This window comes from Pleurodeles waltl, chromosome 12 (assembly GCF_031143425.1).
Source record: "Pleurodeles waltl isolate 20211129_DDA chromosome 12, aPleWal1.hap1.20221129, whole genome shotgun sequence".
NCBI lineage: Eukaryota > Metazoa > Chordata > Amphibia > Caudata > Salamandridae > Pleurodeles > Pleurodeles waltl.
In genome coordinates, this window is record NC_090451.1 from 254187333 (window position 1) to 254259421 (window position 72089).

Consider the following 72089-nt stretch of genomic DNA (forward strand, 5'->3'; position numbering starts at 1 on the left):
CTAGTTAGGCCTTGGCTGAACATCCACATTACCCCTAGAGAGCCTGGCTTCTAGACACTGACTACATTTCATTAATAAGGGATAACTGGACCAGGTATAAGGTGTAAGGTCCTTTGGTACCCACTACAAACCAGGCCTGCCTCCTACAGGGGCCACATGATAAATTAAGCTGTCTGGCATTTGGTGTTGCACCAGGCATAAAAGGGGCTACTTCATAACACTGAGCTCCAATTGTCATATGGACTGTCCCTGGCATATGATGCTGTATTTGGTATATTAGTCTTATTTCATTACTGTAGCACATGGGCCGTGGTGTGCTTTACATCATGATATAGTGCAAAATTTGTAACCTCCTGTAACACAAGGTACAACAGGATAACACCAAAAGCAAACACTAAACAAATGGCATGGCACTTTTCAGGTAGGGGTTCTGACAAGAAGGCTGGTGACTACAGATTGAGAGCCAGGATTGTGGCAGGCTATGTTGGCTTTTGGCTACGTATCCCTTCATGAGCTCTAAAAAGGAAGGTTTATGATTTTTGCCCAAAGAAATCTTAGTAAGGGGGCCAAAAAAAAACTTTAAAAGGAGCCAGGATGATTCCATTGGAGAGAGTGTTCTATAGACTTGAATACCACAGGAGAAGACTTGTCCTGGTTTCTTTGTTTTGGAAACTTTGGAAATATTCAGCAAAGCAGAAAGTTTGCTTCTGCTGGAATAAGAGCCCCAGCAGCGGTATGTCCAATCGGTGGAAGTAATGGTATAACTGTACTTCTCCAATGATTATAAAACCAGGCTACAACTTAAGGGCACTTGCATGGCCATCTGTCTTTGCCGGAAGAATGAGACTGGCTGGAAGCAGGTCTTTCTCAGTATCTCAATGAACATGAAATGGCTGGTACCTCGAATCTTCAACCTGATGAAGGTATCAAGGATCCAACTATATGAAGAAAGTGCAGTTGACAGTGTGGTATGTGAACTACTGCTTTGGTGATTCTTGAGGTTTATTTGTAGTTTAGGGCCAAAAGTAAAGAATAAGATTTGTATATGAGCTACGGAAATCAGAGTGAGTTGGAAGGAAGTGTTTTGGGTCAGATAGTGTTGGATAAATAGCGGTGATTATCCAGGGCAGAGTAGGATGAACGGTTTTGGAAAGGTTTTATTTAGGATTGCAGAAAACATCCATGGTTTATTTCTAAAAACAATCAATTGTAGAGTTTTATCATAACTTGAGGCTACCTTCAGGTATATCAGGGAGTGACTAAAAGACGGCAGGAAATAAGCATCACAAACGATGAACGTGTAACACCAAAGAATCCCCACAGAACAGCTAAGTAGGTAAGAGCCAGGTTGATTTAATTTGCTTGAATTGGGATATGAAAAGCTTTGATGGGAACAAGAGGCCCTTCCTAGGATATGAGGTTCTGCCTGGCATTTGAGAGTGTGCTGAGATTTGTAAGGCTGGGCCTTAGCGCTGAGGTGTAGAGGGTTCATGAGGCTCTGCCATAGCACATGAGGCTGTTTCTTTCCACAACAGGTTGAACCTCAGCATGTAAGGTCAAATCTGGGATAAAAAGATAGTATCTGTTTTTTCATGTGGCTGTGTGAGCCACCAATACATTGCCCTTCCAATTCATTGCCTCCATTACAGAGTCTATGTGAGAAATTGGGTTGTTGGTAGACTGTGGTGTGAGCCCAGGTCAAGCAACAGCCACAATCTTGTAGGAAAGTACCATCTTGCCTGGCATGTTACCCCCATTTTTACTTGTGTGCCAGTTTGTTTTTGCCTGTTTCACTGGGACCTTGCTAGCCAGGACCCCAGTGCTCATTGTTGTGGCCTGAATGTGTGTTCCCTGTGTAGTGTGTAACTGTGTCACTGAGGCTCTGCTACTCAGAACCTCAGTAGTTATGCTCTCTCTGCCTTTAAAATTGTCACTGCAGGCTAGTGACCATTTTACTAATTCTAATTGGCACACTGGAACACCCTTATAATTCTCTAGTATATGGTACATAAGTACCCAGGGTATTGGGGTTCCAGGGGATCCCTATGGGCTTCAGCATTTCTTTTGCCACCCATAGGGAGCTCAGACAATTCTTACACAGGACTGCCACTGCAGTCTGAGTGAAATAACGTCCACGTTATTTCACAGCCATTTTACACTTCACTTAAGTAACTTATAAGTCACCTATATGTCTAATCCTCACTTGGTGAAGGTTAGGTGCAATGTTACTAAGTGTGAGGGCACCCTGGCACTAGCCAAGGTGCCCCCACATAGTTCAGGGCAATTTTCCCAGACTTTGTGAGTGCGGGTACACCATTACACGCATACACTACATATAGGTCAATACCTATATGTAGCTTCACAATGGTAACTCCAAATATGGCCATGTAACAGATCTAAGTTCATGTAATTGTCCCCCATGCCAAATCTGTTATTGGGGTGCCAATCCCATGCATCCCGGGGGCTCCAGCATGGACCCTGGGCACTGCCAAATCAGCTCTCTGGGGTTTTCACTGCAGCTACCACTGCTGCCAACCCACAGACCCCTCCTAATAGGTGCTTACCTGACTAGGTGGCCAATCCTCCCCTGAGGGCTATTTAGGGTCTCTCCTGTGGGATTCTCTTCAGATAACGAATGCAAGAGCTCACCAGAGTTCCTCTGCATCTCCCTCTTTGACTTCTAGTAAGGATCGACTGCTGACTGCTCCAGGACGCCTGCAAAACTGCAACAAAGTAGCAAGAAGACTACCAGTGAAATTGTAGCACCTAATCCTGCCAGCTTTCTTGACTGTTTCCTGGTGGTGCATGCTCTTGGGGCTGTCTGCCTTCACCCTGCACTGGAAGCACAGAAGAAATCTCCTGTGGGTCGATGGAGTATTTCTCCGGCTAACGCAGGCGCCAAACTTCTGCTTCACTGGTCCTCTGGGTCCCCTCTCATCATGATGAGCATGGTCCCTGGAACACAGGAGCTGAATCCAAGTGACCCCGACAGTCCAGTTGTCCATCTGTCCAAATTTGGTGGAGGTAAGTCCTTGCCTCCCCACGCCAGACAGTAATCCTGTGCACTGCGTGAACTGCAGCTGCTAAGGCTTCTGTGCACTTTTGCGAGGAATCCTTCATGCACAGAATAGCCCAGGTCCCCAGCACTCTGTCCTGCATTGCTCAACTCACTGAGTTGACCTCCGGCTTCGTGGGCCCTCTTTTGTAGTGTTGAGACGACCGCCATGCTCAGTTTTCTTAAACCTGTGTTCAAGTACTTCTGTAGGTGCTGCCTGCTTCTGCATGGGTTCTCTGTGTTGTTCAGCACCCCCCTGTCTCCTCTTCCAAGTGGCAACCTCCTGGTCCTTCCTGGGCCCGGGCAGTAGCCTTTTTCTTCAACCAAGACCTTTGCAGCTAGCAAGGCTTGTTTGTGGTCTTTCTGCAAGGAAACAACTCTTCATCCTCCAGCACACTGTGGGACATCTTCCGTATAAGGGAGAAGTTCCTGGCATCTTCTGTTGTTGCAGAATCTTCAGGTTCTTCCACCCAGAGGCAGCCATTTTGCACCTTCATCTGGGGTTTAGTGGGCTCCTGCCCCCCGGACACTTTTGTGACTCTTGGACTTGGCCCCCTTCCTTTACAGGTCCTTAGGTCCAGGAATCCGTCTTCAGTGCTTTGCAGTCAGTTGTGGTCTTTGCAGAATCCCCTATCACAACTTTGGTGTGTTTCTGGGGAAGTAGGGCCACTTTACCATTACTTTTCAGGGTCTTGGAGTGGGGTATCTTGGACACTCCTAGTGTTTTCTTACACTCCAATCAACCCCCTACACACTACACTAGGCCTGGGGTCCCTAAGTGGTTCACATTCCACTTTCTTAGTATAGGGTTTGTGTTGCCCCTAGGCCTATTGCATCCTATTGTATTCTACAGTGTTTGCACTACTTTTCTAACTGTTTACTTACCTGATTTTGGTTTGTGTGTATATTTTGTGTATTTTACTTACCTCCTGAAGAAGTATATCCTCTGAGATATTTTTGGCACATTGTCATTAAAATAAAGTTATTTTTAGTAACTCTGAGTATTGTGATTCTCATGATGTAGTGCAATATGTTATACGTGGTATAGTAGGAGCTTTGCATGTCTCCTAGTTCAGCCTAAGCTGCTCTGCTATAGCTACCTCTATCAGCCTAAGCTGCTAGAACACTACTAATCTACTAATAAGGGATAACTGGACCTGGCACAAGGTGTAAGTACCATCAGATATCCACTATTAGCCAGGCCAGCCTCCTACAAATCTCTTGCAGGGGGAACCACAAAAAGTCACTAAATTAACCTGTGTTCAACCCTGGGTAGCTTGGCACAAGAAGGAATCAGGCTTAACTTAGAGGCAATGTATAAAGTATTTATGCAGCACACAAAGAGTACTATAGTCAAAACACAACACAAGAAAAATTCCTGACCATTTCAGTAAAGGTACAGTAAATTTTAATAAATAGTTTGACAACAAAATGACAAAAATCCAATCAGTAGAACTAGAGTTGTTATTTTTTCAATATTAAGGTTCAAAATAGTGCCTGAAAGATCAAAGCGCCAACCGCGGTCATAAGGTCACGTGAGACTGGGCCAAAGTTGAAAGTTAAGGCTGACTGCGATGTAACACAGTTCAGAGACAAGAAGTGGATTGGGCCTGATCAGCACTTACCTTCGGACTTTGAAAACATTCTGAAGAAAAGTGTTGGGGAAGTAGAAGTTTAGCAGGGCAAGGCTGCAGAGTGTCCAAAGAGGGAGAATCATTGTTGGATGACCATGGAGTAAAGCTGTGGTGTAGATTCTACTTTCAGAATTAGTCACCAAAATGGAAGTTGAAAATTTTCAGAAGGATGAAGCAGAGGGCTGTAGCTGAAGACAGTTCCATGAGGTCAGATACCCCTTTAGGGACGGACTGTGGAAATGGATTTGCTGCTTCAGAGAAGAAAGTGTTGGGAAAAGCTGCAAAGTCAATTCAACTGGCAATGAACCTTGGGTGGATACCAGCGGGTTAGTCCTGGTCTCCGTCTGGTTCTCAGAGCACTTTTTGGCCAAATTCTGTTAGTCCTCAGTTTTGGAAAATGGCCATCTAAGCATTTGTAGCACTGTATCCAAGGGTCCAGGAGTGGATGGAGACCTCTATGGGGTTGAGGACTCACTCATACTGAGTCCAGATGTGGGTTCACGATGGTGGGAGCCTGTTATGCTCCTGTGGCTCTGAACAGGAAGCCAGCCAAGTAGCTCTCAGAGTCTCTTTTGGTAGTCCTGGGTGCAAAAGTAGAGGAAGGGCTGGCTTCTGAGGGTTCAAGGCAGGCTCCAGGAAGCAAAGCAGTCCTTCCAGGTTCATCAGCAGTGTGGAAGAGTGAACAGCAGGTCACAGCAGGCAGGCCTCTGAGGGTCCTTCCAATGTCCAGTAGTGAACTGAAGAGTGGGTCTGAAGGTCCTATTTTTATAACCTATTGCACTTCTTCTGGAAGATGGGAGGAGTTTGAAAAGGTTTTTTGAAGTACATGGACTTCCCTGCCTCACCTGCCCTGGCTCTAAGCTGGCTGCATTGACAATACAGGGGTTTGAAGCCTTTTGTGCAGAGTCAGAACAAGGACTACTAAGGTGCAAGTGGGGCTATGCTCAGCTCCGCCCCCTTCCTGCCATTCCATGGCCAATTGAAAAGGAGTCATCTAATCTTTTTATTATGTGACTGTCTGAGAGGAATTCATAAAGTCTAACTGTTAGCTACACCCAGTCATGTGACCCAAGACAGGCTGAAGGAACCAAGCGCTAAGGACAGAAAAATGCCAACTTTTTAAAAGTAAAAAAAACAGATGATTTATGTAATGCTGAACAATGCAAACATTCCTCCCCAGTCACAAAGAAATTGGTTTAATCCATTTTTCTTTTGCCCACCACACCACCCCAGTTTGGCTCCACCCATGTGCAAATCAATCTTGACCCTGCTCCCTATAGGCACAGTCCAGCCTGAACTGCCAAGCCAGGTTTACCCTGGAGCAGAAACAAGCATCCTTGAATTGGTGTTGGGGTATCACCCCTAATCAGCCAGGCTAGCTTTTAATCCAGTGGCACAGTTAGCATAGGGCCCATATCTGAGCATATCCTTCCCACTTAGGGCACCAAAAGCAAAAATAACAGATGATGGACTGCATGCTGACCAATGAGAACATTCACCTTCAGTCACAAAGATCTGAGTTTAATGCATCATTTTTGGATCACCACACCATTCTAGTTTGTACCCAGCTATATGCAAATCAGTCTTGATCCTGCTCCTCATGGGAACAGTAAAGCCCAAACTGCCAAGCCAGGTCTGCCCTGGACCAGAAACAAGCTTTTTAGGACCAGCTTTGTTGTGTCTCCCCTCATCAGCAAGGCTAGCTTGAATCCAGTGGGGGGGGGGGGGGGAGCACGGGACTCACGTCTGGGTATACCCTCCCCATTTAGAGCAACAAAAGTAAAAAGAGCAGAAGATGGATGGAATGCTGAAAAATGTAAACACTCACCCCTGTTGCAAAGATCTGGGTTTAATCCATTGTTTTTGTGGCCACCATGCCATCCCAGTTTGAACCCAGCCATATGCAAATCAGTCTTGACCCGGCTCCCCATGAGAACAGTCCAGCCTGAACCGCCAAACCAAGTCTGCTCTGGACTAGAAACAAGCATCCTGGGACCGGTTTCAGGATATCACCTGTTATCAGTCAGACTAGATTGAATCTAGTGTTGCAGTGGGCATGGGACCCGCAACTGGGCATACTCTTCTCATTTAGGATGACAAAAACAAAAAGAACAAATGATGGATGGAATGCAGAACAATGCAAACATTCACCCACAGTCACAAAGATCTGAGTTTAATCCTTCATTATTTTGCCCACTAAGCCACCCCAGTTTGGACCCAGCGATATGCAAATCAGTCTTGATCCTGCTACCCATGGGAACAGTCCAGCCAGAACTGCCAAGTCAGGCCCACCCTGGACTAGAAAGAAGCATCCTGGAACCGGTTCTGGGTATCACCTCTCATCAGCCACCCTAGCTTGAATCCAGTGGTGCAGTGAGCATGGAGCCCACATCTGGGCATACCCTTCCCACTTAGGGCAACAAAACCAAAAAGAAAAAATGATGGACAGAATGCTGAACATTGTAAATATTCACCCCAGTCACAAAGATCTCAGTTTAAGCAATTGTTTTTCTGCCCACAACACCACTCCAGTTTGGACCTTGCCATATGCAAATCAGTCTTGACCCTGTTATGGGAACAGACCAGCCCGAACTGACAAGCCAGGTCCTCCCTGGACCAGAAACAAGCATCTTGGGACTGGCTTTGGGGTATCATCCTTTATCAGCCAGGCTAGCTTGAATCCAGTGACACAGAGAGCACGGGATCCACGTCTGGGCATACTCTTCCCACTTAGGGTGACAAAAGCAAAAAGAACAGATGATGGACAGAATGCTGAACAGTGCAAATCTTCACTCCCAGTCACAAAGTTCTGAGTTTAATCCATTGTTCATTTTCCCATCACGCCACCCCAGTTTGGAAAGAGGCATATACAAATCAGGCTTGACCCTGCTCCCCATGGGAACAGTCCAGTCCAAACTGCCAAATCAGATCTGCTCTGGACTGGAAACAGCACCCTGGGACCGGTTTGGGGGTATCACCCTTATCAGCTAGGCTAGGTTGAATTTAGTGGTGCAGTGAGCATGGTACCCATGTCTGGGCACACCTTTCCCTCTTAGGGCGACAAAAGCAAAAAGAAAAGGTGATGGAGGGAATGCTGAACAATGCAAACTGCGGAGTTCTTCACTACCAGGGCCTGTAAAACTTAAAAGTACATGTCTAACATTTTAACTATAAAGGACCCTGCCCTTTATGCTACCTAGGGCATACCTTAAGGTTGGCCTATATGTAGTAAAAGTGGAGTTTGAGGATTAGCAAGATGGTTTTCATGCCAAGTCAACATGGTAGTGAAACACTGAATTCAGACTGCAATGGCAGACGTGGGATTTATTTTAAGGTGGTATTTAAGTGTGTGGCACAGTAATGCCCTGGGTATATCGTATTCCACTTAACAAGTGACTTATAAGTAAATTATTATCCTAGTTAGGTATATGGCAATCAAACTTTGTTTAGGGGAGTGAGCATAAGCACTTTAGAACTGGTTAGCAGTGGTAATGGGCACAAAGTCCTAAGGCCAACAGAACCAAAAATTCAGAAAAATGGGAAGCAAACATCTCCAGGTATTTTTATTTAGATTTTACCACTTCATCTACCCCCTTTGCATAATCATCCTTTTAAGTTTTTTGATTAACTTCTTCTTCTTGTGAAGAATTTGTTTAACCATATTTATTTTTGTCAACATTAATAACAGGCAGGACTTATTTTCGCACTTGGTTACACATGTGTACACTGATGTGATAACATTGTGTTTAGAACAATTTCTCTATGATGTGTAGAAATGCAGTTTACTGCTATGTGTTAAGTCAAAATTAGGTATAAATGTTAACTTTTCTAAAATGGACATACCCTCTGTCAATCATGTTCTCTTCCATTCTACCCACTTCTCTGCAGCACACAATCAAGCTTTGATGTACTGGTTTATTTCTACTGTTATTGTTATTCTGCCCTCCGAGCACATCCTCAGCTGAGTCACAATCTGCAACATTTCCAAGATCTCTTTTTTGGTTCACCGTGCCCATGTACTGTGATGAGTATAAGAGGTGGAGTCCTATGCCTCTATTCTCTATCTCTCATCTCACTTTACCACTGCTACCCCTGTTGCATAAACTGAGACTCTGGCTCACCTCTACAGGGTTTGCTATCTACCCACTGGTGACACAACTAAATTTAGTTCAATGCACCAACACTGGAACGTGAAGGACTGGAGTTTGAAGCTCCACAGAATCGCACCCAATGCATAGTTTAGTTGAGTTGTATCACTGATTAGAATTACTAACAGGAAGGTGTCCCTACCTGCACATAAACATTTACCCCCACAACGCAGGTATCCTTGCATCATGGTGCAAGGGTGCCTGCTCTGGCACTAGGCAGCTTATTTAGCACAGTGGTAAAAACAGGGATGCGCAATATTCTTGAAAATACGGCATATTCCTGCATTTTGAAAATGACGCTGCTTGACACAACAATATGGCTTGTGGCACTATACTGCGCCATTTCCTAATAAAAGAGGCCCTTAATACCTGAAAACCTACTTCCATGTGCTACTTCATTAGAGCATGGAAGTAGAATAACTTTTATCTGGATGTTCTTAGAGAGAATGAGTGCACTATATACCTGTTTACAGCAAAGTTATCAGGATTCAAGGAGGCTTTGTTCTCTGTGACTGGGGTGGGGGGGGGGGCGGTAACTGGCAACAGCTCCTCCCAGACTCAGGATTTATGTCATGTTTCAGTAGAAAATGTGATACTGCAGCATTATTTGTGGTAGGCAGCATCTTCTGCATCTTGCTAGATATAACCTGAGGTAAAGGACCTCTCCGGACAAATGCTCAGTTAGCAGCTCTTTCCTATTATATTTTATCTAAGATGTAATTTCCATCATCATCTTAGGGATTTTTGATATGATCAATGAGCATCATGATGCTAGTCTAAGATGCATTATTGTAAACAAATAAGGTGAAAATATTATAGCAATTACACTACTCTGTTTTGGCTAATGTTGATTTTTTCACCTTGAAATTGAGATAAGAAGGCACTTGTCTCAGATGCCACATCAGGTGTCTTGTTGATGTCTACATCTAAATGTCGTGACACCTTCACAATTTTTAGAAAGAGAAGGAAGGCAACATATGTCTCAAAGGCAGATACGTTGATTTTGCAAAAATATATAAATTGGACCCTCGGCTGACTTAAAAAGGAGTAAGGCATGATGTATTTATGTCATCCCTGGCTTGTACATCTGCACATCCAACATCAGATGCGGATTTATCTAATTTTTAGGGAAAATCCATGATCTTTGAACACTGAAATATATACAATTCTATATTCAACGTTAAGTGCAAAATTTGTATACATATAAAGAATAAAAATAAATGTACATAAATAAAATTTCATGAAAGCATGATTGCGTAAAATAGCCAAAATAGATGGACTAAGCTATGCATGGATTACAGTGCAAAACTTTATTTGTTTAAAAACCTTCAAAGTGCACATCAGAAAACAATCATATCATACATAATGCATATTCAAATATATGGAAACCGCATTAAAACAAGTTAAGATCAATATGAACCTTTGCAACTATTAGTAGCCAGTAAAATCTCAAAATATGTTATATAAAATACATAAAAACACTTCAGATAAAAAACTTGAGAATGAACAGCTCCAGGGTGGTAAAACTCCATAGGTTGCCTATTATGTATTTATAAATGCTCCACAATGAGAGGTTGAAACCCAACAGCGAAATATATGCAAGTATGCCAAATTGAAGACCAGGCAAGCACTGATGTAGTATGCTAACACCCCGGATATATAACCTAAGACACTCAACCTGAGGTGCAAGTTTTAAAACAAACAGCAACCCTGAAGCCGCATTGGCTCACGCAGACATAATAAAGGGATGGTTCAAGAACTTCTCACATTTAAGCCTTTCATTAAACAAAAAACATCTAAACAGAAAAAAACAATTGGGCCAGAGGTAGCATCTTTCAGAATACACTGTGCCTCAGACAACTGGCCACCCCTAAGACAAGCAAGCAGGACGAAGCCAGCTTCAACATAATGTGTTACATTGATTCACAATCAATACCTAAGGCAAGGGAGAGGACTGATCCCTCCTCTTTCCTCCAGGTACTGCAAAGAGCTCTTAAAGGTAAACAGTCATATCTAAATCTTATGTACAGACTTTTGGCCAGAGCCTGAGTTATAGAATCTAAAACATTCTCGAACACAGCTTAAAGCTTGACATCCAGGAACTGTTCGGACAAATGGCTCAAGCTACCGCTAGTTACTCGATGATTTTGCACATGAGACCAGAAAGCTGTTCTTAGAATCATTCTGTCACCCTTACAATGCAAGTCAGTGGAAACCCAGAATTTAAATATTCCCATTTCCTTGCACCAACTGGAAATGTGGCTCAGCCAGTGAACGTTCAGGGCATGATCCAGTTTAATTAAGTCCTGCAGAGAATTTCTATAACCAGAGAGCTCAGGTGTTGTCCAAATGTAAATTCCAGAATAATAAAGGCCTCAACCGGGCCAGATCTGATACGCATTTGAGACCTAAATCAAGATATAATGGGGTAAGATAAGTACTAACTAAGTTGGAATAACCCCAGATTTCTGCTCCATATAAAGCAGCACTCTGAGCCTTGCCGTGATAGGCTTCCAGTGCTGGGGAAATGTGTTGTGAGGATGTGTTTTTTAATAAAAGTGAAGAATAGCATAGGATCGGTGGACAGAATGAGAGAACTTTTGGAAATGTATGCCCCATACTGATAGTTGTTTGAAACCATCACACTCAGGTAATCAAAACTACACCCTCTCTAATGGATCAGCTCCAATCTTCACAGCCCTTCTTATGGTTGTGTTCTTACCAAAAACCATAAACTTTGTTGATGTGGCTCCATTGTTCAGTTTGTGACATCCTACTCACTCTTGTGTCCCTTAGATACTGACCGCTGCAGATGAATAGGAGATGCAGACATACCCCTGTGTACAGACCCCTGATGGACTTGGCTACACTAGAGGACAGCGACATAATACTGACCTATAGACTGGACAGGGCCACAATCACATGTGTGCCCAATTGGAACCTGACCTGATATCAGCTATCCGTCACCCCACTGGGATCCCCCCTCTTGTGCAAGTGCTATCAGTTCTCCATTTCCTGGCAACTTGTTCTTTCCAAGTGACAATGGGCTTGGCAGCAGGAATGTCACAGCCAATGTTCTCAAACGTGCTAACAAGAGTGTTTTTTGCCCGATAAAACACACGTGCAGCTACATTGCATTCCCCCAGCTTGAGGATTTGGCCACTGTAAAGGCCGGATTCTATGCAATGGGACATATCCCCAATATAATTGGTGCAATTGATGAAACACATATTGCATTGGTGCCCCGCCAGAATTAACAGGTGTTCAGGAATTGTAAGAGTTTCCACTCCATGAATGGGTAGATGGTGTGCTTGGCAGACCAGTACATCTTCCACGTCAATGCTAAGTATCCAGGTTCGGTTCATGGTGCGTTTGTCCTGAGGAATAGCAGCATCCCAAATGTGATGTCCCAACTAGAGAGGCATAGGGTGTGTCTAATAGTTGAGCCTTGGTCCCCACCCAATATATGTTGGTGTATGCCTATGGTGTTGGCCATATAGGACAGTGTGTGGCTAAATGTTGTCTCTCAATATTTGCAGGTGACTCTGGTTACCCAAACCTATCATGGCTGCTGACTCCTGTGAGGAATGCCAGGACAAGGGCAGAAGAATGTTATAATGAGGCACATGGGCGAACCAGAAGGATCATTGAAAGGACCTTTGGCCTCCTGAAGGCCAGGTTCAGGTGGCTCCATATAACATGTGGATCCCTGTGCTGCTCACCCAAGAAGGTATGCCAGATAGCAGTGGTCTGCTGCATGTTGCACAACCTGGCCCTCAGACGGCATGTACCTTTTCTGCAGGAAGAGGAGACTGGAGATTCCCCTGTGGCAGCAGTGGACACTGAGAACAGTGAGGATGAGGAGGCAGAGGATGAGGATGTGGACAACAGAACATCTGTGGTATGTCAGTACTTCCAATGACACGTAGGTGAGACAGTGCACTTTACATTTCTATGACTTTTTATGTATTCTGTGAGGCATTGCCATGCTGGCATTACCCACTTCTTTGCCCTATTTACTGTTAACTATGGTTATTCATTTTGCAGATATTGGTGATATGACACATTCTCCTGGTGTGATCACAACCGCCAGCTGCAGGTCATTACTTCTATACTCATTCTATGTACAGTTCATTTGCAATGGTTGTAGCTGTTTCTATTGATACAAATTTGCAAAACATGAAATACTAGTAGTCAAGTTTTGTCCAAGGGTGTTTATTGTAGTGCTAACATATAGAGGGGAAAGTGCAATGGAATGGGGTGATGATGGGAGAAAGTCCAGGGTATTGTTCCAGTCTGTTTGTAGCACAGGTGCATTGTCCATGGGGACATGGGAAGGGGAGCTATGACAATTCAAAGTGGACAAGGTGGCAGTGTGGGACACAAGGGTGACAATCAGGAGAGTCTAATTTCTTTGCGGTGGTCTTGGCAAGTGTCTCTGGCTTCTGTCTGGTTCGCAGGGAAAGTTTGGCGGTGGTTCACCTTCTGCAGGGGGAGGGGTGCTGGTGGCCTGTTGGTCCTGTGGCGGGCCCTCCTGGCCACTAGCGGCAGCGGAAGTAGAGGGCTGTTCTGGTGACTGGCTAGTGGTAGGGGCCCACTGGTGTGATACTGCCTCCCTTATGATATTGGCCATGCCTGCCAGGACCCCTGCTATGGAGACCAGGGTGTTGTAAATGGCCTGCAAGTCCATGTCCTACGAATGTTGGTAGACTCCCAGGATCTCAGAGAGTGCCTCCTGGAGAGTCAGTTCCATGGTCCTGTCCTACCCCAGGCTCACAGCAGTCCTCCCAGTGTCCCTGTTGGCCTGTACCTCTGTCCCCTGAACGGCGTGCCCACTGCCACTGACCCCTGGTCCCTGATTGTCTTGTGTACGAGATGTGGCCTGGGGTCCCTGTACAAGTTGGCACACTGCTGATTGACGTGTCCTGGTGACAGAGGTGTGGGTACACTGGGTGAGTGCTGTGGTTTTGGTTCCTGATGGGGGAGGCTCTGTGGTAGTCTGTGACTGGGCTTGGGTGACCGACTGTCCAGTGGTCCCTGATAGGCCAGGTAGATCTTCCAGATCCTGAAGTCCAGAGTTACTGTAATCACTGTGGCCCTCTTCTGTTGGGGGACTCGATAGTGGTAGCTCCTCCTCTCCAGTGACATTGGCTGGAGTACCTGTGGGGATGTAAATGATGTATTATGCTTCAGGTGTCTGACATTTGTACTTCTGTTGCTTCCTCTCTATGGTTGTTGTTCCCCTGCCAGCTTTTGCTTCTGTATGTTGGTGTATAGTGGTTATGAGAGATTCCCTATGCTGTGCATGCTTTGGTGATGAGTGTCCATGCAGGGCTGGGAGTGGTGTCCATGCATTGGTACCGCATGCAGGGCTTGGTATTGGGATTAGTCTGATGTGATGGTGGAGTGTGTGGGATGGAGTGGAGTGATGGGAGTGAGGGTGTGGGTGTGTTATGGCATGCAGGTATGGGGGGGTGATAATTGTTAAAAGTTGATTTACCAGTGTCCAGTCCTCCTCCAACTCCGGCGAGTCCCTCAGGATGCAGTATTGCCAAGACTTGCTCTTCCCATGCTGTGAGTTGGTGGGGAGGAGGTGGGGGTCCACCGACAGTCTTCTATATAGCGAGCTGGCATCTTGCTGCAATGGAATGTACCTTCCCCCGTAGGTCATTCCACCTCTTCCTGATGTCGTCCCTTGTTCTTGGATGCTGTGCCACGGCGTTAACCCTATCCACGATTCTCCGCCATAGCTCCATCTTCCTTGCTATTGATATCTGTTGCACCTGAGCTCCAAACAGCTGTGGCTCTACCCTGACTATTTACTCCACCATGACCCTTAACTCCTCCTCAGTGAAACAGGGGTGCCTTTTTGGTGCCATGGGTGTTATGTGATGTGTGTTGGTGAGGGAGAGTTGGGTAATGCATTGGGGTGTGTGTTGTGGAGTGCGTGAGGGGTGTATGGGTGTGAGTGGTGTGTGTGTCTAGTTGTCACAGTGGTCTTGGTGTCAGTCCGGTGGCAATTATTTGTATTTGTTAAGGGTTGTGGGTAATGTAGGTGTGTCTTTTGTAGTGGTGTGGGTGTGTGATTGTGGTGTGTGTATGGGTGTCAGGTGTGTGTTGTTTGAATTGTCCGATGTGGTGTTGTTTTGTCTGTGGGTGTCCATTGTGAGTGCGGCGGTATGTACCGCCAATTGTTTACCGCCATTGAATGTTCGCCGTGGTGATTCGTGGGTTACAATGTGATGGGAGTTGTCCTATTGGCGTAACAGTGTGGGTTTTGGGACCGCCACTTTTGCACTGACCTTTGGTCTGGCGGATTTGTGTATGTGGCTGCATTCTGTCAGATTGGTGTGTGTGTCATAATATGGTGAACGGATATTCGCCAGCGGTAAGTTGGAAGCTGTCAGCACAGCGGTAAGCGGCATTTACCGCCAATGTCATAATAAGGGCCTTGGTGTATTGTTTGACAAATGCAGAGTTCTATATTAATGAGACCATCAGCCAGAAGTGCACTTTTTAGCTCTACTTCTATGTAATAAAAAGAAGAGGATTCCAGGGATTGTCTAGTAGCTTTCTCCAGGTTGGAACTCAGTATTGATAAACAGTCTCTCTTAAATATAAACCAGTGTCACCTTGTTAAATGAAGAATTGTTTTCATAAGTATCCTTGCTCAGTTTAGGAACTGAGACTAAATAGACTGTACGCCTTGATTTGGATTCTGTGTTTGTAAGGGCATGGACCCACCCCGGATATTCTAATGCTGGTAAGTTCCTGGCTTCAGGTTGTTGTAGCTTTAAGTGAGCCTGTGCAACATGCAGTTGACTGAGAATGGGACCATTACTAATGGGGCTTGCACCCCAGGTGCGATTAAATCCACCCTCCTGAGAGTGCCGCAAGGGCAATTCATAATATCAATGATTCTTCATTTGAAATGGCTTTGCATGTACGTAAGATGGTTTGGAGACCAAATGTCACTTCTGAATTGATACTTTGGATGATGAGGGTTTTACATTGGCTGGTATTGAAATCCCTTCGCCATTTACACTTGTTATAGTAATATTAGAGACCCTTGCATGCATTGGGCTGAAATGTGCATGACAGCTACAACAACAGGTATCAGTGGCTGAAAGCGATTTTTTAATGTGCTGAGTTAAAGTTAGAAGGAGGTCTTTAATATTGTCTAACTTAGTGAAACGAGCTTGTGCCTACCCCTGGTCAAACTGCTGCCCCTGCATGCATGGAGCCCGAATTAGCAGTGTCATTATCTGGGCTGGCAATACTAGCCTTGCGCGTTAATTGTTCATGAGGATGTGTTTGACTTGTACTTGTGAGCTCAGATAATACTGCATAAGAATTAGTAAAGGGGAAATTTGGGACAACAATTATATTGGGAAACAACAGGGGCCTCTCTGTGGGGGGAAGAGGTGCATATGTAGCAACCCTAAGGCCTGATTGTGTCACCTTTTCCCTTGCTCTTCTTTTAAACATGCAAGGCACTTTAGGATTATACCCCGATGGTTCAGAGTTCAGAATGGCATCAACCTCTTTAATCAAATGGTCTATATCGACCACCATGCTGTTCCTCCCATCAGTTATATTGGGCAAGACAGTTCCCTTAGTGGGTTTCTTCATTTTCTCATCATTAGGTTTGGTTAAATCTGACACCTTCCGTTTGCCCATAATTAATCACGCTGGTTTTGGAGAGGCATAATTTACTATTTCAACTCCAGTCTGCGCATCAGTAGGGAAAGTGCTGGACTTTGAAGTCCGATACCACTTTCCCTAAGGCATGTTGTTGTAAAGCTATGCATGGAGAAGGAATGCATGTTAAAGAATCATTTGTTGCAACACTTGCTACATAACAGCATGGGTAGTTCGGGCCAAATTGTGAATACTGTTTCCCCTAGCTGTCTGAAGGGTGTACAGTTCTGCAGCTGAAGCCAAAGGGACTTCTTTTTGGAATAATATTGTGACTAGTTTGCAATGCACGCCTCTCATATCAATACTAGGCCAAAGGACATTTTTGATTTCATGTTGAGGTGGTGGGTACAAAGTCCTTCCACAGTACTGTGTTGTTTTAGAAACTGTTAAAAGATAGGGGTGGCCTGGTTTCAAGCTGCTGCAAGTAAGATTAGTTAGTACTAAATAGCAGCTATTGTACAGCAGTTCATGGTGTGAGGGTATGTATGTAGTAGGAGAGATTGATAAAATGAAACTCAACACTGGCATTACATTTCTACACATTCCATGCTCACAAGTGAGTGTCCTAACACGGTTCTACAGCTGGATGTACTAATAAAGACAGGGTAATCTTCTTTTAGGCAGAAAGGAAAGTTCCACAAATGGAACAGATGTGAAAATGTGCATTGCTTCATACCAGCCAAATGACCTATATTTCTGGCAGTCATGGAAGTGAAATGTTGTAATTGGTAGGGAAATAATGCAGCGCATTAACCAGGTAAGGCGGATGGTCGCTACCCGACAATGGTGTTCCTTCCACTTGTTTGATATTCAGTAGAGTATATGTGGACTCTTTTTTCACCATTGTTTTCTGTGATAAGGTCATATTATAAGGCTTGAAAATGGCTGTCATACAATTTAGGAGTTGCAATGACACAAAGCCTGATATGAGTGTTTGTAAAAACACATTTTACTTTTATTATACCTCTTTATTGAACCTGGCTGTGTTGTAACTCTCCTAATTCTGCTTTGAGGAGGTCTAAGGCTGAGGACAGGATTTAATTTAATGAATAGGCTCTATTAGGGAGTGTATGCAGACCTTTGCCAATAACCTTTAAAGATTGTTTGCTGTTTTCCCTGCTCTCGTTGCCTAATTCTCTCTGCAGCTTCTTTTTCTTCACATTTGTTCAATTCATTACAAATGGCATATATTCCTGCCAATATAAATTGTTTATTTCTAGGGAGATGTATTTCCAGAAGGAAGGCAGAGAAATCCATGTTCTCTTTGATTGGGGAAAGTGTCCTTTCACAACTATAAGATTGGAATGCACTAACCAGCTTTGGCACAGTTTGTCTAAACTGTATGTGGTCACTACTACAGGCATTTGTGTGCTTTATCCTGGATTGGGTCAATTTAATTTAGGGCTGGGAGTGTTAAAAAAAACAATGCATTCAGATATTGGAATCACAGGGCCAAAAGGCTAAACCATCAGGAATGCAATGAGTGGAACTGTATCCTCTATTCTGGATCATACTATATACATTAGAGTCAGCATAGTTAATTTGTGATTGCCAGTAATAGAACAAAGTAAAATTAACTTTTGAAGAATGGCTAGATGTAATACATCCAAGGCATGCAAAAATACTTTACATGAAATTTCGGTACAAAATCCTGCAAATTAAGGCATATACTGTAAAATGGGACCGGTTGAGAAATAATAGACACAATCCAATTTGCAATTTGTGCAATATGAGGAGTATTGAAACTATCGAGCATGTGCTATTGTTTTGCAAAGCTTATGATAAGCCTAGAAGAACGTGGATCCGCCCAATTTGTATTAATCTAGGAATAAGGAAGTACAAGGAAGCGACAAGAATCTTGAGGTCCGATACCACTGTTTATATAGTATTTGGAATAAGCCAATTCCTATTAGCAGGCACATATATTCAAGACAAAGAGGCCCTAAATCTCTAGAATATCGTAGGCTCTGCAATTTCAATTGTAACCTTAAAGATAAGACCACTCTCTAATTGCTGTAAAATGTATTTAAGACAGATAATTTTGTATATTAAGTGCTGAGAATATTGAGCATGAGTTTTTAATTAATTGAATTTGTTTTAGCATCTTGCATCTCATAATTCAATTAGATCTCATTGTTTCTTTGGGCCAGGCCATATTGTTGCTTAATCTCTTCTTAAATATATCCTAAAGGATGCTGTCAACATTATACTGTCCCAATAAGGGTGATAGTGAAGTGACATAAAGTACTTTTGCTAACACTAGAACTAGGAAAATTGATTAACAATCGTGATTGTTAACAAGACCGTGGAAACCTTAGAATTGTTGATCTAGAGCTAGCATCCCATACCCTAGGATGAAATAAATAGAAGTCGGTTATATCCATGCAAAACAACAAGCTCCCTAAATCCTATTAACATGCGATCTGTGTTTCCAAATTTAGGATCCAAAGTATTATCAGGTGGAAGAAATTTGACATATTGGACCTAGCTGTAAGAGATTATTGAATTAGGTTAAGTAAATGGAATCTAAGTGAACCAGGATTGTTGATGTATAACTTGATCAATTGATTGCTAATGATTTATTGTATTATTGTTTTTAAGAGATTTTATTGATATTTATGTACATATTTTATTACTGGTATTTTATTGATATATATTTTTATTGCTGATAGCCAAATAAAGATTTGTACTGGAAAACATTTGATATTGAAGTGTTGTAAAGTCTTTCATAGTACCAAATCCCTGATTGATACTATGCTCGATGGTTGTGGTCAGAAAATTATTTATTTGGCTATAATGTATGCCCGAAATAAGGCCTCTTTGTCTTTAATCTACCAAAATGTTGTTTCCCACATTCTTTTCACATCAACATTTTCTTTCCAATTCTCACAGCCTTGGATGGCCAGATTCTGACTGAATTAATTTGAATACATCAGCTTTTTAGTGGTGATTTCACTCTTCTGAAGTCGTTGTGGATTTTGTGAAAAATAGAAAACTGAGGGATGTCACATGTCATTACTCTGAAAGTGAGGAAATTTCTTCAAGAAATTTGGGTGACTATTAGGAGGTGGAGTTCCACAGTGCTCCCATTGTGAATAGTTGCATATTTCTCTAGGGTGGCTAGTTCTGCGTATGTAATAGCATGCGATGTGATGATAACAATACATTTCTTTGTAATTATCCAAATTCAAATAAGGATCTTCAATATTCAAAGTGGCGTATGCCTGCAAATCAGACATCATTCACTTTTCAGTCAGCTGAAATAGAACCCAGAATAATAACATAGTTCAATTAAACTTTTAAAACATAAGGTAATTGCAATGTCTCAAGAGGTCCGATTATCTGTCAGGGAACATTTTCTGAAGCTATGCCCTCAGGCACAGTATAAGCAGTGATGTTTGCAGTGTAGAAATTTCTTTTAGGTCTATGAGATAAAAGATAAGGCTGCAGTTCATGAACAATAGGTTGTGCAAGTGTTCTTTCTGTAACATAATGTCCATTCAGTGGCAGTAGGACGTTGATCATTGTTGCTACCTATATGATGAGAAGCACTCCTAGAGTGGTTCAAGCATAGGACAAAGGTGAAATTAAGTACTTATTAAGATACCAGTGATAACCATGAAATAGTTTATGGCATAATGTGATGTTGGGGAGTGATAAAAAACAAAGCCCTCTGTGCAAAGTTCAGAGTCATTCTCTAAATAGTTTAGTTCTTGAAAAGGCACTATTTCAATTGATGTCGGTTCAGATGGTACTTCATAATAAATCATTGAATTGCATACAACATTGGCAAATGTAGTGGCGCAGGATCAAATTTCTCAGTGAAGTTAATTTAATTGCTCTGTGTAGCATTTGAGGAACAGTGTGCTCAAATGTACCCATCTGGGAACTCAAGATAGTGATTTACTGCTCTCATTAAGGGATATTTCATTCAGAGTTGGGAGAGACTGAAAGGTGCTACTCTGATTCTTTCTTGACTCTAAGATGGTCTGCTCTAAAGAATCAGCCACACAGTTCTTTTTCACATAATTGGTGGCCACCTGTTTGTTTTTCCTTAAACCAGACAAAGGAGGCAGAATTACATTTCTTTTGCCTTTTAACCCAAGGACTACAATCGGTGTCTGGTTCAAAAACATAGTTGTCCTGAAGCTTTTCACAAACTAGATCCCCTAGTTTAGGGATCCACCCATCAGCAATGGTTACAATCTTCACTTCGCTGGTGGTGGCTTCAGAATGGTTACATGAGACAACTTGTCTATGACCTCTTAGATACTTTGTTGGATATTCAAACATTTGTCCAGGTCAAACTTTTCTTCTCTTCATCTGCTACCTTCCGAAGATTATCTGTTCCAGGTACATACATAGGAGCTCCGAAGAGAATCTCGTATGGAGTGAATCCACCCAGTACTCATCTAGGCAAGTTATTAAATGCTTTCTGGACTCATTACAGATTATGGTACAAACTAAGACCTGAACTTAGGGGCTTATTACAAGCCCCTAGTGGCACACTGCACCATAGGAGCATCATTTCTTTGATGCTCCGGTAGCACCGTGTGCCATCCCATATTACCAAGGTCATGCAAAGCCACCTTGTGTGGCTTTTCATGGCCTTGTAAATATTGGCCCCTTTCAAGCATAAAACTGTGTAAAAGAGGAGTTCCATGGGTATTACTGTGGGTGTTCCCACGTAGTACCAATGGAACGCTAAAGAATCTGATGCATTCCCAGATTTTCAAGCCTGGGAATGGGTCAGATTCCTATGCCACCTCAGGGTTGCAGTAGAAGTGATGCAACAGGGAGAAATATCTTTATTTCTCCACGTTTTGTTTTCTTTTTATGTGTTCTACATTCTGCAGCACACATAGAAAGAAGAAAACACCTCTGTTGATTGTTTTTGTGCAAGAAGGTGTCCCTTCCCGCACAAACATAATCATCCTAACAACGCAGGCATCCTTGTACCATGGTGCAAGGGTGCCTGCGCTGGCACTAGGCAGCAATTTGTACACCAGCGGAAGACACTTGCTGTGCCACCCTGCACCACAGGGCTTGTAAATAAGCCCCTTAGTATTGTAGTAGTCAATGCTTGTTTAATTGTGCTTTTACCACTTTAAACTATTCCTTTGGATTCAACTCTAGATTGGTTGAATTATTGCAGACTAACACCCAGTACAGACATAGGCCCTCATTATGACATTTGCGGTAAGTACCGCTTAGCTCCATGCTGACTGCCGCCAACATAACGCCGCCGCAGCGGATTACCACCACCCATGTTATGACACACACATAGCAATCCGTCACTCTAGAGACTCACACACAAGTCCGCCAGCCCAAAGGTCAGTGATAAACTGGCAGGAGCAAAACCCACACCGTCACGCCAACAGGACTACGCCCACAGCATTATGACCCACGAATCACCGCAGCGGGCATTCAATGGCGCGAAACCATTGGCAGTACATACCACCGCGCTCAAAATACACACACACAAACAAAACAACACCACATGGACAATTTGAATAACACACACCTGACATACATACACCCACCACACCCACACCACTATAAAATATATACCCACATTACCCACAACCCTTTATGACTACTAACCATTGCCAGCAAGACCAGAGCCACACACCACCATCACCTATACACCATCCACGCACCGTACCTCACACACCCCAAGACATCACCATACACACCTTCACCCACACCACTCACCTATGGCACTACAACAACACCCCAGGTTCTCAGAGGAGGAGTTAAGGGTCATCTTGGAGGAAATCATCTGGGTAGAGCCACAGCTATTCGGATCACAGGTGCAGCAGACATCCAGTGCTAGGAAGATGGAGCTATGGTGGAGAATCGTGAACAGGATCAACGCCGTTGTACAACACCCCAGAACAAGGGATGACATCAGGAAGAGGTGAAACAACCTACGGGGGAAGGTGCGTTCTACAGCAGCAAGACACCGAATAGCTGTACAGAGGACTGGTGGTGGACCCCCACCTCCTCCCCCACAACTAACAACATGGGAGGAGCAAGTCTTGGCAATCATGCATCCTGAGGGCCTGGCAGGAGTAGGAGAAGGACTGGACTCTGGTAAGTCAAATCTCTTTTACTATCACCCTCCCCTACCTGCATGCCATCACAAACCCCCACCCTTACCCTCACTCCCATCACTCCACCACCTCACACACACCCACCATCACAGCCCACCCCTCCCAATACCAAGTCCTGCATGTAACACCAATGCACGGACCCCCATCACAGACCTGCATGGAAACCCATCACTAAAGCATGCACACTAGAAAGAATCACCTAGCCCACAAAGTAACTACTTACACAAGGCAAAGCTGGCAGGGCAATAACAACCATAGAGGGCAATATACCCATCCACAAGATGACACACACAGAAACAATAAAACTTCATTTACATCCCCACCCCCAGAAGAGGCCCACAGTGATGACAGCAGTTCTGGCCACCTGGATCTGGACGACCATCCTGGCCCATCAGGGATCTCCGGACAGTCGGTAACCCAGGCACAGTCTCAACCCACCACAGAGCCTCCCCCCACAGGAAACACCAGCACAGTACCCAACCAGCGGGCCCATACCTCTGTCCCCAGCACACGTCAATCAGCAGCGTGTCCACCACTACAGGGATCCCAGGCCACACCACAAACACAGGATGATCAGGGACCTGGGGTCAGTGGGCACACGGTTCAGGGGACAAAGGCACAGGGCAACAGGGAAGCTGCGAGGACTGCTGTGCGACAGGGGGAGGACAGGCCCAGGGAACCAACTCTCCAGGAGGCACTCACCAACATCCTGGGAGCCTTCCACCATTCCCTGGAGACAATGGGACAGATACTGGCCAAGTTGCAGGAGACCCTGCGGCTGCAGGAGGGACAGTACCTGGGGATCATGGAGGACTTGAAGGACATTAACACCACTCTGGTCACCGTTGCAGGGGTGCTGGCAGACATGGCCAACACCATGAGGTGAACAGCCTTCCACCTCTGCTGCCACTAGTGGACAGGATGCCCCGCCACAGGACCAAACGGGCACCAGCACCCCACCCCCTGCAGAAGGAGAACCACCCTACAAACGGTCCCTGTGATCCAGGCGGAAGCCAGAGACTTTTGCCAAGACCCCCGCCAGGATATAAGATTCTCCTGATTGTCACCCTTGTGTCCCACTCTGTCACTCTGTCCACCTTGAAATGCTATTGCTCCACTTCCTATGCCCCCTTGGACAATGCACCTGTGATACAAATAGACTGGAGTCTATCCTGGACATTCCTCCACCATCTCCCCAGCCCATTGCATACCCCCCTCTACGTGTTAGCACTTAAATAAACACCATTTGAAAAAATACAAGTATGGAGTCTGTCAAATGATTGAACTATGTATTTGTTTAACAAGCTTTAAACACTGCAATACAACTGAGCAGTAATGTATACATAGGAATGACCTGTAGTTGCCTGCAGTCAACACACCAGGAGTGATAGTGGGGCACAAAAATCTGAAAATAGAGATGCCAAAGGGTACTGTAAGTGGCCATAGAAGTGGGAAAATCAGCCTACCAGTGACAATGTCAAACACAAAACTATCAATGTAAAGTGCAATTAAAGTGTTTTACCTGTGTGTCATTGGAAGTGTTGTCATATTATTGCACTTCAGTTGTCCTCATCCTCCTCCTCTGCCTCCTCATCTTCACTGTCCACAGGGTCACTGCTGCCACATGCCCATCTCCAGCCTCATCCTCCTGCAGAAAAGGCACCTGGAGACGAAAGGCAAGGTTGTGCAACATTCAGAATGCCATGATGATCTGGCACACCTTCTTGGGTGTATAGTACAGGGATCCACCTGTTAGATGGAGGCAACAAAACCTGGCCTTCAGGAGGCCGAATGTCCTTTCTATTATTCTTCTTCTTCGCCCATGTGCCTCATTGTAACATTCCTCTGCCCTTGTCCTGGGATTCCTAACAGGGGTCAGTAGCCATGAGAGGTTGGGGTAACCAGAGTCACCTGCAAACATCGAGGGACAACTGTTAGACACACACTAACCCATACTGCCCACACCATACCCATACACCAACACCTACTAGGTGTGAACCAGGGCTCACCTATTAGACACACCTTGTGCTGTGGAGTTGAGCCATCACATATGGGATGCTGCTATTCCTCAGGATAAAGGCATCATGCACAGACCCAGGATACTTTGTATTGACATGGGAGATGTACTGGTCCGCCAGGCATACTATCTGAACATTCATGAAGTGAAAGCTCTTTCCATTTCTGAACACCTGTTTGTTTCTCCAGGGGGGTACAAATGCAATATGTATACCATCTGTTGCCCCAATAATGTTGGGGATACGTCCCATTGCATAGAAATCAGCTTTCACTGTAGCCAAATACTCCACCTGGGGGAAATGATGTAGCTGCGCATGTGTTTAATCAGGGCAGATAATTCTCTGGTCAGCACTATTGAGAATATTGACTGAGACATTCCTGCTGCCAAGCCCACTGTCACTTGGAACAAGCCAGTTTCCTGGAAATGGAGCACTGATAGGACTTGCACAAGAAGGGGTATCCCGGTGGGCTGATGGATAACAGATATCAGGTCAGGTTCCAATTGGGCACACAGCTCTGTGATTGTGGCCCTGTCCAGTCTATAGGTGAGGATAATGTGCATGTCCTCCATTTGTTTCCAAGTCCACCAGGGGTCTGTACACAGGGGATGTCTCCATCTCCTATTCATCCACAGTGGTCGTAATCTAGGGGGCAAACGGTGAGCAGTTGGTCCGTATTCCATATTTCCAAACATTACACTGCATTCCATGTTGTGACTGTAACAGTATATTGTTGGATAGGCCCAAATGGTGCCTATGTGTACTGTGATGCTGATAGGTACCATGGCCTGCCCCCCCCTGAAATGGCATCTGCCTGTCCTGTATGGAGGGACATATGGAAAAGAGGTAATTCCGCTGTCGTTGTGTGCCGTTGTGTGCCGTTGTGGTAGGAGGTCGAGAACCGCCGTGCAACTCCTCATTGGATACCATTGGGCCCTATGGGTTACAGTGGCCAATGGTGATGTACGCCGGTGATGACGGTACGCACCGCTGCAGACGTGACCGTCATTTTCTATCTGTTCACTCACTTGCTACCTGGCCTTCAACAGGAATGGACCTACACTGCAAGTGCTGCTGTGACCTGTGTCTGGAACCGACCATGGCTCGTATCACTGGGGAAAGGGACCCTGCCTTCACCACTGCGGAGTTGGAGAGACTGGTTGATGTGGTCCTGCCCCAATACTGAATGCTGTATGGGCCTCCAGACCAACAGGTGAGTACACTGTCAGCACAATGCATGGGGCATGAATGCACAGAGTGCTGTGTGTGAGGGCCTCGTGTGGGGGATTGGTGAAAGGGCCCTGGGCAGTGTGCTACATGTATGGTGGGCAATGTCTGTGTGTAAGGAGATGTGAGGGCTATGGTGGGCCATGAGTGTAACAGGCAGGACGGTCTGACTGACTCCTTTTCTTATGTGTATTTCTCTTCAGGTCAGCACTCATCAAAAAAAGGGTAAAAGGCATGCCATTGCCAAGGACGTGCGGACCCAGGGGGCCTACGGCAGGCGGAACACCCACTGTCGGAGACGGTCAGAGGACCTGAGACACTGGGCACGGAAGATGGCGGAGGCCCAGCTGGAGATGGCCTCCCAAGGAGGAAGGGGTGTCTGTCGAACCTTGACCCCCCTGATGGCCCACATACTGGCGGGGGCCTATCCGGAGCTGGATGGGCGCTTGGGGGCATCACAGCAGCCACAATGGGGTGAGTACAGTGCCCCAATATACTACTTCCGTGGTGGGGTGGGGTGGCATCTGGGTGGGGGATGTGGGCCCATGGGTGCCCCTAGGCCAGGCCGGACATTGCAGGGTAGGGCCCATGTTGGGCAGGGTCTGATGTAAACCTCCTCCAGTCAAGGTAGTAGGTATCCACTACTGGGCGGGTGTCTGTGGTTCTCAGGTATGCTACAATTGGTGTTAGGTATCCCTCTCCATGGGCTGGTGACTAACATTGTGAATGTCTGTGCATTGCCTAGTGCGTAGGGCTGTTCCCTGTGTGTGTGTGTCGTGTACGCCAACAGTGGTGTTGTTGCCGCCATTGACCAAGGGTATCCTTTGTCTCCCCCCCTTTTTGTTTTGTCACCCTGTCCTTATGTGCATTAGCATCATCTGGCGGAGCAGAGGTACTGGAGACGGGGAGAGCTGCATCCCACAAGGCCCAGGAGGCTGAATCCACTGACGGTGAGGTCACCAGTGGGATGGAGGGCAAGGGGAGCACCACGGCAGAGACTGGAGGGGACAGTTCTGACAGTGATTCCTCCTCCAATGGAAGCTCCCTGGAGGTGGCAGACACCTCGGTGCCCACCCCAACTACAGGTACAGCAGCCACCCCCCGTACTAGCACCGACGTCCCAGCAGCCCCTCAGCATGTTTCCCGTGCCCACTTACCCAGGAGGGTGGGCATCTTCTTCACCCCAGGTACCTCAGGCCCTGCCCCAGTTAGCCTGCTGCCCTGAGTGAGGAGGCTATTGACCTCCTGTGATCCATCTCTGTTGGGAAGTCAACAATTGTGAATGCCATCCAGGGGCTGGCAGCCCATTTGCAACAAGCAAATGCATTCCTGGAGGGCATTCACTCTGGCATGGCAGCCCAACAGAGATCAATCCAGGCTCTGGCGTCCTCCCTGATGGCAGCCATTGTCCCTGTTTCTAGCCTCCCCACCTCCTCTGCCCAATCCCATTCCCCTCAATCCCAAGCTATCCCAAGCACACAGGCAGACCAGCATGCACCGAGGACAACACATAGGAGTGGTTCAGGCAAACACAAGCACCACACATCATCCCACAGGCATTCACACAAACATCCAGATGCAGACACCAACATCCACTGCCTCCACTGTGCCCCCCTCCTCCTCGTCCACCTCCCTCCCAGTAGCGTCTACACTCACACCTGCATGCACCACATGCTCATCCGCTTCCACCATCACGCCTATCACTGCACGCCCCTCACTGGCTGTCACCACCCCCACATCCATGCACACCTCCCCTGTGTCCCCTCCCACTGTGTCTGTGCCCCCTCCTCCCAAAGTACACAAACGCAAGCACTCGGACACCCAACAGCCACCCACCTCACAACAGCATCCAGGCCATGCACCTGTACCGAAACACAGCAGAAAGATACCTCCTACCACCACTTCCTCTTCCTCCACTCCGCAGCCTTCATCCTCTTTCCACCCCAATGTCCCTAAGAAACTTTTCCTCTCCACCGTTGACATCTTCTCTACCACCCCACCCCCGTCCTTCTCATCGGGCCAGGGTGGCCAGAACCCAGGCGAGCACCTCAGCCACCCAGTCCACGGCCACAGTAGTATCAACAGCTACTGCAGGTGGGAGAGGATCCTGAGCACCAGGCAGCAACACTTACAGGGTACCAGGTGCATCAAGGCAGGGCAAGGAGGCACCACAAGCCTCGACAGGGAAGGGCAAGGAGGCACCACCAGCTGTAACAGGGAAGGGCAAGGAGACACCACCAGCAGTGTCTAGGAAGGTCAAGGAGGCACCACCAGCTGCAGGAGGGAAGAGCAAGGGGCAATCCTCAGCTGCTGACAGGAAGGGTAAGGGGCCTGCACCAGCAGGCGGGAAGGACAGGAGACCTGGTGCTGGGACTCATTCTGAGCCCCCACCACCAACCATGGTGGTTCAGCCATCCGAGGCTGCAGGGGAAGGGCTAGATCCTCACCACACCACTGCCAGCACTGCCACCAGCACCACCACCAGCACCGACACCAGCACTGCCACCAGCAGCAGCAGCCCTAGTGGGCAGCCATGCGAGGCTGCAGGGGATGGGCTGGAGCCTCCCCCCTCCACTGTCAGCACCGCCATCAGCACCACTGCTAGCAGCAGCAGCTCCAGTGGGAAGCCGTCCGAGGCTGCAGGGGATGGGTTGGAGCCTCCCCCCACCACTGCTAGCACTGACACCAGCCCCGCCACTGCCACCACTGAGCAGCGGTCACCGCCGGCGGACAATGTGTAGTCCTGCTGTTGTGCGTCCTGGTCTCTGCAAATCCTGTGGGTCTGACACCCAGGTGAGAGACTGTGACCTTGCACTCCCCAAGATCTGCATGACAGGGCACAATGCCCCTTCCAAAACTAATGGAAGAAGCCATCCACTCACCCATTGTAGGAGGCTGGCCTGGTTTGTAGTGGGTACCAAGGGGTACTTACACTCTGTACCAGGTCCAGTTATCTCTTATTAGTGTAGAAGAGGTGTTTCTAGCAGCTTAGGCTGATAGAAGGTAGCTATAGCAGAGCAGCTTAGGCTGAACTAGGAGACATGCAAAGCTCCTACTATACCACTGGTGTCATATGCACAATATCATAAGAAAACACAATACACAGATATACTAAAAATAAAGGTACTTTATTTTTATGACAATATGCCAAAAGTATCTCAGTGAGTACCCTCAGTATGAGAATGCCAAATATACACAAGATATATGTACACAATACCAAAAATATGCAGTAATAGCAAAAGGAAGTAATGCAAGCAATGTAAAGGTACAGTAGATTGCAATAGGAGCACATAGGTATAGGGGCAACACAAACCATATACTCCAAAAGTGGAATGCGAACCACGAATGGACCCCAAACCTATGTGAGCTTGTAGAGGGTCGCTGGGACTGTAAGAAAACAGTGAGGGTTAGAAAAATAGCCCACCCCAAGACCCTGAAAAGTAGGTGTAAAGTGCACCTATAACCCCCAGAGAGCACAGAAGTCGTGATAGGGGGATTCTGCAAGGAAAACCAACACCAGCAAAGCAACAACAGTGGATTTCCGGACCTGAGTACCTGTAAAACAAGGGGACCAAGTCCAAGAGTCGCGACAGTGTCAAGAGTGGGCAGATGCCCAGGAAATGCCAGCTGAGGGTGCAAGGAAGCTGCCACCGGATGGAAGAAGCTTTCTGTTCTGCAAGAACGAAGAGGACTAGGAACTTCCCCTTTGGAGGATTGATGTCCCACGTCGTGAAGAAGCTTGCAGAGGTGTTCCAACGCAGAAAGAACGCAAACAAGCCTTGCTAGCTGCAAGCGTCGCAGTTAGGGTTTTTGGATGCTGCTGTGGCCCAGGAAGGACCAGGATGTCGCCAATTGGATGAGGAGACAGAGGGGGTGCCCAGCAAGGCAGGAAGCCCTCACAGAAGCAGGCAGTACCCGCAGAAGTACCGGAACAGGCACTTGGAAGAGGAGTGAACTGGAGTCCACCCAAAGTCAGAAAAGGGATTCCCACGACGCCGGAGGACAACTCAGAAGGTTATGCACTGCAGGTTAGAGTGTTAGGGGCCCAGGCTTGGCTGTTCACGAAGGAAATCCTGGAAGAGTGTACAGGAGCTGGAGCATCTGCAAATTATGCTGTACCCAGCAATGCAGTCTAGCGTGGGGAGGCAAGGACTTACCTCCACCAAACTTGGACTAAAGAGTCACTGGACTGTGGGAGGCACTTGGACAGAGTTGCTGAGTTCCAGGGACTACGCTCGTCATGCTGAGAGGGGACCCAGAGGACCGGTGATGCAGTCTTTTGTTGCCTGCGGTTGCAGGGGGAAGATTCCGTCGACCCACGGGAGATTTCTTCAAAGCTCCTGGTGCAAGAAGGAGGCAGGCTACCCCCAGAGCATGCACCACCAGGAAAACAGTTGAGAAGGCGGCAGGATCAGCGATACAAGGTTGCAGTAGTAGTCTTTGCTACTTTGTTGCGGTTTTGCAGGCGTCCTGAGCAGTCAGCGGTCGATCCTTTGGCAGAAGGTGAAGAGGAAGATGCAGAGGAACTCTGGTGAGCTCTTGCATTCGGTATCTGAAGAATTCCCCAAAGCAGAGACCCTAAATTGCCAGAAAAGGAGGTTTGGCTACCTAGGAAGGAGGATAGGCTAGTAACACAGGTAAGAGCCTATTGGAAGGAGTCTCTGACGTCACCTGCTGGCCCTGGCCACTCAGAGCAGTCCAGTGTGCCAGCACACCTCTGAATCCAAGATGGCAGAGGTCTGGGACACGCTGGAGGAGCTCTGGGCACCTCCCCTGGGAGGTGCAGGTCAGGGGAGTGGTCACTCCCCTTTCCTTTGTCCAGTTTCGCGCCAGAGCAGGGCTGGGGGATCCCTGAACCGGTGTAGACTGGCTTATGCAGAGATGGGCACCATCTGTGCCCATCAAAGCATTTCCACAGGCTGGGGGAGGCTACTCCGACCCAGCCCTGACACCTTTTTCCAAAGGGAGAGGGTGTAACACCCTCTCTCTGAGGAAGTCCTTTGTTCTGCTTCCTGGGCCAGGTCTGGCTGGACAACAGGAGGGCAGAAACCTGTCTGAGGGGTTGGCAGCAGCAGCAGCTGCACTGAGACCCCGGGATAGGCAGTTTGGCAGTACCCAGGTCTGTGCTAGCGACTCGGGGGATCATGGAATTGTCTCCCCAATGCCAATGTTACATGGCCATGTTTGGAGTTACCATTGTGACGCTATACATAGGTAGTGACCTATGTATAGTGCACGCGTGAAATGGTGTCCCCGCACTCACAAAGTCCGGGGAATTTGCCCTGAACGATGTGGGGGCACCTTGGCTAGTGCCAGGGTGCCCACACACCAAGTAACTTTGCACCCAACCTTCACCAGGTGAAGGTTAGACATATAGGTGACTTATAAGTTACTTAAGTGCAGTGGTAAATGGCTGTGAAACTGCAGCCCATAGGGATCTCCTGGAACCTCAATACCCTGGGTACCTCAGTACCATATACTAGGGAATTATAAGGGTGTTCAGTATGCCAATGTGAATTGGTGAAATTGGTCACTAGCCTGTTAATGACAATTTGGAAAGCAGAGAGAGCATAACCACTGAGGTTCTGGTTAGCAGAGCCTCAGTAAAACAGTTAGTCATCACACAGGGAACACATACATACAGGGCACACTTATGAGCACTGGGGCCCTGGCTGGCAGGGTCCCAGTGACACATACGCTAAAACAACATATATACAGTGAAATATGGGGGTAACATGCCAGGCAAGATGGTACTTTCCTACACCCATCCTTCCCACGATGAAGCACACTGAGCACAATGCCCCCTCCAGAACCAGTAGAGATGCCATGCACTCACCCTTATCCTTCCCAGGATAAAGCACACTGGGCACAAGGCCCCCTCCAGAACCAGTAGAGAAGCCACCCACTTGAGACACTGTGGCCTTCACTCCCCAGGACCAAGCAGTGGGCAAACCACCCACTAGAGAGACTGCGGCCTTGCACTCCCCAGGACCAAGCAGTGGGCAAACCACCCACTTGAGTAACTGTGGCCTTGCACTCCACAGGACCAGGCAGTGGGCAAATCATCCACTTGAGAGACTGTGGCCTTGCACTCCCCAGGACCAAGCAGTGGGCAAACCACCCCCTTGAGTAACTGTGGCCTTGCACTCTACAGGACCAGGCAGTGGGCAAATCACCCACTTGAGAGACTGTGGCCTTGCACTCCCCAGGACCAAGCAGTGGGCAAACCACCCACTAGAGAGACTGTGGCCTTGCACTCCCCAGGACATCGCACAGGGCATGGAGCCCCCTGCAGGACCAGTGGTGTTGTACCATCTTCCTGCTGAGGTGCCCCCCATTCCCTGTCCCCTGAGGTGCCTGTGTATTTTCGACCTGATGCCCCTGCAGTGTTCTCTCCCTGTTGTTGCAGGAGTGAAGTGGGGCCTTGGCCTATCTGATGTGGCCCTGTGGCCCACGAACATTGAGAACTGGGCAGTGTCCTTACATTTGTAAATATGTATATACGTTTGTATTTTGATGCACTTATTCTATCGTATTACACTCACTTTCTTCCAATCATTGCATTATTCCTGAGGGGTACGGGTGGATATGTAATGTTTGTGCATCTGATTGTGTGTATGGTGTTGGGGTTGGGGTGTTGCGTGTGTGTGTCATTCTCTTTTTCCTCCCCCCTCCCTTGTGTGCTAGGCAGCAGTACTCACTAAGGTTGTTTTCGCCGGCGTTGGTGTTCATAATGCAGGAAAAGGTAGACGAGCATTGGAAATATGTGCAGCTCGGGCTCCATGGAGTCGTGGTTGTTCCCTGAGTCTCCAGAGGTGATTCCTTTGACTTCTGTGTTCTGTTTCTGCCGTGCTTTTGATGTCGTTGGTACCGCTCCAGAAAAGGTGGCGGATAGGCCTGTCGTAATAGTGTGGGCGGTATATTGTCTTCCATCTGACTGTTGGCGGTTATTGCCGTGGTGCTTGTTGATACCGCCGTGGCGGTCGGTGTGTTAAAGTGGCTGTCTGTCTGAGCGGTTTCCACCATGGTCATAATTTCATTTTTGTTACCGCCGGCCTGTTGGCAGTATTACAGCTGCTTTTTCACCGACCGCCAGGGTTGTAATGAGGGCCATAGTATCCCTGTAAGGCTTAGAGGCAGATGCAGGACCATAATCCGAGTTAAATAAATGTACTGCCCCCATCCCTACCAAATACTACAAATCCTTTATGACCACTGAAGAAGTCTCATTTCTCTGTGACCACACCCATGGAATTGAGAACATAAATCAATGGCTACCAATATATATTTATATTTATTAACCAAATTAATTTGCCCTATATGGTCCAACTAAATTACCCTGTATGGGATATTGGAGACTGTGAGAGGAGTTGGTGAGGGTCTCCTAACTATATATGGTTTAATCTGTTCACAAATGTCATATTTCTTGACATAGGGCCTGATTTAGAGTTTGGTGGATGGGTTACTCTGTCACAAATGTGACGGATATTTGATCTGCCATATTACAATTCCATTATATCCTATGGAAAATAAATATGGCGGACAAGATATCCATCACGCTTGTGACAGAGTAACCCATCTGCCAAACTCTAAATCAGACCCACAGTCTCTAGTCTACTTATACAAATAAGGTCACCAATAGCACTGCTGTAGATTTGCCACTGTTGCCTTGACCCTAGCATGAGCTGATGCCATTCCCTCATGAGCGTTCTTGAAATAAAACTAATCTAACTAACTTGGTGGATTTAATGCTGTCTCTCACTCCTGGTAGTCTGACTACAGGAGTATGATCTAAATTAAGGGTATAGGAATAGTTAGGAGGAAAGATTGTGGGGCTTTCTACTCTGGTGGTATGTATAGCTATTGAAATATATGTTTTGATCTTCATTTGAGATCTGGTTAAGGTTGTTATTCTAACAGTCTGAATTGCAGCTTTGGCAGCTACGTCTGCAGCACCGTTCCCTTTTAAAGGAAATCCATCACAATGATGGCCCAAAGTGTGCCTCACATTTACTAATGGAAGCTTATCTTATAGGACAGCGAACCCTCCACAGAGTTGTTTGTCATTATTAGATTTGCCATTTGAATCCTTAAATCAGGTTGAGTGCCACTGTTAAAAATCAGCATTATACCCTTGTACACAGAAGGATGAATCCAAAACTGATGGATTGGACTTTTTTAATACAGTAACAGGGCATGTAGTTCTGCATGTTGCACAATGCAGCCTCCTCAGATCATAGTGTGGGTGTGCTGCTGACAGAGTATTTAAACTTTGTTGCTACAACTGGTTGAGCAAACCAATCCATATAGAATATGCTCAGATGAAACTCAATGGGTAAGGCATTTGCAGTTTGAGTGACATGTTGTTCATACTGGAAAAAAGCCTGTGTAATAAAAAGAGGGATCATTCTGAAAGTTTACATCCACTGCATTTAATGGAGAGGCCCACTGTGCTCTGCTCAGGTGTGGGGTGCGAGCATTCAGCACTCAGCACGGGCAGTCCTGGAGCCCCCTTGGACAACCCCGTCCCGCTTATCATTGCCCAAAATTATGGGCAGTGAAAAGTGCGACGGGTGCTGTCACACCTGATACACTGCCACATTGCCACCAGCTCAATTATGAGCGGCCCTCAATGTTAAGGTCCTGTTCCCCGTGGGGCCGGAAGGCAGAAACGATGTTTCTGCCTGCCAGCCCAGCAGGCAACTTTTAATAGGGCCGGCGGGCTGAGGACCAGCCTGGTGGTCTTCCGTGCGAATGAGCTTGGGGGGCGACTCATAATGAGGGCCCAAATGTCACCACACAGCACAAAGATGGTAGAGACTGCTAAATAAAATGTCTGGCCTTTTGGCTTTGTGTTTAACATCTTTCTTTGTTACTAACAGGGTAGCTGTATTTTTTTTGTCACACCTCCCTCATTGCTCTCTAGTTGATAGATAATGCAGTTGTTGATTACATAATATATTGTCTTCTAAAATTGACCGTAGACTTGGTGTTGTAATGGAAGCACTATCAGATATCTTTCAGCTCTTGTTTAACTTGGGGGACATGAATTGTTGTGGTTCTTAAAATGAGTACATAAACTGTTTAAATAACATCTTCTTGTATGATTTTGTATGATCTACTTCCCTACGTATGTCTTTCTGTCCTGTCACTTTCTGTCATACAACAGCCCTTGGTTTCCACCTTATGAACATCACCATAGATGATACCAAGGGTCATCCTAGCAGCAACTATTAGGCCTTCTTTCATCTGTCAGTCAGATAAGTCTGGGACCTTCTCTTCTTACCGTCTAAAACGCATCAATTTTTAATAACTTATGTAAATTAGTTTATTATATCAAATATTTGCCCTCATTATGACATTGGCGGTAAGTACCGCATACCGCCGCCGTGACTGCTGATAACATACTGCTGTGGAGGTGAAAATCCGTTCACCAGATTATGACACATACACACAAAACCAACAAAAACCAGCCCCAACCACAAATCCGCCAAACCGACTGAACGCGATAAACTGTCTGAACTAGCACCCATACTGTTACGCCACCAAAACAACACCCTCCATATAAAGATCCACAAATCACCACAGTGGACATTCTATGGTGATAAACCATTGGCGGTACACACCGGCAAGACGGGAATGGCCACCCAAATACAAAACAAGACAACATTGGCCAGAAAAAAAAAATAAAAAATGACACAATTACACACGCCCCACACACCCACCAAGTGCACTATAAAACACACCTACACAACTCTCACAAACCTCTGCATACACAAGAAGACCACCACAACTTGCCACGTCAATCCCAGAGACAACTGCACACATATACCACAACTACCCATTCATCTGTCACGCACCACACACCCCATCACATCACATCACACATCACTCTCTGCACAACACACACACCACACAACACCCATGTTCCCACAAAGACACCCCCATTTCACTGATGAGGAATTGCGGGTCATGGTGGAGGAAATAGTCAGGGTAGAGGCACAGCTGTTTGGAGCACAGATACAGTGAATCTCCATTGCCAGGAAGCTGGAGCTATGGTGGAGACTCGTGGACAGGGTGAGTGCCATGGGGCAACATACATGCACAAGGGACAATATAGGGAAGAGGTGGAATGACCTACAGGGGAAGGTGCGTTCCATTGCAGCAAGGCACCAGCTCGCCATCAGGAGGACTAATGGTGGACCCCTTCCTCCTCCCCTACAGCTGACAGCATGGGAGGTACAAGTCTTGGCCATACTGCATCCTGAGGGACTCATAGGAGTAGCTGGAAGACTGGACACTGGGGAGTCATCATTTACAACATATCACCCCCCATCTGCATGCTATCTCGCCTCCTCACCCTGACTCCCTTCACCTCACTCCATCTCATACAGTGCACCACCCCAATTTCCACACCTAAATGGCAACCCCTGCATGCGATACCCACTGCAAGCACATCCTTTCCAGCTATGCATGCACACCTATCACTAATGCCTATACAGCATGCAGCACTATAAATCCCAAAATCCATCACCATACACTACCAAAGGTGGGAAGACAACACCAATATCATTGGGAAAGCTAGGAGTGCCAAATATGCCAGAGACAAGTACCCTAACACATCACTTACATCCCCCGCAGATTCCCCAGCCAATGTCAGGGGTGAGGAGGTGCCACAGCTAGCCATTCCCCCCATCAGAAAATGCCCCCAGTAATGACAGCAACTGATGAGGTGTAGATCTGGATAAACTCCTTGGCCCATCTGAGACCACTGGTCAATCAGCTACACCATCCCACAGCCAGTCCACTACAGAGCCCCCCCTCTGAATCTAACACCACAGCAGCCAGACAACGCCCCCAGACCTCTGTCCCCAGGACATGTCAATCAATAGTGTGCCCACCTGTACAGGGACCCAAGTCGACACCATACATGCAAGACAATGAAGGTCCTGATGTCAGTGAGAGTGGGCATACCATTCAGGGGACACAGGCACAGGGGGTCAGGGACAGTTGGAGGACAGCTGTGCGCCAGGGGGACGACAGGCCCAGGGAACTAACTGCCCAGGAGGCACTCACACATGTCCTGGGGGCATACCCACAATCCCAGGACAGAATGGGTCTGGTGCTCCACATCATGGAGGAGAACCAGCGGCTGCAGGGGAACACCACCTAGGAGGTCAGCAACAGGCCTTGACTACCACCATGGCCTCCATTGCAGGGGTGCTGGGTGACATTGTCAGCATCATGCAGGAGTACACAGTACACCTGCAGGACCCTACCACTAGCCAGTGTACTGACCACCCATCCACATCTGCTGCAGCTAGTGGACAGGAGACCCTGCCATAGGACCCACAGGCCACCAGCATCCCTCCCTCTATGTAGGAGGCTGACCTGGCTTATAATGGGTATCTGATGGTACTTACACCTTGTACCAGGTCCAGTTATCCCTTATTAGTAGATTAGTAGTGTTCTAGCAGCTTAGGCCGATAGAGGTAGCTATAACAGAGCAGCTTAGGCTGAACTAGGAGACATGCAAAGCTCCTACTATACCACGTATACCATATAGCACTACATCATAAGAAACACAAACATAAAGGTACTTTATTTTAGTGACAATATGCCAAAAGTATCTCAGAGGATATACACAAAATATACACACAAACCAAACCCAGGTAAGTAAATAGTTAGAAAAGTAGTGCAACCACTGTAGAATATAATAGGATGCAATAGGAGACAATAGGCCTAGGGGCAACACAAATCATATACTCCAAAAGTGGAATGCGAACTACAAATTAACCCCAGGCTTAGTGTAGTGTGTAGAGGGTCGCTGTGAGTGTAAGGAAACACTAAGGGTGTCCATGATACCCCACCCCAAGGCCCTGAAAAGTAGGAGTAAAGTTACCCTACTACCCCAGAAAGACAGTAAAGTCGAGCTAGGTGATTCTGCAAAGACAACAACTGACTGCAAAGCACTGAAGACGGATTCCTGGACCTGAGGACTTGTAAAGAAAGTGGACCAAGAGTCACACAAGTGTCCAGGGGGGGGCAGGAGCCCACTAAACCCCGGTGAAGGTGCAAAAGGGCTGCCTCTGGGTGGAAGAAGCCGAAGATTCTGCAACAACGGAAGGTGACAGGAACTTCTCCTTTGCTCAGAAGATGTGCTGGAGGATGCAGTTGTTTCCATGCAGAAAGACCTCAAACAAGCCTTGCTAGCTGCAAGAGTCGCGGTTGAAGAAAACGGGTGCTGCCCCGGCCCAGGAAGGACCAGGAGGTCGCCCCTTGGAGGAGGGGACAGAGGGGGCGCTCAGCAGGACAGAGAGCCAACACAGAAGCAGGCAGCACCCGCAGAAGTACTTGAACAGGCATTCAAGAAATCTGAGCATGGCAGTCGTCTCAACACTACAAAGGAGGGTCCCACAAAGTTGGTGGTCAATTCAGTGAGTTGAGCAATGCAGGATGGAGTGTGGGGGTCCTGGGCTATGCTGTGCATGAAGGATTCCTTGCAAAAGTGCACAGAAGCCCTAGCAGCTGCAGTTCACTCAGTACACAGGATTACTGTCTGGCATGGGGAGGCAAGGTCTTACCTCCACAAAATGTGAACAGAAGGACCACTGGACTGTCGGGGTCACTTGGATCCAGCTCCTGTGTTCCAGAGACCACGCTCATCGAGATGAGAGGGGACCTAGATGACCGGTGAAGCAGAAGTTTGGTGCCTGCGTTAGCAGGGGGAAGACCCACGGGAGATTTCTTCTTGACTTCTAGTGCAGGGTGAAGGCAGACAGCCCTCAGATCATGCACCACCAGTAAACAGTCGAGAAAGCTGAAAGCCATCAGGATTAGGCACTACAATGATGCTGGTAGTCTTCTTGCTACTTTGTTGCGGTTTTGCAGGTGTCCTGGAGCAGTCAGCATTCGAGCCTTGGCAGAAGTAAAAAAGGGAGATGCAGGGGAACTCTGGTGAGTTCTTGCATTCGTTATCTGAAGAGGAACCCACAGGAGAGACCCTAAATAGCCCTCAGAGGAGGATTGGCTACCTAACCAGGTAAGAGCCTATCAGGAGGGGTCTCTGACGTCACCTGCTGGCACTGGCCACTCAGAGGTCTCCATTGTGCCCTCACACCTCTGCATTCAAGATGGCAGAGGTCTGGGACACACTGGAGGAGCTCTGGGCACCACCCCTGGGGTGGTGATGGACAGGGGAGTGGTCACTTCCCTTTCCTTTTTCCAGTTTCACACCAGAGCAGGGGCTAGGGGATCCCTGAACCGGTGTAGACCGTCTTATGCAAGGAGGGCACCATCTGTGCCCTTCAAAGCATTTCCAGAGGCTGGGGAAGGCTACTCCTCCCCAGCCCTTAACACCTATTTCCAAAGGGAGAGGGTGTAACACCCTCTCTCAGAGGAAATCCTTTGTTTTGCCTTTCTGAGACTGGGCTGCCCAAACCCCAGGAGGGCAGAAACCTGTCTGAGGGTTGGCAGCAGCGGTAGCTGCAGTGAAAACCCTAGAGAGTTAGGCGGTCATTCCAACCGCGGCGGGCGGCAGTACCCGCCCGCCATGCGGTTACCGCCGAATGACCGCACCGCGGTCAAAAGACCGCGGCGGCCATTCTGGCTTTCCCGCTGGGCCGGCGGGCGACCGCCAAAAGGCCGCCCGCCGGCCCAGCGGGAAAGGCCCAGCAACGATGAAGCCGGCTCCGAATGGAGCCGTCGGAGTTGCTGGTGTCCGATGGGTGCAGTGGCACCCGTCGCGATTTTCAGTGTTTGCTTTGCAGACACTGAAAATCATTATGGGGCCCTGTGAGGGGGCCCCATGACACCCGTTCCCGCCATCCTGTTCCTGGCGGTATTTACCGCCAGGACCAGGATGGCGGGAAGGGGGTCGGAATCCCCATGGCGGTGCTGCAAGCAGCGCCGCCATGGCGGATTCCTTGGGCCAGGGGTAAACCGGCGGGAAACCGCCGGTTCCCCTTTTCTGACCGCGGCTTTACCGCCGCGGTCAGAATGGCCCAGGAAGCACCGCCAGCCTGTTGGCGGTGCTTCCGCAGTCGTTGGCCCTGGCGGTCGGTGACCGCCAGGGTCAGAATGACCCCCTTAGTTTGGCGGTACCCGCGGTCCATGCTGGAGCCCCGGGGATGCATGGGATTGGCACTCTAATACCAGATTTGGCATGGGGGGACAATTATGTGATCTTAGACATGTTACATGGCCATATTCGGAGTTACCATTGTGAAGCTACATATAGGTATTGACCTATATGCAGTGCACGCTTGTAATGGTGTCCCCGCACTCACAAAGTACGGGGAAATTACCCTGAACAATGTGGGGGCACCTTGCCTAGTGCCAGGGTGCCCTCACACTTAGTAACTTTGCACCTAACCTTCACTAAGTGAGGGTTAGACATATAAGTGACTTATAAGTTCCTTAAGTGAAGTGTAAAAGGGCTGTGAAATAACGTGGGTGTTATTTCACCCATTGGCAGTCATGTGTCCCATGCTGCAGTGGCAGTCCTGTGTTAGAATTGTCTGCGCTCCCTATGGGTGGCCACAGAAATGCTGCAGCCCAAGGGGATCTCCTGGAACCCCAATACCCTGGGTACCTAGGTACCATATAGCAGGGAATTATAAGGGTGTTCCAGTGTGCCAAATAGAATTGGTAAAAATGGTCACTAGCCTGCAGTGACAATTTTAAAAGCAGAGACAGCATAAACACTAAGGTTCTGGTTAGCAGAGCCTCAGTGATACAGTTAGGCACCACACAGAGAACACATTTAGGTCACAAACTATGAGCACTGGGGTCCTGGCTAGCAGGATCCCAGTGAAACAGGCAAAAACAAACTGACACACAAGAAAAATGTAGGTAACATGGCAGGCAACATGGTTCTTTCCTACACTGTGCAGAAGGTGAACCACCCGCAAATGTTCCCTGTGACCCAGACAGACACCAGAGACAGTTGCCAAGACCACCACTAGGAAATGAGCCCCTCCAGAATGTCCCCCTTGTGTTCCACTGTGTCACCATGTCCACTTTGAACTGCCCTTTCTCCTTTTTCTATGACCCCTTGGACACTGGACCTGTGCTACAAACAGAATGGACCACTAAACTGGACTTTTCCCAACCATCACCCCACCCAATTTCACTTTGCATTGTATACCTAATTTCTTAATAAACATCCTTGGACACAACTTGAGTCATAGTGCTTTATCTGAACTGTATTGAACTGCATGTCCTGTGCAAATGTCCTGCAATGTGTTCATCCATCTTACACATGTCTCAGCAGTCTGTACACATCACAGCGTTATAATGTTGCAACTACATCAACATCTGCATTAAGGGAAGGCATAGGTGACAGTCAGTTGAGATGAAAAGGTAGTGAACAGCATTATACTACAGCCACACAGTACAACACTTATATGGAGAAATTTAAATTCAACAGTCTTACCTGAGTGTCATTGTAAGTACTGCTGTACGATATGTGTCCTGTTGTCCACATCCTCCTCCTCTTCCTCCTCCTCACTCTCCTCAGTGTCCACTGCTGCCACTGGTGCGTTGTCACCCCGCCTCCTGCAGATAGGGCACATGGCGTCTGAGTGCCAAATTGTGCAGCATGCAGCATACCACAACAATCTTGCAGACCTTCTCAGGGGAGTAGCATGGGGATCTACCTGTCAGATGGGGCACCTGAACCTGGCCTTCAGGAGACCAAAGGCGCATTCAACAATCCTCCCAGTATGCCCATGAACATCATTTGTACCTATTCTCAGCCCCTGTTCTTGGATTCCTAACAGGAGTCAAGAGGCAGGACAGGTTTAGGTCGCCAGAGTTACCTGCAAGAAATGAGGGACACACATTAGCCTTGCACAATGGCATGGGGTATGACTCCTGTAGGCATACACTGACATACAGTGGGTGAGGACTCAGGCTCACCTATAAGCCACACTCTGTGCCTCTGTAGTCGTGCCATCACCCGTGGGACACTGCTATTCCTCAGGACAAAGGCATCATGCACAGACCCAGGATACTTGGCAGTGATGTGGGAGATGTACTGGTCAGCAAGGCCCTGGGAGGGACTAAGGCAATATGAGTGCCATCAATGTCCCCAATCACATGTGGTATGTGTCCCATTGTGTAGAATCCAGCCTTCACAGTGGGCAAATCATCAACCTGGGGGAATGCGATGTAGCTGCACAAGGGCTTGAAAAAGGCAGCCAAAACTATTGCAAGCACAATCGAGAACATTGGCTGTGACATTCCTGCAGCCAAATTCACAGTCACCTAGAAAAAACCTGTTGCCAGGAACTGGAGCACTGATAGTACCTGCTAAAGAGGGATCATTACTGTGGTGCAACGGATAGCCGGAAGCAGATCAGGCTCCAATTGTGCACACAGCTCTGCGATTGTGGCCCTGTCTAGACGATAGGTGAGTATGATGTGCCTATCCTCCAGTGTAGCCAAGTCCACAAGGGGACTGTACACAGGTACTTGCCTCCTCCTCCTATTCTCCCGCAGAGTTTGATACCTAAGTAACCATAATGTAAAAAGGTAGTGAAACAGGACCTATGGACACACAACATCAGGGTACACAGAGCATGCATGTTCGTTGGACACTAGAATTGTCTAGGTGTGTACAGTCAACACCAATTATGCACTTTTGAATTCAATACATGAGTACTAGCAGTAAGAGGCGGTCTCCTCATTGTCAAACATGGGGCTCTATGGAGTCCAGAAACCAATGATGATCTCTGCCGGCGGTGACGGTGTTCACCGCTGCAGACGTGACTGCCATTTTCTCCCTATTAATTCATTTGATTCCTGACTTTCCACTGGACTACATCTCCACTGCATGTGCTGCTGGGACCTGTGTCTGGTACCTGCAATGACCCGTGCTACAGGGGAAATGGCCCTGCCTTCACTTCGGAGGAGTTGGAGAGGCTTGTGGATGGGTTCCTACCCCTGTATGGGCAGTTGTATGGGCCTCCAGACCAACAGGTGAGTACATGATGGATATGTTGCATGCGTCATGGCTGCATGTAGATGTCTCATTTGGGGGGTATTGCTGCAGGCAATGTGAATGAAGAGGTACAGGCATGTGTGTGTTTGATGAGGGGCAAATGCTATATCTAGGCCATATGTGTGACTGGCTGGATTGTATGGTTCATGGTGTCCTTCTGTCTGTGTTTCCTCTGAAGGTCAGCGCCCATCAGAAGAAAGGGTTGTGGTGTGCCATCGCCAAGGATGTGGGGACCCTGGGGGTCCATAGCCGGCAGAGCATCCACTGCAGGAAACGGTAGGAGGACCTGAGATGCTGGGCCCAGAAGACCGTGGAGGCCCAGCTGGGGACAGCCTCCCAATGAGGGAGGGGTGCCCTTCGGAGCCTGACCCCATTAATAGCCCACATACTGGAAGTGGCCTACCCAGAGCTGGATGGGCGCACGAGGGCAGCAAAGCAGCCACAAGGGGGTGAGTACAGAGTATGTGACATTCATCATTTGTTGCCTGGCATGGGATTTGAGTGCAGGGTTCTAGTCAGTGGATGCCCCAATATGGCGGTTTAGACATTGCTGCGTGCTCCAGCTTAGGTATATTGGGTGGTATGCATATTTATAATTGCTAGGTAGCTGGCTTTCTGTGGCAGACAGGGCTTAGTTGGTCCCAGTAGGTGTACAAATGGCAGTGTTTGGCTCCTACCTGCTGTAGTACCTAGCCAAAGGTATGCCAGTGTGGTCCATACTGCCCATTCTTAGTCCCAGTGAGTGATAGTGATGTGCATGCCATCTGTGCTGTTGGTGCTGTCATTGACCCTGTGCTCCCTTTCTTTCTCCCCCCTCTCATTTTGTCATCCTGTCCATGTGTGCATTAGATTCATCTAGCAAAGGAGCAGGGGCACCGGTGAGTGAGGAAGCTGCAGCCCACAGGACCCAGGAGGCAGAGCCCACTGACGCCGAGGGGGCCAGTGGGACAGAGGGTGAGGGGAGCTCCACAGGGGCGACAGGAGCTGATACAACTGACTGATTCCTCCTCTAATGGGAGCTCCCTGGTGGTGGCAGACCCCTCTGGAACCACCTCAGCAACTTTATCTTCTGCCACCCCCATACCAGTACCGCCCTCCCAGTAGTCCCCCTCCGAGTTCCCCATGCCCCTTCACCCAGGAAGGTGAGCATCTCCTTCAGCCCAGACACCTCAGGCCCTGCCCAAGTCAGCCCTGCTGCCCTCAGTTAGGAGGCTATTGACCTTATGAGATCAATCTCTGTAGGGCAGTCAACCAGAATGAATGCCATCCAGGAGCTGGCATCCCAGATGCAGCAATGCAATGCCTTCCTGGAGGGCATTCACGGTGACTTGGTGGCCCTACAGAGATCGATTCAGGCTCTGGCCCCCATTCTGATGGCAGCCAGTGCCCCTATTTCTTCCGTCCCCCCTCCAACTACCTGTTCCCCGGCCCTATCTCCTCACCCCAACCCATCTCACTCACACATTCTTTCAAGCATGCACCCAAAGCAACAAACAAGACTCGCACAGACAAACACAGCAGCACACTTCAGTCCACAAGCACACACACTGCCAACACACAGGTGCACACACAACATCATCCACTGCCTCCACTGTCTCCTCCTCCCACACAGTCACATCAGCACTCACACCTGCATGCACAGCACCAACAGTCCCAGATCCTGCCACCTGCACAGCATTGCCCACAGGTACCACAGCAGCAGATCTGCAGACATGTACCCCACACATCACATGCGCAGTCACCACCACCACCACCTCATGCAGCACACCCACCTCACTTGCAGAGACCACCACAACATCCATCCACACATTGTATTTGACCTCCCCCTCCCTGTCTGTCCCCCTCCAAAGTCACACAAACGCTCCCACTCAGACCCCCAACAGCCATCTACCTCACACACGCACACTGTCCATGCACCTGCACCCAAGTCCAGCATACGTCTTCCTCCTATAACCACTCCTACATCTCCACTCCCATTTCTCCTCCCAGAACCTTCACCATTGGTCCTAAGAAGCTTTTCCTTTCCTGCCTTGACCTTTTCCATCCCCCTCCCCCTGTCCTGTTCAAAAGAGAAAGGACCCACACCTCCCAGCACAAAATGGAGCCCTGTTTCTCCCCCTGAGACTTCAGTTGACACTAAGGAGCACAAGAGTGGCACTCCGGCCCCCCGCCCCAAGCCCACTCATCCCCCCCTAAATGGAAGTGCAAGGACCTGCCCCCTCCCAAACCCACGCCCAAGGACACCCCTGTGAAACCCCCAACCTCCCCATCGCCCCCTGCCCCCTGAGGTGCTTGCCTACCATTATCATGTGTTGTATTCAAGTTTATGTTTGAAATTGTAAGTGCGTTAATGTACTGATGGATTCTTTCACAGAGTTCTGGCAGTTGGTGGAACCCTGTGAGAGAATCAGTTGGTGGATCGCACTGTGGAATTTGGCTGTACATCGTATCTTCACATCAATAAATACCTGCAAATATACCTGGCTGTAAGAGTCCTCGCTTCTTCACCAAGATCCCCCTGCCCAGTGGAGTGACTGGGCTGTCAGGAGTCAAGTTGGACCTTGGACGTTCCCCTGTGGCTACTGGCTGACATTGGACTGGACAATGGCCCTTTGTATTTAGTTGCCTCAATTGTTGTGGGCGCAGGTCTAGCGAAATACAGAGGTTGGACCTAAGGTATGTGTCCTGGCTTTCTTTACATCTGGATGATGTTGCTGTTGTTTACTCTGCAGATTGTCCTGGGTGTGTGTTGTGTGTGTCTGGTGTGTGTTGTGCGTGTGTGTGTATTACTCTCCCCTCCCTCCCTCCCTCCCTTGTGTGCTAGGCAGCAGTACTCACTGTCGTCTTCTTCGTCGGCGTTGGTGCTCCTGGACTGCCATCGCATGGTACTTCATCGGGAAAACTTCCAGTTCTGGTTCCATGGCGGCCGGGGACTCCTCTGTGTCCCTGGATGTGAGTGTCTCCTTTCATAGGATGTGTTTCCGGCAAGCATTTGGTGGTGTTGATAGCGCTCCAGAAATTCTGGCAGTCTGCTATGTCATAACATGGTGGGCAGATCCTTGTCTTCCACCTGCCTGGAGATTGCTACTGCCGTGTTCAGTGATCGAACCGCACTGGCAGTTGGGGTGGTACATTGGCTGTCTATGGGAGGGATCACCGCCATGGTCATAACTTGGTGGTCATTACCGCTGGCCTGTCGGCGGTACTACCGCCATCACCAGCGTTGCGGTCAGGTGACCGCCAATGTCATAATGACCACCATTGTCTTTTTGGTTTTTGATTGTATTTCCTTCTAGCATATACCTCTAATGTGTCTGCATTTATAGTCATGATTACTTTTACAGATTGAAAATATACATTGGAAAGAATTGTTCTCTCTTTAGCTGCTGGATCAAAAGATGCCTTGGTAAAGCCAACTACAAGGGTACAGGTTCAGCAGCTGAGCTCGTGGGTGTAATCCTCACATCAAATATCTGTGGCTGTGAGCTGACATTCTTCGGATATTATAGTTGCATACATAGATCTGCACTCAATCTTATACATTTTGTTATGTTCACATAACACAAATTTTATAATTTTTCTGAAGCTCAATATCAGATAAAGTACTGTGTTAAACTTTAGACACAAAACTGTATATGGCGTATGTAGGAATCTGGCTCTATATTTACTATATCAAAGTGAGATATAATGGGCACAGAGTCCAGGGGTTCCCCATAGGCTTAACAGAGGCTAAAGTAGATAATACTAATGCTCTCTTTCTCGTAGTGTGGTTGAGCAGTTAGGCTTATCAGAGGGTAGTGCAAAGCATTTGTTGTATACACAAAGACAATAGAAGAAGCACACACTCAATTACTTAACTCCAGACCAATGGTGTTTATGTATCAAAAATATATTTTCTTAATTTATTTTTAACACCACAAGATTCAAGTTGAAGGTACTTCAAAAGATTTGTATTTCACATTGGTATCAACCTACTTTGTTTGAAATAGGTAAATAATGCAGTTTTTGAATTTTTGGCAATAATCTGTTTTTCAAATGAACAGTACAATTTTCAGAACAATTCCTGGGGGGAAGAAATGTTAGTTTGTGTCACAAGTAAGTACAACACTTACAGTTTCATTCTCTGTGTTTTAGGAAGTCAACCGGTTGGGGTTCAAGTTAACCCCAAACACCCACCACCAGCAGAACAGGGCCGGTCGGGTGCAGAGGTCAAAGTTGAGCAAATTTAACATGGGCTCCTAAGGCTCGGAGGGCAGACCAGGTGGGTTTGAAGGGGCCCTGGAGGGGCCACAAGTAGGCACCAAACACACACCCTCAGTGGCACAGGGCAGCCGGGTGCCGGGTGCAAACAGGATGTCGGGTTTCCTATGGTGGTCTATGAGGAGACCCCGGGGGTCACTCAGAGGCTGCAGGTGGGGTTCAGGGGGGTGTCTTGGGCACACCATCGGTCGGACAGGGAGGAGAGCCACCTGCTGGACATTGAGGCACTGGGAGTCAGTTTCTCCAAGGCTTGAGGACTGCAGGTGCAGTGCATTCCTAGGCGTTGGATATCTTCGTCTGGAGCTTCGCAGTAAGGGTGTCCTCGGGATTCCCTCTGCAGGCGTCGTCGTGGAGGGGTGGAGAGGTCAACCCAGGCAGAGCACTTGCTAGCAATCACCTGGGGACCCTCTTTTGCTGGATGGACCACCTGGATACGGGCCGTGGGCGTTGGGTGCATGGGGGTCAAGACTCACGCATCTGGAGTGAGGTGAGAGTCCTTGGTTGTAGGTTTTCTTTTAGACAGAGCCGTTGTCCTCAGGAGTTCTTGGTCCTATAAGGTACAGGGCAGTCCTCTGGAGTTGTCAGAGGTCACTGGTCCCACTGGATGCGTCACAGGTCTTTTTGCAGGTTCTTTGGAGCAGGAGACAGGTCGGTAGGGCTGGGCCAAAGCAGTTGTCATCTTTCTTCTTTTCTGCTGGGGGTCTCAGCTTAGCAGTCCTTCTTTGTCTTGTAGGTCACCAGGAATCTGGTGATCTGGGTTCACGGAGGCCCTTACATCCTTGATTTAGGGGCATTTTATGGGTCAGAAGGCAGTAACCAATGGCTACTGTCCCTGAGGGTGGCTACACCCTCTTTGTGCCCACTACCTTTCGGGAGGGGGGCACATTCCTATCCTTATTGGTCCCTGTCCTCCAAACCAAGATGGAGTATTCTACAGGGAGGACCTCACTTCAGCTCTGGACACCTTAGGGGTGGTCCTGGCTGGGGTGGTCACTCCTCCCTGTTTTCCCTAATTTTCCCACCAGACTTGCCGCCAAAAGTAGAGCTTTGTCTGGGGTGGGGGGAGTCTCCATTAGCTGGAGTGCCCAGGGGCAATGTAACCTGAGGCTTGAGCCTTTGAGGCCCACCACCAGGTGTTACAGTTCCTGCAGGGGGGTAAAGCACCTCCACTCAGGACAGGCTTTGTTTCTGACCACAGAGTGCCACAAATGCACTCACCACATGTGGTCAAAAATTTGTCTGAAAGTGGCTGGCTGGCACAGACCGGTCAGTCCTATACTAGTAGTTTGACTAACATACAGGGAGCATCTCTAAGATGCCCTCTATGTGCATTTTTCAATAAATCCCACACTGGCATCAGTGTGGGTTTATTGTGTTGAAAGGTTTGATACCAAACTTCCCAGTATTCAGTGAAGCCATTATAGATCTGTGGAGTTCGTAATGACAAACTCCCAGACCATATACTCACTATGGCTACACTGCACTTTCAATGTCTACAAATGGACTTAGACACTGTAGGGGCATATTGCTCATGCGGCTATGCCCTCATCTGTGGCATAGCACACCCTGCCTTAGGGCTTAATGCCTCCTAGAGGGGTGACCTACCCATGCCACAGGCAGTTACTTTGAGGGCATGGGCACCCTGAGAGGGGTGCCATGTCGACTTTGTCTTTTTCTCCTCCTCAGCACACACAAGCTGCAAGGCAGTGTGCATGTGCTTGGTGAGGGGTTACCTAGGGTGGCATAATACATGCTACAGCCCTCAGAGACCTTCCCTGGTCACATGGCCCTTGATATCATGGGTACCTTTTACAAGGGACTTAACTGTGTGCCAGGGTTGTGCCAGTTGTGGAAACAAATGTAAAGTTTTAGGGAAAAGAACACTGGAGCTGGGATATGGTTAGCAGGATCCCAGGCCACTTTCAGTCAAAGTTGGCATCAACACTAGGCAATAAGTTGGGGTGTAACCATGCCAACAGTGGCACTTTCCTACAATGGATTTGAAATTTTTACATGTTCTTTCAGGTTTAGGGATATTGGGCTGAAAAATCTATAAATGGAACATGGTGGGCAATTCAAGGAAAGAATCCAGTCCTCCTTCAAGCTACCATCTCATCAGCCAAAACTGCTCAAGAAGAAGAGGAAGAGGAGAAGCAGGAGGGGGTTGAGGTGGAGGAATACACAGACGAGGAGCTGGGGATTGTTGCTCTCACACAGAACATATCCATGAAGGCTATTTCATCGCTAGGCAGCAGTCTTCCTCCAGAAACACTTCTGTGAATTTCCACCAGTCTCAAGCAATTATAAGCTAAGCAGCCATGAATCCATGTGTTGCTTACACAACACTCACCTCCACACAGTCCTACACTAACAAGTACCTCTGCACAATCTCCTACGTATTCCTCTCATGAAGGTGTATCTCAAGTCTTCTCTCATTAATTTGATAGAAACACCGAAGATGAATTCTTATTTGGCATTCATCATTCTTCCCCATAACTACCAAGATGGCAATATCTGTTGTGTTGGACAACATGCTGGCCATGTCAGATGGCTGTGAATCCTGGGGAATGGGTTGGTATGGCCCAATGCTGATATCTGGGAGTCTAATGTGTGGGAGAAAAGTCATACAATGAATGCAATGCTCTACAAGGTAGCTATATCCGTAAAGGGCTCCCTGAGATGATTGACAGGCAGACCGGCGCCATGGTAACATTGAGAAATGCTACCAAGACTTGGCAAAGATGCACCAGAACAACTTTTAAATTTTAGGGAAGCGATTACAGGGCAACATAGCTTTGCCATGCAAATGATGTAGGCAATAAGCAAAACATGCCAATGCCACTCTTCAAGGCCAACACATGTTCAAGATTCTACAGAGGCATCTCACTTTAGGGAGGACACACCACCTGCCTACCTCACACTTCTGCCACAACTACCCGCACCTCCTTAAGTTGCACCACCTCAATCTACAATTGCACCATCTCAACCTGAACCATCACCATGTTAACCTCCATCAGCTCTACCACCAACAAGACAAGCACCCTATCAAACAATCTCACCAAGTGTTATGTGTAAGCAGAGTAATAGGACAATCCTTCCAAATAACATTTGTTTGGTACAATTTGATAACTCTGTCCACCCTAGCCCTAATATACTCACTGACAATTTTTTTTAAATAAATCAACCGATTACTTTTCATATAAAACCTTTGTCAATCTTTCACATTGGTTAATGTTTATGTAGCATTTGAAATATAGGATAGACATTCATTTTCTGTGCTTTGTATATCTTCAAAGTGTATGAGATGTAGAAATGTCGATATGAGTTTGAAAGCATCTTCTAAATTCCTATTTTGTTAGGCAGACATGCAATTTATTAATCTGCAAATACTATAAAATAAGGAAAGAAATTAATGATTTAATTTTTTCCTTATTGGATACATAAAATTGGTATTTTTCCATAAAATCAAAATTTGTGAAATTCCTTGGGAATATAAAAAAATACATAAAATGGTACCTTAATGCACAGGTAAAATGAAAATTTGGAAGCGGTGGGCACACATCACGAAATGTCAAGGGAAGCAGTCTACATGTTTAAGTGGGAACAATTAAAAAACAAGGTGTTAAAGAGCCAAAAAAGGTACACTATCCTAATCTATACAATATTCAATCCCTCAGTCTCTAGGAAATGTCAGACTACTGTTCCTGGCTTGGGTGGCCACCCTCACTCTCTGTCTTCACCACAGTGATGATGAATTCCTCCTCCAGCGTGGACCTTAAATGGCTGGCCATGGCAGGATTAGACAACCCACAGGAAGAAAGTAATACAGGAATAGCAAAGGAAACAGGAAAGATAGACAAAATGGGAGACAGGACAATAGATAGTGGGGCAAGTTGGAGAGGGGAACACAATGTAAGACCTGCTATGAAGGAGATCATTAGGCCACATAAAAATGTCATACCCATTCAATGATTGTCTCTCTGAGTATCTGTGCCTCTTCAACTAAGTCACACTTATCACAATATATCACTCCCTGAACATATCCTGTTGGTCTCAATACCCTCTTGTGATCAACCAAGTACATATACTCTGGGGAAAGGGAGTAGGCTGCCCAAGACTGCTGTGGGATGTTGAAGGCTGAAGTGTCTCTCGACTGCTGGTATTGTTCTGGATGGGTACTGGACGGAAGAGACGATGCCTGTGCATGGAATGCAACTGGAAGCCCTGAATCAGGGGTGGGTGTTGGCCGAGAGGGCATCAGAGCCGGCTATTTGGACACCACTGGATGGTCTTGCTGAATACCAGGGTGAGCCTCAATATCTGCCTCATCCTGGCTGGTGGAATTCACGTCCCTAACACCCTAATTGTCTCTTGTGCCTCTGCTCAGGGTCCTTTGGTTATATTACAAACCACACAGGGTGACCCAGTAAACAACCAAAGGATCTGGGTTAGTCATATTACCAAACAACATTGATCCAGCCGGATACAATTATCTTCATTACTCATATAAACATAAATAACAAACACATTTTTCTTTTCAAAGAATTTGCAGCATAGATATAAATACCATTCAGGATTCCTCCTTTATTATATATAAACAATTATTTTCCATACTTTACTTAATATTACTAAAAAATCCTATCACATCAAAGAAAAGAAGGACAGAAAAAGTGCCACAGATCAAGTGCTCATGATTAGAAACACAGAAACCGAGAATAAATCACCCACATATCCATTAGCAGATTAAATTTAAAAGAAGCCTGTTGGTTGACCATTCTTCTCAATGAATCACCACTTATTTATATCCGGGTCCACTTTCCCACTTCTGTCTTTCACTCCATTCCAGAAAGGCAGAGACAAAACCAATCCAAACTAAAAGATTATCATCAACGTTTCAACCCCCTGATAACTCTTGGGCCAATTCCAGGCTCCAACACGGGTCTTCCTCAGGACTAATAGGTAGGAAACATCTCAAACTCATTCAACCTTCTACCACACGTCTTCTCCACTATATATTCCAATGTCCTCGGATCTACAGTATGTAATAATCCTTATTTCCATCCACTTCTTTTAATGATATTTTTTGCCAGATAAAGTAATATATCCTTCATTCCTGATATTCTTTCCTCCCATCGGGTCCCTTCAAGCTTAGGGCATTAATTTGCTCCATACAGCTACGGCCCACATCTCTAAGGCTCCAAACGAGCAGCGAGCGAATCAGCATTTAAATCTCATACGGCGGCGACTTCCTTTGGTGACAGATTTGTTTGTGCACTCTCTTTGCTGGCTTGGGCGTCCTGCTGCTTGTTGGAGGTGTTATCAAGTTGTTGTGTCTGCCTTGCAGTTGAAGATCTTATCCTTGCCACGGGTCTGCTATTATATTAGTTGCCTGGGCCAGTCTACTAAAAAGGAATGTGAAAAAAGACAGAAATTTTGAGCTCATATGTTTAATATTGCATATCAAATGTGCTATATTTAAAAGGGATATTATATCCCTAAATACAAGAACTGACATTATGCAGTCTTTACCAAACAAGTCTCCTGCCAATGTGTATCTACATTTTTAAATGCAACATGTCTAACATGTCAGCCACATTGCCTATCATAGCTTAGAATGCATTTGTATGAGGCAACACAGAATTCCAAAGTATCATATCTTATTTAATGTAATATTTCTTACATTTTTTAAAACAATATGTACATTTAGATATTTTTTCTGGTAATAATGTTCGCTTAACGTCAACTAAGTTTGACAAATAGAAATGAAGCAGTTTCCAGATGTCAAAATAGTGTTTTAACTGTGATGTTGACTCAAAATAAAGAATTTGAAAAGCATTTTCGCTACGTCCAGATTAGATGAATTGTAAAACCAACCAAAACTACAAGGCTACCTAAGTGTTGGTATTTTTAAACTTTCATACTTTTAGTTGCACAAATAACAGAAGTAATTACAATATAGAATGTTAAAACAAAGCTCAGATGGAACAGGTGACTAAACACCACTTTCAAAACATGTGCTTTTAAGTGAAAATTCAAATAACATTCTTACTGAATGTCTGGTGCTTAACCTCTTCCTGCTGTAGATGAAAGGAGAGCTAGGGTACTCTTCGGACTCTACTGTGGTGTCATGTGGAGCTGCTGAGAATGTGTCTGCGGGATAACTCTGAGAATATGTTGGGTCTAAATCCTGGCTGAGTGATGTAGGTCCTCCCAGCACTTGAGGCATAGCTTCCCTCCAGCTCTAGATGTTCACTGCACTGCTGTGTGTGGTGATGTCTCTCCATGTTTGGGACCACGCTCAGGACACAGGTAAAGCTGATAGCACCTTTGGGGGACTCCCTCAAAAATGATCTCCAGTTTCTCATTGATGTTTGTGGAGGACCTTTCACCTTGTCCCTCAGCCATGGTGGGGGTTAGTAAAAGGAAAGGAGCAGCAGGATAGAAGAGTGTAGTGTTGTTATATTGGAAGTATGGCTCATAATGACTTCAAAATGGCTGACATCATCTATCTTTATCTAATCTCCTATTTTCTGCAGTAGTCAGAGATCTCTGAAAATATTACATACATCTCCAGCCAGCATACGGAGCAGAGACTCTGTATGTGGGGTGGGGCAATGCCACTCGCTGGAGGAGATACCTCTGCATGCACGACATAGACCCTTTGAAGTAGGGAGAATCCCAAAACATTTTTGGATCACAAAACTAATAACAGTAAATAATTTGTGTGTTGGAAATAAGATTTTACTATGCTGGAACTAAAAAATATGAGAGTCAGCTCTGAGAGTTTTTTTAGTGTTGTTAATGAAAATTGTTTGAATGCTATAGCAGTGGAAGCAGGAAATTAATTTATTTTTCCTAGAGCATAGCATGTTTGTTGATGAATTATGTAAATTAAACTGAGTAGTCTCATGATGGTATATATTGATAATATGTTAGTGTTAGACTTTTCATCCTTGGCCTGGTCTCCCTTAACTTTTTGCCTCTGTTTCCCAGGTTGTTGATGTGTGCTGGACTCTGATTTTGCTGTTTTGGTTACTCTGGGCACTTTACCACTGCTAACCAGTAGTAAGGTGCAAGTGCTCCTTAACAAAATGTGTATGTAATTGGTTAATCCATAATTGGCATATTTGATTTATTAGTAAGTCCCTAGTACAGTGCACTAGAGGTGCCCAGGACCTGTAAATCAAATGCTCCTAGTGGGTCTGCAGCACTGGTTGTGCGACCCACATAAGTAGCTCTGTAATCATGTTTCAGAACTGACACTGCAGTGTCTGTGTGTGCAGTTTTAACTGTAAATTCGACTTGGCAAGTGCACCAAGGCCTAAACCTTCCCTGTTCTTACATGTAAGGCACCCCTAAGGTAGGCCCAAGGTAGTCCCAAGGGCAGGGTGCAGTGTATGGTTAAGGTAGGACATATAGGCTCTCATTACAACTCTGGCAGTCGGTGATAAAGTTGCGGTAATACTGCCAACAGGCCGGCGGTAACAAAAATGGAATTACGACCACGGCGGAAACCACCCAGACAGACAGCCACTTTAACACACCGACCGCAAAAAACACCACCGTGGTAACCGCCAGCAGACAGGCGGAAGACAATATTCCTCCCACTGTCTTAAGACAGGCCTATCCGCCACCTTTTCCGGGGTGGTACCAACAACATCAAAAGCACAGCGGAAACAGAACACAGAAGGGAAACGACTCACCTCTGGAGACTCAGGGAACAACCACGACACCATGGAGCCCGAATTGCATATTTTCCCCATGCTTGTATACCTCTTCATGCATTACGAACATCAACGCCGGCGAAGATGACCACGGTGAGTACTGCCGCCTAGCACACAAGGGAGGGGGGAAAAGAGAGTGACACACACACATGCAACACGCAACATGCAACGCACAACACCCCCACCCCCAAAACCATACACACAAACAGATGCAATAACATTACATTTCCACCCCGTACCCCTCAGGAATAATGCAAGGACAAAAGGAATTGATTAAAGTGAGTGTAATAAGATAAAATAGTAGAAATACGTGCTTCAAAATCAAAAAGTATATACATATATACAAATGGAGGGGAAATGGCCAGTCCTTAATGTCCGTGGGCCACAGGGCCACTACACATAGACCAAGGCCCCACCTCACTCCTGCAACAACACAAAGAGAACTCTGCAGGGGCATCAGGTCGAAAATACACAGGCACCCCATGTCGACGGGAAAGGGGGGGCACCTCAGCCGGAAGATGGTACAACACCACTGGTCCTGGAGAGGCCAACATGTCCACTATTCTGTCCTGATGAGTGCAAGGTCACAGTTTCTCAAGTGGATGCTTTGCCTGCTGCTTGGTCCTGGGGAGTGCACGGCCACAGTCTCTCAAGTGGGTGGCTTCTCCACTGATTCTGGAGGGGGCCGCTTGCCCAGTGTGCTTCATCCTGACACGGATGGGGTGAGTGGATGGCTTCTTCCACTGGTTCTGAAGGGGGCCTTGTGCCCAGTGTCCCTCATCCTGGAAAGGATGGGGTGAATGGATGGCTTCTTCCACTGGTTCTGGAAGGGGCCTTGTGCCTAGTTCGCTTCATCCTGGGAAGGATGGGGTGAGTGGATGGCTTCTTCCACTGCTTCTGGAGGGGGCCTTGTGCCCAGTGTGCTTCTTCCTGTCAAGGATGGGGTGAGTGGATGGCTTCTTCCTCTGGTTCTGGAGGGGACCTTGTGCCCAATGTCCTTCATCCTGGCAAGGATGGGGTGAGTGGATGGCTTCTTCCACTGGTTCTGGAGGGGGCCTTGTGCCCAGTGTGCTTTATCCTGGGAAGGAAGAGGTGAGTGGATGGCTTCTTTCACTGGTTCTGGAGGGGCCTTGTGCCCTGTGATGCAGCACTTGGGGACTGCAAGGTCACAGTCTCTCACCTGGGTGTCACACCTACAGGATTTGCAGGGTCTAGGACGCACTACAGCCCATGGAGACAGGACTACACACTGCTTGCCGGTGGTGACAGCTGCTCAGTGGTGGTAGTGGCGGGACTGGTGGCGGTTCTGGCAGTGGAGGGGGAGGCTCCAGCCCATCCCCTGCAGCCTCAGACATCTGCCCACTGGGGCTGCTGCTGCTGGTGGTGGTGTGGGCAGTGGGGGGGAGAGGCTCCAGCCCATCCCCTGCAGCCTCGGACGGCTGAACCGCCATGGTTGGAGGTGGGGGCTCCGAATCAGTCCCAGCACCAGGCCTTCTGTCCTTCCTGCCTGCTGGTACAAGCCCTTTGCCCTTCCCTTTGGCAGCTGGTGGTGCCTCCTTGCCCTTTCCTTTGGCAGCTGGTGGTGCCTCCTTGCCCTTCCCTTTGGCAGCTGGTGCAGGCACACTTTCAGTACTGATGGCTGGTTCCCTGGAGCCTCTCCCACCTGCAGTAGCTGTCGATACTACTGTGGCTGTGGAGTGGGTGGCTGAGGTGCTCGCCTGGGTTCTGACCACCCTGGCCCAATGTGAAGGACGGGAGAGGGGTAGGGAATAGGTCAACAGTGGAGAGGAAAAGCTTCTTAGGGACATTGGGTCAGGAAGAGGGTGAAGGTTTGAGAGTGGAGAAAGAGGGAGTGGTTGTAGGAGGTGTCAGTCTGCTGTGTTTGGGTGCAGGTGCTTGGGCTGGATGCTGTTGTGAGGTAGATGGCTGTTGGGTGTCTGAGTGCTTCTGTTTGTGTACTTTGGGAGGAGGGGGCACAGACACAGTGGGAGAGGACACAGGGGACGTGTGCATGGATGTGGGGTTGGTGACTGCCAGTGAGGGATGTGTATTGATAGGCATGCTGGTGATGGAGGTAGTGGATGAGGATGTTGTACATGCAGGTGTGAGTGGAGACGCTACTGGGAGGGAGGTGGATGACGAGGAGGAGGGGGCCACAGTGGAGGCAGTGGATGTTGGTATGTCTGCATCTGGATGGTGTTTGTGTGAGTGCCTGTGGGATGATGTGTGGTGCTTGTGTTTGCCTGAGCCACTCCTGTGTGTTGTCTTGTGTGCATGATGGTCTGCCTGTGTTCTTGGGATAGGTTGGGGTTGAGGGGAATGGGACTGGGTAGAGGAAGTTGGAGGATGGAGGCTAGAAACAGGGACAATAGCTGCCATCAGAGAGGAGGCCAGAGCCTGGATTGATCTCTGTTGGGCCGCCACGCCAGAGTAAATGCCCTCCAGGAATGCATTTGTTATTTCGCAAATTGGCTGCCATCCCCTGGATGGCATTCACTATGGTTTACTGCCCAACAGAGATGGATTGCAGGAAGCCAATAGCCTCCTCACTCAGGGCAGCAGGGCTAACTGGGACAGGGCCTGAGGTGCCTGGGGCGAAGGAGATACCCACCCTCCTGGGTGAGTGGGCACGGGAAACTCAATGAGGGACTGCTGGAAGGGCGGTGCTGATACGGGGGTGGCGGCTGTACCTGTGGTTGGGGTGGGCACAGAGATGTCCGACACCACCAGGGAATGTCCCCTCCAGTCTTCGCTGTGGTGCTCCCCTCTCCTTCCGTCCCACTGGTGCCCTCACTGTCAGTAGATTCGGCCTCATGGGCCCTGTGGGATGTAGCTCCCTCCGTCGCCTGTGCCTCTGCTCCTCCGCCAGATGATGCTAATGCACATTAGGACAGGATGACAAAAAAAAAGGGGGGGGGAGACAAAAGATACACTTGGTCAATTGCTGATCCGACACCACTGTTGGCGTGCATGACACACACACACACAGGGAACAGCCCTACGCACTAGGCAATGCACAACCAGTCACAATGCTAGTCACCAGGCAATGGACATGAATACCTAACACCAATAGCAGCATACCTGACACCCACAGCCCCTACCCAACATGGGACCTACCCTGCAATGGCTGGCCTGGCCTAGAGGCACCCACAGGCCTATATCCCCCACCCGGAGACCATCCCACCACGCGCAAGTAATATATTGGGAAACTGTACTCACCACCTTCTGGCTGCTGTGATGCCCTCAAGTGCCCATCCAGCTCCGGATAGGCCACCGCCAGTATTCAAGCCATCAGAGGGGTCAGGGTTCGACGGGCACCCCTTCCTTGTTGGGAGGCCATCCCCAGCTGGGCCTCCACCGTCTTCCTTGCCCAACGTCTGAGGTCCTCTCACCGTTTGCAACAGTGGGTGCTCAGCCTGCCGTAGACCTCCAGGGTCTGCATGTTCTTTGCAATGGCACGCCATATACCCTTTTTTTGATGGGCACTGACCTGCAGAGAAATACACATAGAAAAAGGTATCAGTCAGACCATCCAGCCTGTTATACTCATGTCCCACCATAGCCCTCACATACCCTTATGCACAGACATTGCCTGCCAGATATGCATCATGCTGCACAGAACCCTTCCACCAACCCCCCTACATGAGGCCCTCACACACAGCACTACATGCATTCACTCCCCATGCATTGTGCTCACAGTGTACTCAACTGTTGGTCTGGAGGCCCATACAGCATTCGGTACTGGGGTAGGACCCCATCCACCAGTCTCTACAACTCCGCAGCGGTGAAGGCAGGGGCCCTTTCCCCAGTGAAACGAGCCATGGTCGGTTCCAGACACAGGTCACAGCAGCACTGCCAGTGTAGGTCCTCTCCTGTTGAAGTTCAGGTAGCAAGTGAGTGAACAAATAGAAAATGGTGGTCACGTCCGCGGCAGTGCATACCGTCACCATCGGCATACATCACCATTAGCCACTGTAACCCATAGGGCCCAATGACAACCAATGAGAAGTTGCACAGTGGTACTCGACTGCCTCCAGCAGCGGCACACAATGTCAGCAGCATTACTTCATTTCCACATGTCCATCCACACAGGACAGGTGGACGCCATTTCAGGGGAGTGCAGGCCATGGCACTTAACCGCGTCACAGTACACATAGGCACCATTTGGGCCTATACAACAATATACTGTTACAGTCACATACATGCAATGCAGTGTAGTGTTTGGAAATGTGGAATACTGACCAGCTGCTCACCGTTTTGCCACCTAGATTACCACCGCTGTGGACGGATAGGAGATGGAGACATCCCCCGTGTACAGACTCCGGGTGGACTTGGCAACAATGGAGGACAGGCACATAATACTCACCTATAGACTGGACAGGGCCACAAACACGGAGCTGTGTGCCCAATTGGAGCCTGACCTGATATCTGCTATCCATCACCCCACTGGGATCCCCCCTCTTGTGCAGGTCCTATCTGTGCTCCATTTCTTGGCAACCGGCTCCTTCCAAGTGACAGTGGACTTGGCAGCAGGAATGTCACAGCCAATGTTCTCAATAGTGCTGACCAGAGTGTTGTCTGCCCTGATTAAACACATGTGCAGCTACATTGTTTCCCCGCAGTTGGAGGATTTGGCCACAGTGAAAGCTGACTTCTAGCAATGGGACATATCCCCACCATCATTGGGGCAATCGTTGGTACACATATTGCATTTGTCCCCCTCTCCCCCGGAGAAATGAACAGGCATTCAGAAATCGAAAGAGCTTTCACTCCATGAATGTGCAGATAGTGTGCCTGGCGGACCAGTACATCTCCCACTTCAATGGAAAGTATCCTGGGTCTGTGCATGATGCCTTTATCCTGAGGAATAGAAGCATCCCATATGTGACAGCTCAACTCCAGAGGCACCGGATGTGGCTAATAGGTGAGCCCTGGTTCCCACTCAGGGTATGTTTGTGTATGGGTACAGTGTTGGCCCTAAGGTGTGTCTAACAGGTATCCCTCGATATTTGCCGGTGACTCTGGTCACCCCAACCTCTCATGGCTAAAGACCCCTGTGAGGAATGCCAGGACAAGGGCAGAGGAACGTTACAATGAGGCACATGGGCGAACAAGAAGATTAATAGAGAGGACATTCGGCCTCCTTAAGGCCAGGTTTTGTTGCTTCCATCTAACTGGTGGATCCCTGTACTACTCACCCAAGAAGGTCTGCCAGATCATCATGGCATGCTGCATGTTGCATAACCTTGCCTTGAGACACCGGGTGCCTTTTATGCAGGAGGATGAGGCTGGAGATGGGCATGTGGCAGCAGTGGACCCTGTGGACAGTAAAGATGAGGAGGCAGAGGATGAGGATGAAGACAACAGAACAGCAATTCTACAACAGTACTTCCAGTGACACACAGGTAAGACACTGTAACTTCACTTTACATTGACATTTTTGTGTATGACATTGTACATGGCAGGCAGATTCTCCCAATTCTATGGCCACTTACTGTACCCTTTGGCATCTCTATTTTCAGATATCTGTGCACCACTCCGGTACCTGGTGTGTTGACTGAAGCCTACTACAGGTCATTCCTATGTATTTATTCCTGTACAGTTGTATTGCAGTGTGTAAAGATTGTTAAACACATACATTGTTTAAACATTTGACAGACTCCATACTTGTATTATTTTTTAATGGTGTTTATTTAAGTGCTAAGAAGTAGAGGGGTAGTGGAATGGGCTGGGCTGATGGTGGAGGAAAGTCCAGGATATAGTCCAGTCTATTGGTATCACAGGTGCATTGTCCAATAGTGCATAGGAAGGGGAGCAATGGCAGTTCAAGGTGGACAGGGTGACAGAGTGGGACACAAGGGTGACATTCAGGAGATTCAGGAGATTCTTATTTTCTGTCTGGGGTCTTGGCAATAGTCTCTGGCTTCTGCCTGGATAGCAGTGACCGCTTACGGGGTGGTTTACCTTCTGCAGGGGGTGGGGTGCTGGTGGCCTCTTGGTCCTGTGGCGGGGCCTCCTGTCCACTAGGGGCAGCGGAGGTGGAGGGCTGTTCATCGGTTTGGCTAGTGTCAGGGGCCCGATGTTGTGCCGCTGCCTCCCTCATGGTGTTGGCCATGTCTGCCAGCACCCCCTAAAATGGTGACCAGGGTGTTGTTGATGTCCTTCAGGTCCTCCCTGATCCCCAGGCACTGTCCCTCCTGCAGCCACTGGGTCTCCTGCAACTTGTCTAGTATCTGGCCCATCGTCTCCTGGGAATGGTGGTATGCTCCCAGGATGTTGGTGAGTGCCTCCTGGTGAGTCGGTTCCATGGGCCTGTCCTCCTCCTGTTGCACAGCATTCCTCCCAGCTTCCCTGTTGTCCTTTGCCTCCGTCCCCTGAACCGTGTGCCCACTGCCACTGACCCCAGGTCCCTGATCGTCCTGTGTTTGTGGTGTGCCCGGGGGTCTGTTGATTGAAATGTCCTGGGGACAGAGGTATGGGCCTGCTGGGTGGGTGCTGTGGTGGTATTTCTTGAGGGGGAGGCTCTGTGGTTTTATGGGACTATGCCTGGGTAACCGACTGTCTGGAGATCCCTGGTGGGCCAGGTTGGTTATCCAGATCCAGGTGTCCAGAGCTGCTGTCATCACTGTGGGCCTTTTCTGTGGGGGACTGGATGTTGCTGGCATCTACTCTTCGGTGACGTTGTGTGGCGGACCTGTGGGGATGTAAATACAGTGTTATTGTTTCTGCGTGTGACATCTTGCGCATGGGTGTGTTGCCCTGTATGGTTGTGATTGCCCTGTCAGCTTTGCCTTGTGTGAGTAGTAATTTTGTGGGCTAGGTGATTGTCTCTAATGTGCATGCTTTAGTGATGTGTGTCCATGCAGGTCTGTGATGGAGGTCCGTGCATTGGTGTTACGTGCAGGGCTTGGTATTGGGTTGGGTGGGTTGTGATGGTGGGGAGTGATGGGGGTGAGGGTAGGGGTGAGGGTATGTGATGGCATGCAGGTAGGGGGGTTGAAAGTCATAAAGAATTGAACTACCAGTCCTCCTGCTACTCCTGCCAGGCCCTCATGATGCATGATTGCCAAGACTTGCTCCTCCCATGTTATTAGTTGTGGGGGAGGAGGTGGGGGCCTACCGCCAGTCCTCTGAACAGCTATCAGGTGTCTTGCTACCACGGAACGCACCTTCCCACCTCTTCCTGATGTCATCCCTTGTTCTGGGGTGCTGTCCCACTGTGTTGACCCTGTCCACGAATCTCCGCCATAGCTCTATCTTCCTAGCAATGGATGTCTGCTGCACCTGTGATCTGAATAGCTGTGGCTCTACCCTGATGATTCCCTCCACCATGAGCTCCTCCTCAGAGAATCTGGGGTGTCTTTGTGGTGCCATGGGTGTAGTGTGTGTGGTGTGTGTGAGGGTGTGTGGGGTGGTGTTGGGGTGTGTGCTGTAAGGTGCGTAGATGGTGTATGGGTGATGGTGTTCTGTGGCTCTGGCTCTGTGGGTGTTCTTGGTGTCTCTCTCTCTGTTGTCAATTTTTGTTAGTCATAAAGGGTTGTGGGTTGTGTGTGTGTGTGTTTTATATTGGTGTGGGTATGTGGATGTGGTGTATGTATGTGTGTCAGGTTTGTGTAGTTTGAATTGTCCAATGTAGCTTTGTTTTGTATGTGTGTGTGTATTTTGAGCGTGGCGGTATGTCCACCATGGTAATTCGTGGGTCATAATGCTGTGGGCGTAGTTCTGTGGCCGTAACGGTATGGGTTTTGTTGCCGCCAGTTTATCACTGACCTTTGGGCCGGTGGACTTGTGTGTGTGGCTGTAGAAGGGACGGATTGCTATGTGTGTGTCATAATATGGGTAGCGGTAAACCGCTGCACCATTGGTATGTTGGTGGCAGTCAGCATGGCGGTAGGCGGGTGTGAGAAAGTAGCCTCTTTCTAGCCTTGTTACCCCCACTTTTGGCCTGTTTGTGAGTGTATGTCAGGGTGTTTTCACTGTCTCACTGGGATCCTGCTAGCCAGGGCCCAGTGCTCATAGTGAAAACCCTATGTTTTCAGTATGTTTGTTATGTGTCACTGGGACCCTGCTAGCCAGGACCCCAGTGCTCATAAGTTTGTGGCCTATATTTATGTGTTCCCTGTGTGATGCCTAACTGTCTCACTGAGGCTCTGCTAACCAGAACCTCAGTGGTTATGCTCTCTCTGTACAAATTGTCTCTAACAGGCTAGTGACCATTTTCACCAATTTACATTGGCATACTGGAACACCCTTATAATTCCCTAGTATATGGTACTGAGGTACCCAGGGTATTGGGGTTCCAGGAGATCCCTATGGGCTGCAACATTTCTTTTGCCACCCATAGGGAGCTCTGACAATTCTTACACAGGCCTGCCACTGCAGCCTGAGTGAAATAACGTCCACGTTATTTCACAGCCATTTACCACTGCACTTAAGTAACTTATAAGTCACCTATATGTCTAACCTTTACCTGGTAAAGGTTGGGTGCTAAGTTACTTAGTGTGTGGGCACCCTGGCACTAGCCAAGGTGCCCCCACATTGTTCAGGGCAAATTCCCCGGATATTGTGAGTGTGGGGACACCATTACACGCGTGCACTATACATAGGTCACTACCTATGTATAGCTTCACAATGGTAACTCCGAACATGGCCATGTAACATGTCTAAGATCATGGAATTGCCCCCCCCAATGCCATCCTGGCATTGGTGAGACAATTCCATGATCCCCCGGGTCTCTAGCCCAGAACCCTGTGTACTGCCAAACTGCCTTTTCAGGGTTTGCACTGCAGCTGCTGCTGCTGCCAGCCCCTCAGACAGGTTTCTGCCCCCCTGGGGTCCAGGCAGCCCTGGCCCAGGAAGGCAGAACAAAGGACTTCCTCAGAGACAGGGTGTTACACCCTCTCCCTTTGGAAAAAGGTGTTAGGGCTGGGGAGGAGTAGCCTCCCCCAGCCTCTGGAAATGCTTTGATGGGTACAGATGGTGCCCATCTCTGCATAAGCCAGTCTACACCGGTTCAGGGATCCCCCAGCCCTGCTCTGGCGCGAAACTGGACAAAGGAAAGGGGAGTGACCACTCCCCTGACCTGCACCTCCCCTGGGAGGTGCCCAGAGCTCCTCCAGTGTGCTCCAGACCTCTGCCATCTTGGAAACAGAGGTGCTGCTGGCACACTGGACTGCTCTGAGTGGCCAGGGCCAGCAGGTGACGTCAGAGACTCCTTCTGATAGGCTCCTCCAGGTGTTGCTAGCCTATCCTCTCTCCTAGGTAGCCAAACCTCCTTTTCTGGCTATTTAGGGTCTCTGCTTTGGGGAATTCCTTAGATAACGAATGCAAGAGCTCATCAGAGTTCCTCTGCATCTCTCTCTTCACCTCCTGCAAAGGAATCGACTGCTGACCGCGCTGGAAGCCTGCAAAACTGCAACAAAGTAGCAAAGACAACTACTGCGACCTTGTAACGCTGATCCTGCCACCTTCTCGACTGTTTTCCTGGTGGTGCATGCTGTGGGGGTAGTCTACCTCCTCTCTGCACTAGAAGCTCCGAAGAAATCTCCCGTGGGTCGACGGAATCTTCCCCCTGCAACCGCAGGCACCAAAGAACTGCATCACCGGTCCTCTGGGTCTCCTCTCAGCACGACGAGCGAGGACCCTTGAACTCAGCAACTGTGTCCAAGTGACCCCCACAGTCCAGTGACTCTTCAGTCCAAGTTTGGTGGAGGTAAGTCCTTGCCCCCCCACGCTAGACTGCATTGCTGGGAACCACGTGTTTTGCAGCTACTCCGGCTCCTGTGCACTCACCGAGGATTTCCTTTGTGCACAGCCAAGCCTGGGTCCCCGGCACTCTAACCTGCATTGCACGACCTCCTGAGTTGTCCTCCGGCTTCGTGGGACCCTCTTGTGCAACTTCGGGTGAGCTCCGGTTCACTCCACTTCGTAGTGCCTGTTCTGGCACTTCTGTGGGTGCTGCTTGCTTCTGAGTGGGCTCCTTCTCTTGCTGGGCGCCCCTTCTGTCTCCTCACACAATTGGCGACAATCTGGTCCCTCCTGGGCCACAGCAGCATCCAACAACCCTAACCGTGACCCTTGCAGCTAGCAAGGCTTGTTTGCGGTCTTTCTGCACGAAAACACTTCTGTACGACTTTTCACGACGTGGGACATCCATCCTCCAAAGGGGAAGTTTCTAGCCCTTGTCGTTCCTGCAGAATCCTCAGCTTCTACCATCCGGTGGCAGCTTCTTTGCACCCACAGCTGGCATTTCCTGGGCATCTGCCCACTCCCGACTTGATCGTGACTCTTGGACTTGGTCCCCTTGTTCCACAGGTACTCTCGTCAGGAAATCCATCGTTGTTGCATTGCTGGTGTTTCTGGCAGAATTCCCTTATCACGACTTCTGTGCTCTTTGGGGAACTTAGGTGCACTTTGCACCCACTTTTCAGGGTCTTGTGGTGGGCTATTTTTCTAACCCTCACTGTTTTCTTACAGTCCCAGCGACCCTCTACAAGGTCACATAGGTTTGGGGTCCATTCGTGGTTCGCTTTCCACTTCTAGAGTATATGGTTTGTGTTGCCCCTATCCCTATGTGCCCCCATTGCATTCTATTGTGACTATACATTGTTTGCACTGTTTTCTATTGCTATTACTGCATATTTTGGTATTGTGTACATATATCTTGTGTATATTTGCTATCCTCATACTGAGGGTACTCACTTAGATACTTTTGGCATATTGTCATAAAAATAAAGTACCTTTATTTTTAGTATATCTGTGTATTGTGTTTTCTTATGATATTGTGCATATGACACTAGTGGTACTGTAGGAGCTTCACTCGTCTCCTAGTTCAGCCTAAGCTGCTCTGCTAAGCTACCTTTTCTATCAGCCTATGCTGCTAGGCACCCCTCTACACTAATAAGGGATACCTGGGCCTGGTGCAAGGTGTAAGTACCCCTTGGTACTCACTACAAGCCAGTCCAGCCTCCTACATTGGTGACAGCAGTGGGATAAGTACTTTGCAACTACTTACCACTTTTGTCATTGTACTTTTCATAAGAGAAAAATATACAAAACAAGTTCAGTGTATGTACACCTAACCAAAAAGTTTTGCTTTTCTTCTCTCACTTCTTTTACTAAGTGCTGAAAAGTACCTCTAAACTTTCAAAAAGTTCTTAAAAAGTTTTAAAAGTTTTTTTTCTGTTCTTTAAAAAGTTCTGAAACCTTTTCTTTCTTTTTCTGTCCCTTAAACTCTTGTCTATCATGTCTGGTACAGGCCAACCTCTTGATCTGTCCAGCATAGCTTATGACAACCTTAGCTGGAAGGAAGCAAGGAGTCTCTGCATAGATAGAGGTTTAGGGGTAGGGAAGAATCCCTCAAGACAGCTGTTGGTTAATATGCTCATTGAACAAGATAGGACCTTAGTTGGCACTTCTGGTGAGAAATTGGCTGATGGTTCCCAATCTGATCCTGGGGCACCCCTAGCAAAAGATTTGGGAGGGAATCTTTCCAACCTTCCCCTTACCAGGCCACCTAGCATGGCTGGTACTAATGTGAGTTCCCATCACAGTAGGAGTGTTACTTCTGTAGGCCAGAGTGTTAGAGTGCCATCTGTTAGGGACAGGTCTCCCTCTGTTCATTCACACCATACTTCTGTGTCAAGGCATGCCCCACCCACCCACCCTGATGACAGAGTGTTAGAAAGGGAGCTCAATAGATTGAGAGTGGAAGAATCCAGGCTGAAGCTCAAGAAGCAACAGCTGGATTTAGATAGGCAGTCCTTTGATTTTGAAAAAGAAAGACAGAGGTTGGGGTTAGGACCCCATGGTGGCAGCAGCAGTATTCCAAATAGTCATCCTGTAAAAGAGCATGATTCTGGGAATCTGCACAAGATAGTTCCCCCTTACAAGGAGGGGGATGACATTAACAAGTGGTTTGCTGCACTTGAGAGGGCCTGTGTTGTACAGGAGGTCCCTCAAAGGCAGTGGGCTGCTATCCTATGACTATCTTTCAGTGGAAAGGGTAGGGATAGGCTCCTTACTGTGAAAGAAAGTGATGCCAATAATTTTACAGTTCTTAAGAATGCACTCCTAGATGGTTATGGCTTAACCACTGAACAGTACAGGATCAAGTTCCGATAAACCAAAAAGGAGTCTTCACAAGACTGGGTAGACTTTGTTGACCATTCAGTGAAGGCCTTGGAGGGGTGGTTACATGGCAGTAAAGCTTCTGACTATGAAAGCCTGTATAACTTAATCCTGAGAGAGCATATTGTTAATAACTGTGTGTCTGATTTGTTGCACCAGTATCGAGTGAATTGGGAAAGAAGGCAGACAAATGGGTCAGAACAAGAGTGAACAGAAAAGTTCATACAGGTGGTGACAAGGATGGCAAGAAGAAAGATGGTGAGAAATCTCAGGATAAGCATGGGGACACGGTTAAAACCAAAGATCCTTCTTCAAATCCTAAACACTCTTCAGGGGGTGGGGATAAAACAAATTCTTTCTCTTCTTCTCAACCCACACACATTAAAAAGCCTTGGTGCTTTGTGTGTAAAAACAGAGGCCATAGGCCAGGGGATAAGTCCTGTCCAGGTAAACCCCCTGAGCCTACCACCACTAATACATCAAGCTCTAATGCCCCTAGCAGTAGTGGTACTAGTGGTGGGACTGCTGGCAACAGTCAAGTTAAGGGTGTAGTTGGGTTCACTTATGGGTCCATCATAGAAACTGGGGTAGTCCGTCCCAAGACAGTTTCTGTCACACCTAGTGGCATTGGCCTTGCCACACTGGCTGCTTGTCCCCTTACAATGGATAAGTACAGGCAGACAGTTTCAATAAATGGTGTTGGGGCCTTGGCCTACAGGGACACAGGTGCCAGTATCACTTTGGTGACTGAAAACCTAGTGCATCCTGAACAACACATCATTGAACAACAGTATAAGATTATTGATGTCCATAACCCAAGGGTAGGTCACTCCCCCTGCCGCTGCAGCCCCTCCAGGTTCCTGAGTTCCTGAGACCCACCTCACAGTAAGTACCCCCCACCTCCCAGCCGCTCGCTCTGCCCCGCGCTACTCACCCTCTCTCCTGCTCCTGTTTCTTTTCTTCTTTTCTTCTTCTCTGTTCTTCTGTTCTTCCTCCTCGCTCCTCGTCTGTAATCTTCTTCTGTACTCTTCTTTTCCCCGTCTTCACTCTTCTTCTCTTCTTCCTCATCTTCTTCTGTGGTCTTCTGCCCTCTGTTCTACATTTTCTGTATCTTCTTCTGTGTTCTTCTGTGTTCTTCTGTGTTCTTCTGTTCTTCTGTTCTTCTGTTCTTCTGTTCTTCCGTTCTTCCGGTCTTCTGTCTTCTATCTTCTGCCTCCTCCGGCCTCTTCTCCCCGCGCCTGCCCTCCTGCTCCTGCCTCATCCCCCTCCCTCACTCGCATCCCCCTCTCTATCTCCCCTATCTAACCCGTTCACTATCTACCTCCCTCACTCCTCCTATCTACCTATCTCTCTATCTCTCTATCCCACTATCTAACTCCCTCACTCTCCACCTCCTCCTATCTTCCCATCTCTCTATCTATTTCCCTATCTATCTATTTCCCTATCTATCGATTTCCCTATCTATCTATTTTCTCTATCTATTTCTCTATCTCTCCCCCCTCCCACCACCCCCTCTATTACCTATCTTCCTATCCTCTCACTCTACCTCTCACCCTCACCCACCTCTACAACCCCCCCTCCCCTATCTTCACAACCCTACTCCTATCTTTCTACCTAATCTCCTAAACCTCCTAACACTCACCCTCCTCCACCCTTAAACCCCCTCCCCCAGCTCTTCTCACTCTACCTGTCCCCCCTCCCTCGCGCTTTCCCGCCGCGACCTCCTGCACGCCCCCGCCCCCCAGCTCCCATTCGCCCCCAGCTGACCCCTCCTCCCCCACCTCATATGGCGGCCGCTGGGCGACAGTGGTAGCGACCCTTGACCCAAGGGTAGGTCGCTCCCCCTGCCGCTGCAGCCCCTCCAGGTTCCTGAGTTCCTGAGACCTACCTCACAGTAAGTACCCCCACCTCCCAGCCCCTCGCTCTGCCCCGCGCTACTCACCCTCTCTCCTGCTCCTGCTTCTTTTCTTCTTTTCTTCTTCTCTGTTCTTCTGTTCTTCCTCCTCGCTCCTCGTCTGTAATCTTCTTCTGTACTCTTCTTTTCCCCGTCTTCACTCTTCTTCTCTTCTTCCTCATCTTCTTCTGTGGTCTTCTGCCCTCTGTTCTTCGTTTTCTATATCTTCTTCTGTGTTCTTCTGTGTTCTTCTGTGTTCTTCTGTGTTCTTCTGTTCTTCTGTTCTTCTGTTCTTCCGGTCTTCTGTCTTCTATCTTCTGCCTTCGGCTCTTCTGCCTCCTCCAGCCTCTTCTCCCCGCGCCTGCCCTCCTGCTCCTGCCTCATCCCCCTCCCTCACTCGCATCCCCCTCTCTATCTCCCCTATCTAACCCGTTCACTATCTACCTCCCTCACTCCTCCTATCTACCTATCTCTCTATCTCTCTATCCCACTATCTAACTCCCTCACTCTCCACCTCCTCCTATCTTCCTATCTCTCTATCTATTTCCCTATCTATCGATTTCCCTATCTATCTATTTTCTCTATCTATTTCTCTATCTCTCCCCCCTCCCACCACCCCCTCTATTACCTATCTTCCTATCCTCTCACTCTACCTCTCACCCTCACCCACCTCTACAACCCCCCCTCCCCTATCTTCACAACCCTACTCCTATCTTTCTCCCTAATCTCCTAAACCTCCTAACACTCACCCCCCTCCACCCTTAAACCCCCCTCCCCCAGCTCTTCTCACTCTACCTGTCCCCCCCTCCCTCGCGCTTTCCCGCCGCGACCTCCTGCACGCCCCCGCCCCCCAGCTCCCATTCGCCCCCAGCTGACCCCTCCCCCCCTCCTACCTCATATGGCGGCCGCTGCGCGACAGTGGTAGCGACCCTTGACCCAAGGGTAGGTCGCTCCCCCTGCCGCTGCAGCCCCTCCAGGTTCCTGATTTCCTGAGTTCCTGAGACCCACCTCACAGTAAGTACCCCCCACCTCCCAGCCCCTCGCTCTGCCCTGCGCTACTCACCCTCTCTCCTGCTTCTTTTCTTCTTCTCTGTTCTTCTGTTCTTCCTTCTCTCTCCTCGTCTGTAATCTTCTTCTGTAGTCTTCTTTTCCCCGTCTTCACTCTTCTTCTCTTCTTCCTCATCTTCTTCTGTGGTCTTCTGCCCTCTGTTCTTCGTTTTCTGTATCTTCTTCTGTGTTCTTCTGTGCTTCCGGTATTCCTTTCTTCTCTCCTACCGGTCTTCTGTTCTTCTGTTCTTCTGTTCTTCTGTTCTTCCGGTCTTCTGGTCTTCTGTCTTCTATCTTCTGCCTTCGGCTCTTCTGCCTCCTCCGGCCTCTTCTCCCCGTGCCTGCCCTCCTGCTCCTGCCTCATCCCCCTCCCTCACTCGCATCCCCCTCTCTATCTCCCCTATCTAACCCGTTCACTATCTACCTCCCTCACTCCTCCTATCTACCTATCTCTCTATCTCTCTATCCCACTATCTAACTCCCGCACTCTCCACCTCCTCCTATCTTCCTATCTCTCTATCTATTTCCCTATCTATCGATTTCCCTATCTATCTATTTTCTCTATCTATTTCTCTATCTCTCCCCCTCCCACCACCCCCTCTATTACCTATCTTCCTATCCTCTCACTCTACCTCTCACCCTCACCCACCTCTACAACCCCCCCTCCCCTATCTTCACAACCCTACTCCTATCTTTCTCCCTAATCTCCTAAACCTCCTAACACTCACCCCCTCCACCCTTAAACCCCCCTCCCCCAGCTCTTCTCACTCTACCTGTCCCCCCTCCCTCGCGCTTTCCCGCCGCGACCTCCTGCACGCCCCCGCCCCCCAGCTCCCATTCGCCCCCAGGTGACCCCTCCCCCCCACCTCATATGGCGGCCGCTGCGCGACAGTGGTAGCGACCCTTGACCCAAGGGTAGGTCGCTCCCCCTGCCGCTGCAGCCCCTCCAGGTTCCTGAGTTCCTGAGACCCACCTCACAGTAAGTACCCCCCACCTCCCAGTCACTCGCTCTGCCCCGCGCTACTCACCCTCTCTCCTGCTTCTTTTCTTCTTTTCTTCTTCTCTGTTCTTCTGTTCTTCCTCCTCGCTCCTCGTCTGTAATCTTCTTCTGTACTCTTCTTTTCCCCGTCTTCACTCTTCCTCTCTTCTTCCTCATCTTCTTCTGTGGTCTTCTGCCCTCTGTTCTTCGTTTTCTGTATCTTCTTCTGTGTTCTTCTGTGCTTCCGGTCTTCCTTTCTTCTATCCTTCCGGTCTTCTGTTCTTCTGTTCTTCTGTTCTTCTGTTCTTCAGGTCTTCTGGTCTTCTGTCTTCTATCTTCTGCCTTCGGCTCATCTGCCTCCTTCGTCCTCTTCTCCCCGCGCCTGCCCTCCTGCTCCTGCCTCATCCCCCTCCCTCACTCGCATCCCCCGCTCTATCTCCCCTATCTAACCCGTTCACTATCTACCTCCCTCACTCCTCCTATCTACCTATCTCTCTATCTCTCTATCCCACTATCTAACTCCCTCACTCTCCATCTCCTCCTATCTCTCTATCTATTTCCCTATCTATAGATTTCCTTATCTATCTATTTTCTCTATCTATTTCTCTATCTCTCCCCCCTCCCACCACCCCCTCTATTACCTATCTTCCTATCCTCTCACTCTACCTCTCACCCTCACCCACCTCTACAACCCCCCCTCCTCTATCTTCACAACCCTACTCCTATCTTTCTCCCTAATCTCCTAAACCTCCTAACACTCACCCCCCTCCACCCTTAAACCCCCCTCCCCCAGCTCTTCTCACTCTACCTGTCCCCCCCTCCCTCGCGCTTTCCAGCTGCGACCTCCTGCATGCCCCCGCCCCCCAGCTCCCATTCGCCCCCAGCTGACCCCTCCCCCCCCTCCTACCTCAGATGGCGCCCGCTGCGCGACAGTGGTAGCGACCCTTGACCCAAGGGTAGGTCGCTCCCCCTGCCGCTGCAGCCCCTCCAGGTTCCTGAGTTCCTGAGACCCACCTCACAGTAAGTACCCCCCACCTCCCAGCCCCTCGCTCTGCCCCGCGCTACTCACCCTCTCTCCTGCTTCTTTTCTTCTTTTTTCTTCTCTGTTCTTCTGTTCTTCCTCCTCGCTCCTCGTCTGTAATCTTCTTCTGTACT